We start from the raw sequence: 72,089 nt of genomic DNA, 5'->3' as shown, positions 1-72,089 counted from the left end.
TCCTTCACCTTCTGTGTAGAAAAAAGGGCCTGATCCAAAACCCACTGAAGTTAGTGCCAGGAGTCCCCTTCACTTCAATTGGCTTTGAGGTCTTGGGAACCTTAAAAAGGGACATGGGCAAAATAATCCAGCACATCAGGGTAGTGCTCTCAAGACCTGAAAATATGCCATCAATCTCAGTGTGCTGAATACCCCGTTGCTTAAATTTTGTTCTCACTGAAGAAAGTGCATCCTTCCAGGACTCATCTTTTGTTCACAGCTTCATAATTGGCACCAATTAGTTGTGAGAACATTCTAAAGTTGTATTCTTGATTGCATCGAGTGAGACTGGACAATTGCTACTACTGAGTTCTTGAAGCTCATTTTTCAGCATTTTGTCTCAGTCTTCCATGGGGGACAATAAAATCCAAATCTGAGTCAAGTTCATTCATAACAACAAACATAATGCTGAAAACACCCTGGGAATCCGAGGGGAAAGTCAGAAAGACAAATAGATAAAGCGAGAGCGAGAACAATTATTTTTAAAGTTTAAAAATGATTATTTTGCTAACTGTGATTTTTGCTCAAATAGAAGACTGTCTCCTTAGCTGGTGTAAATTGGCCTAGCTCCATTGAAATGAGGGGTATGCCAATTTACAGTAGCTTAGCATCTGGCCCATTAAATGATTGCTTCTAATAGCATTGGAGAGGTGATCTGCAGCTAAGCTGGAAAGAGTCAAAGGGTAAAATTGATTTATTAATCATTATTGTTTTTAATAACAGCATAGCTTTTACACAGTACTTTACATATTCAGCATGCTGTACAAACAGGAACTCATTAATTAATTCAAACTCCCCCTCCCGTGAAGTAGTTAAGTAAGTTTAATGGGAGTTCAGAAGTCCTCCAGATCTGATTAGAAGAGGCAATGAAATGTTTTGCCTAGGCTGATAACGTGTCTTGGTGCATACTCAATAGTGAAGTTAAGGATGTGCTTTTGACATTTTAGAGAGTTCACAACAAAACCTTGTAGAAAATGAAACATAAACATACATGCTCAAATTAAAGCTTGTTTTTCAAAGGACTGTTGTATTTATATTCTGATTACTGGTAAAAGAATAGTATTTATTTTGGGTCAGCGTTAAAATCATTTTGGTACGATGACATATTTGTTACCATCTTCTTGGTAAGAATTATTTGTTTATTACATGGATAGCTTGCAGTGTATGATGTCATTAACTATTCTTTTCCTGGCTTTCAAGTGGGTGAGTTTTGTAAACAAGATGGTAGATTAATACGTTGTTATCACTCAGCAATAACTGGCTTTGGAAATGAAGTTGCTTCTTTTTGGAGCAGAGAGATGAAGTTTAGATCCTGATCTGGAGTTTGGATCCAGGCTTTTAGTTGGATTCCACCTTTACAAAAGAAGAAGCAGAAAAATGGAAAATTACTAGGCAGAGTTTAAAAAAAAAAGGAAGAAAGATGATTATATAAAATGAGGGAAAACTAGTGAGAGAGAGAGAAGGAAACAGTGAACTAAAAACTAAAGGCCCAGTTCTCTTCTCTCACCAGTTTTACCTCAGTATAACTGTATCATCTTCAATGTGAGACAAGAGACAATAAACTAAGGATGAGGTTTATAGAATGATCAAAAAGTGAAAGTTAGGTTAAATCCAAATTTGACCCATTTTTTGCTGCAGTCAGTTCACACCCAGAAGCCAAGTTTTATGTGACACTGGCTCCTTCTCTCCAGCTGGATTAAGTGTCACAGTCAGACCTATTTTTAAAAGAGCTGAATCTTATTCATGGAGAGAAAAACAGAAAGGAGAGATGCTTTTAAGAAAAGGCTTGCTGTGAAGTATTCCATTAGAATATCTTGGAGAGCTCTTCAGTGTTTGAAATCTGAAAAGGAGATGGGGGAGGGTGAGAACTAAAGATCAAGTTATTAAGGAATGATCTTAGAACCAATGTCTACTTGCTCCTAAACCTGACTTCATAGAGTAGTTTGCTGATAAAGGATTGCAAGATTTATACCCTGTAACCTTACATTTGGTTTCCTTTCAAAGAGAAATGTCGTTGTAAAATGATTCTTTAGTGACTCAAAGAATCTCTACTAGTAATGCAACGAGAGAAGATCAATTTTAGTTATTGTGAATACATTGTCAGAATTTAGCCTTTTTGTTTGTTTGTTTCAAAATCATTCATAAACTAGCCCTGATTTCTTTGAATACACTGGATTCAATTATCACCAGATAATTCACCAGGCTCATTTCACATTTTGCTTCTAATCTGCATAGTATTTCTGTTTCTTTTGACCTGAATAATTCAGTTTAAACTTGTTCATTAGCAGGTAATTATTTTATATTCTTTAGTCTCGGGCACCTTGACAAAATCTCTCTCTGGATATTTTCAATTCCTGCCCTAATACTTGAAATAATTTAATTAACTTTGCATGGAGATTTACATAAGAGAGGGGAAAGATCGTATCAAATCAAGGATACATTGAACCACCTTGTACAAGTGCATAACTAAAATAAGGCTAGTTATGTACTATCCACACTTTGTATTGGCGAAAGCTGGTGTAAGTGTGTAATGAAGGATTTACTGGGCTTGGTTCTCTGTTATATTGCACCTTGTGATATCATTGACACAGATGCAATGTACAGTGTTAAATGCTACTACATCACAATGGTAATGACACCCACATTTCCTATGACTATAAAAGGTGCAGGATAACAGAGAATCTAGCATTCTATTTTCAGCCCCTAGGAGAGATGACCCATACCTGCCGTCAGTGAGGTGGGGGGCAAAGTGAGGGCAGCAGCGTCAGCAGATGTTACCGAGCATGCTCAGTACAAGCCAAGCACCAACTGGGGGGGGGGGGGGGGGCATGTGACTTCATGTGCCCCTCCACGTGTTGCCTCCTCCTATAGAGTTGAGTTTGGGGCAGATGTGGCAGTGATACTGTGCTCTGGCTCCTGCACTAAGGGCCCTGGCTTGAGAGAAAGCTGAACTATTTACAATTACTAAATTATATAATATCCACTTCTCCCCTCATTCCCCTAGCCTCTGTTCGTCATAGGATGGAGATGGATGGCAGGAGAGAGATCACTTGATCATTGCCTGTTAGGTTCACTCCCTCTGGGACACCTGGCATTGGCCACTGTCGGTAGACAGATACTGGGCTAGATGGACCTTTGGTCTGACCCAGTACGGCCTTTCTTATGTTCTTATGTTCTTATGTTCTTATGTTCACATCTGTGAACAATAACCAAAGACAGACTGAAAATATGGGGGGGGGGTTTATAAACAGAGCCTTCTGGCAAAAGAGATGGAAGTTGGTTTATTCAGTGTAACTGACAGGTCGACAATAATGATTGACAGGGTATGTAGGATATGTTTGGATACCATCTTGTCCGGTATTTTAAAGACGTCCCTTGTTTAGTGCCTACCAGATGCTATCTTGCAGAGCATCAGACACAATACCAACTAGAGCTAGTCAAAACTCAGAATTTCTGTTCAGCAGAAAATCATATTTTGAAATTATCTGTTGTCCCAGATTGCAATGAAAAATTGAATTTTGAAATTTACCACAAAACAAATTTCCTAAATATTTTGTCTTGGAAACATCAAAGTAATCTAATTGAAATGTTTCATTTTTACTTTATCATTTTAACTTTTGGTACAAGTGTAGGTGGTTGCTGTAGGCTACACACAACACAGCGTGGATAGAGTCAATGGTCAAAACAATTGTATGTTACATCCCCCAGATTAGCTGCAACATGTACCCCCATTATGTAAGAGATTATGTTAATGCAGACCTCTGAACAGCTGAGCTTAGCAGGACAAAATAGAAAAGAAGACTTTGTTTAATGTACTGGTAGTTATTGGGTAACATCGATGAATGAAGTCCAGTTGAAGAGTCCCTTAGGAAAAAATGGGTTCAGTGCTGTGCAGTGCAAATGTTCACTGAGCTATACACTTAGAATATTCTAGTCCCCATCATCATGAAATACACCCTAATCGACTCAAAGGAACAAACAATATAAAATGCTAGTACTTAAGGGAATACCCAAGCTTGTGACTGCAACTGTTTCTAGTTACTGGTTTGGTGACTGAAGTCGAACACTTTCAGCTCAAATAGTGAATTCCCAGATTTGTACATGAACATCCTTGTTTGTGTGTTAATATGCATGTGCATTTGGAGATTGTCTATTCTCCAAAGAGTGCGAAAAATTGTTCCAATTTTTTGGGGGGTGGAGGTGTGTAAATGAACAAAAAGATGTGTGAATAAAGGCATATCAAAGATCAATTCTGAATTCTTGAAATAGCTTCACAAATAATTTTCCAGCTCTTCATCTAATTCTAATTTGTACACAGCTCATTAATGGGGTGTCAGATTAAGTCACAGAAATGTGGTGTTTTGTGTACCTGGTCATTTTTGTTTTTTTCATAGATTTTTAAGTCCAGAAGGTAACACAAAGCCGTACAACCTCATCCAGTAATTCCAGTATCAAGCACACCAGATTCTCTTTGAGCTGTAGCATATCTTTTGGAAAGGTTTGATTTGACTGGAAAAGGCTTGATTGAAAGACTACAAGTGATGGAGAATACACCATATCCCTCAGTAAATTGTTCCAATGGCTAATTGCCCCCCGTACTGTTAAAAAATCGTGCCTTATATCTCATCTGAATTTGGCTAGCTTCAGCTTCCAACCATTGGATCTTGTTCTGCCTTTTGCTAGTAAAGTGTGCATGAAGTGTAAAATGTGTGTGTGTATGTGTGCTTTGGGTGGGGGAAGGGAGTGTAAACCACTGTTATTGGAATAGGTACCTAAACCAAAATATTGCTCTTATTGTACACTGCATTGTGCCATTTTCACCAGTGGCTAGAAAGCTGTCTAATTCTTCTTTAGGCAGCAGCAGCTGCACAATAGAGGGGGCACCAGTGTCACTATTTACCTATATAGAACCTGAAAAGGGTGCTTTTTGGATTAGAAAAATGCTTAGCATCAATTTATAAATACAGGATCCACTTTGCTAATAACTGTAACAGGAAATCAATAATGGGGAAACCTGAAAGGACTTGAAAGGATTAGATTTTGCCAAAGTTTCACACCTTCTATAGAAATATATAGATGGTGCCTTTGGCAAAACCAGTGGACTGTCAAAATTAGTTTTTCTGAAAATAAGCTGTTACAAACCCTACCTATCTCATTTCCTCCCCCCCCCCACCCAAAGGCACGCATCATTGGTATCAAATCCAAGTGCAGTAAAGATATTTCAATTTTCCCCCTTAAAATACTGAAGGAAACAGTTGCACTTAAAAAAAAAATCCTCCCTAGTCTTAGCAATGCAGACATTGCAGCATGGAGAACCTGAAAGTGAAATTGACTGTAAACAAAATGAACCAAGCATAATGGATGTTTAATGCCGGACTACAGTCAGACCTGGGACCTCTGACTTTTAAAACATGCGCCTCTACTGCTAGAGCTAAAAGTCCCTCCGATGTTAGCCAAGTAGGCTCATCAACCTCACTGTATGGCCCAGTCACCACTAGAGGGGGACAAATTGCCACTCTGAGTGGGTTACACATAAACCGTGACAAGTGCATTGGATTTTTAAAATGCTTTCATTTTTAGTACTCTCAGATGTAGCTAGAAACATAGGTAAATAAATGTATTTGTTTATAACATATATTCTGAAGTTGATAGTGTCCTTTTTAAAAAGATGCTGACTGAAAGATACAGAGAAAGCAATAAGAGATATTCAATCTTCCCTTAAAGTCTTTCCCAGTAAATCCTATGATATATTCCTTATTTTGTGATAGGATGAATTTTATATTTAGAACGTCATTTTCATTGAAAAAAGGGCTAAGAATCAGCGTTAACTTCTTCTGTGATAAATAAGAGTAAAAATATACTGCTTAGAGAGCAAAATATTGATTTAGGCATGGTCCTAAATTACTGGGCCCAGTATTGGTATAACTGGGTGAGATTTAAGGGTCTGTGATATAGAGGTGGTCAGACTAGATGATCTAATAGTCCCTTCTGTCCTTAATCTCTATGAATGTATGAACATGAGCCTGGCATGCAGAGGAGAACTTAGGAATTAATAACACTGCTCTACAGCCAAAATGCTTCTGAAATAAATGTAGTCAAACTTTACTAATTCTGGGTCACTGAGAACGAAAATGATGCTTAAAATTGTTGATTGGGTCTAGTTTTCAAGATATGCTATTGGGTCAGTATATACGACCCTTGACTTGGGAATGGCGGAGGATAAGTGAGTTATAAAGGGAAGGGATCTCAATTTAAACCAGAAATGACTAAAATACATCTTTGACTGGATCTATGAATAAATCTATGACTGGGTTTGGACAGTACTTGCTTTTTAGGCAAAACAATGAATGATGCAATCTGAAGCTGGTATTGCGTCATACATGATATGAATTGCATCATGTTATTCCTAGAAGTCATGGATGATGCAATCATAACAAAGCTTACATCACTCTGCTGAACAAATTGCCCTATATCAGCTCTAGAAATCATACAGTGTCGTGCTCTCTTATTTGTCAGTGTTTGATTTTGCAAAGGGACACATTTCTGTTTAGCCAAAGTGAGCAGAGATACCTCGTACTTGTGTGAACAGTGCAGATAACTTCTGCTATGTTTGTGGTGAAGTGACTTTTGCATCACAAAAGCGCAGTATAACCACTATGGTTAAGAAAGCCTATCACCTTTATTTTGGCTGCAAAATTGGAGATCAGGACAAGAGGTGGGCCCCACACATATACTGCAACACTTGTACAACAAATCTTCGCCCGGTGGTTGAACAGGAAAAGGAAATCTATGCCTTTTGCAGTGCCAATGATTTGGAGAGAGCCAACAGATCCTACCAGCAATTGTTACTTCTGCATGGTGCCTCCAGTTGGGAAAGGTGTGTCAAAGAAGAAAAAGTGGACTGTGCATTATCCAAACATTCCATCAGCTATACGCCCAGTACCCCACGGAGAAGGACTGCCGGTTCCTGATGCACCAGAATCATTCTCACTTGAGTCAGACGAGGAAGAGGAAGAGGATGAAACTTCTGGTCCTGAACCATCAATGTCACAGGACCCACATTTTCTCCCATCCTCCTCCTCTGAACCACACCTCATAACACAAGGTGAACTGAATGACCTTGTCAGGGATTTGGAACTACCCAAGAGTAAGGCAGAGCTGTTGGGCTCCAGACTACAGCAGTGGAATCTCCTGGCAGGTGATGTTAGGGTTTCCATGTTCCGTGACCGTCAAAAGGATCTTGTCCCATTCTTCTTCATGGAAGGTGATCTTGTAGCCTGCAACAACATCGATGGTGTGATGGCAGCCCTCAACATCGTTCACGTTCCAGATGAGTGGAGACTGTTCATTGATTCATCGAAGACGAGTCTTAAAGCTGTTTTACTGCATAATGGCAATGTTTTGCCATCAATTCCAGTTGGTCATGCAGTCCATATGAAGGAAACCTATGACAACATGAAACAACTTTTGAGGTGCATAAACTATGACCAACATCAGTGGCAGCTTTGTGGCGATTTGAAGGTTGTTGCTCTCTTGCTTGGTCTGCAGACTGGATACACAAAGTACTGCTGTTTTCTCTGCGAATGGGATAGTCGTGCAAGAGATTCCCACTACATCAAGAAAGATTGGCCACTCCGACAGTCATTGGAGCCTGGGAGGGAAAGTGTTCAGCATCCACCACTTGTTGAATCAAGGAAGATTTTGTTACCACCCTTATACATCAAGCTGGGTCTGATGAAGAACTTTGTCAAGGCCATTGACAAAACACAAGCAGCTTTCAAGTACCTCCGTGGAAAATTTCCAAGGTTAAGTGAAGCTAAGATAAAGGAAGGTGTCTTTGTTGGTCCTCAGATTCGTGAACTTCTTCGAGATGATGCATTTGACCATGCACTGCGTGGCAAGGAAAAGACGGCATGGAAAGCCTTCCAGTTAGTGGCAATAAATTTTCTCGGAAACAACAAGGCAGACAACTACAGGTTGTTGGTGAAAAACCTCCTCAAGGCATACAAAAGCCTTGGTTGCAACATGTCACTAAAGATACATTTTTTGCACTCTCATCTAGATTTTTTTCCACCGAACTGCGGAGCAGTGAGCGATGAGCACGGCGAGTGATTTCACCAGGACATTGCAACAATGGAGAAACGCTATCAGGGCAAATGGAGCCCATCAATGCTTGCAGACTATTGCTGGACAGTGACAAGAGATGCTCCATTAAATGAATACAAGAGACAAGCCAAGAAGCACCGAGTAGACACTGAATAGGACTAAACTATGTACAGAATAGTTTTTGGCCTTTTGTTTCATAATAAATTTTATTTATATAACCCTTTTGCTGATTTTTAAAGTGTTACATAAACAGGACAGGTGAAATATTATCATGTAACGCAACCATAAACACATGAAAAGACCTAGGTTTACAATTTATGATTAAAACTCTACTATCTACACAATATACATAGACATAAAATGTAAAAACTTAAATATCTTAGAAACAAAAAGCCAATCAGTTGTTTTAATTGTCATATTTGAATTCAGCACATCAAAATACATAATAAATAGCACATTTTATCTCTGAAGCAGATGACTTCTCAAAAATTGTAGACCAGTGTAATGAATCTGAAACTGAGACCTTTGGGCAAGTCTCCAAGGGTTTAAGGTGCTGAGCACCCTTGATTTCCATTGTGGTCAGTGGTAGAGAGGGTTCTCAGACCTTTGCATGATCATGCAAATTCAATGAATTGTCTTCTCAAGTCATTTCACCTCAGTTTCCCATACTGTAAAATGGGGTTGATAATACTTACGTCATAAGTGATGGGAGGATTAGTTCATTGATGAAAACCTGTTTCCATTGAAGGCAATAGCAAAACTATCCTTGATCTGAATGGGGCCAGGGTTCCACTCAATGGAAATCTTTCGAAGTTTAAGAGCACTAACAACCAGTTTCTGGTACCTTCATTTACACTGAGTGGTACCTTACTCTGCAAGCAGCCCCATTGATTGCAGTTGTCCAACTTGTGCAGCACTCAATGTGAATGAAGGTATCAGAATCTGGCTCTCAGATATGGCTATATTATTTATTATTCCTATTATTATTCCTATTATTATTTCTTTATTAGATTGTGGTATTTTATTAGTTAACGTACAAGAAACAGAGAGAACTGAAGTCTTCATAAGAAGTATCTGGACATCCCTTTATTATGAACAGGGACTTCAAAAGGGTAACAATTTTTCCTTTGAAACTAAGGGCTTGTCTATAGAGCCCCGCAGTTCAGACTACAGGGGTATGAACTGCAGCATGCACTAGCATGCTGATCTGTAACTCCCCTGTGTGGATGCTGCTGGTTCTGCTCCTCTTTTAGACAGAGCTAAGTTACCTTTTAGTTTGTGCCAGTGGGGCAGTACACATGGGGCAGTTATAGCATAGCATATTAATGCCTAATATTCTCAAGGAAATAGATGGAAGGGAAAAAACCTTGTTGTTTACATCCCAGGAGGTAACTAATAGTTTCCACAGTATTAACTTCAGCCAATCAGAGAGGGAGAGTTTGTTGGTGCTTAGGGGAGAAGTACAGGAAGTTTTGTCTGAGTCAGGACTGTAGAATCAAGTCTTATAAATATTAAAGGCAGTTACTATGGTACATTTCTGGTTGGTATTACCAAAACCATGTGATATGTAATAATGGGAGAATGATTCCTGGACGTTATTCATCATAAATTCTTAATTATTGATTGTCTTTGGATAAAAAAGCAAAAAGAGGAAACTTTCTCCTCTCACTTGCAGTAAATCATGTTCCTCATGGCAAGAAACTGCATCCATTAATACATCAGCATAAATGTGAGCTTTTGGTATTGGCGTTTGGCCAGCATGATGGCATCACTCCTGTATCAGACTGTCTCCTCTTCTTAAACAGAGCTTTTAAGAGCTGTTACCTAACAGTTCTGTGTTCTTGGGGAACCAGGGTGCATTACCCAGCCTGTCTGACTCACGAAAGACCTTCCCTGCCCCAGCCTCTGCTTGAACCAAAGCCAATCAGAAGAAAGACTTACAAAAAGCAATGAAAAGGAAGTGGAAGATGCACCTAAACCCCTCTGGACAAGGGTGACAGGATTAAGGAAACTCCCCTAGCCTCATTTGCATCAAGGATGGGACAGGGATGCATCCTCACTAGCATACAGAATGGAGAACAGAGATTCCAAGGCAAGAACTGCACGGAACTCTGGGACCAGAAAAGCAGGGAAGCACTGCATGATGGGGGATCTCTGCTTCAGATGTTACTGAACCCATGTCTGCACACACCCAGCTCAGTAGTTATCAGACCAATTCTAGTAATAAATCCTCTATTGGTATCCAAAATACTGAAGCTGCCTAATTGCATTGTGAGCTTCCTTGAAGGAACACCGCCCATAGCCAAGAATGATCAGTTCTTATTGTCTAGCCTGAACAAAACAACTTTGGTATACTCCCTTAAGCCATCAGTTTACCCCCAAACAAATCTAGAGTTCTCCGTTGAACTATTGTTCTTTCCCTATGAAAACCCCTACTCATGCTCAAGTTCTCTGATGCCCAGAACCCAGCCCAGGGAAGCTAGGTCCTGCAGGATAGCTCCATTGGGAGGGAACTTGCAGAAGGGAGAAGTAGAGCTCCGTATGAGAACACAAGTGACACAAGCAGAACATTGATAGAATTTCAGAACCCCCCTCACCTCTTCCCCCCAGAGGAGTAACCCTAATAAATGAGCATACCCCAAAGTAACAGGCAAATCTGATAACAGAGCACTACCACTTCTGAGATGATACAAATTGAAATTAGAAAAAGGCGGCATTGCTAGCCATGTGACTTTGTGATGTGCTTTGTGGTGCTTTTGAATTGAGCCAGCAAGAGAGAAATCAATACAAAAATATAGATAATTAAAGTAATAGAGAAAGGTAAGAAACTGTCCCCATCTTAGGTGCTAAAAATTCAGCTATCATTTTGGGGCACTGTTTTGTTTCTCAGTTTTTCATTGCATATTTACTCACTTGCTCTGAACCCTTATTTTTTGGACATCGTCCATCCTCTGACTTCTCTTAGCTGACCGAAAGTGTCACCTGCTGTTGACTTAAGGACACACAACTGTTTCATTTCACTTGGCACTTTCACATGATAAGAATACACAAAGTAGCACTCTTGTTTCCTGGGTAAGTTGAGCACAGAATGGTAACTTTAACACTAAATCACCTATTGTGCTATGGGTCCAGGTCAAACTGTTGTTTTATAGTAGCCTGTTATGCATGTTTCTCTTCTTAGTTTTTAAAAAAAACAAACACAAAAAATAGAGGGGGAAATCAATTAGCAAATCCTTTTCCACTTAAAAGAAGTTTTCAGTTATAGTATATGCATGATCTATCTACTTCTCTGTCCATATACTCATACTGCATCCATCATTATGGTGTCAGAAGCACCTTAATCATAATCAGTAATATGAAATTTTAGGTTATTAAAAATAACAGCATTTCAAAGAAATGCATTTCAAAACCACTGTTCATTATCCAATATAATGATATTAAAATATCTTATAATATATATCCATATATTGGATAATGGACAAGTGTGGGTAGAAATACTTTTACAAGTAAATATGCTTAAAAACAATGTATTTTGATCATAATGTTTTTCTTTTGCTTGCAAAGTTCAAGGTCCTGTGTTTCCTCTCCTACAGCTGATGATAGATAAAGTCGTGTAAGGAATGCAGCAACTTGCAAATTTAGGTGTTATTGATGCCATCATTTGCTGTCAGAGAAACTTAGACCCCTGAACCCAAGATTAAAATATAACTCACTTTACTGTGAAGTAAAGTCACAATTCAACGGGCCAGATTCTGCTCTTGGTTACCCACTAGAAACCCAGGGGAAATTCAGTGAAGTCAATGGGATTACTCTAGATTTATGCAAGGGTAATGGATAGCTGTATCTGGTCTTTGGCTTCTTTGACCTTGGTAATCACAGAGGCTTATTCATGCAGTTATGCAGTGACTGATGTTCATCTCTGTCCATGTCAGTGATGACAAATGGATTTTTCGGTGGTTTGTCAGTGTTTGCATTATCTGTTCATATCTTGCCTTAGTCCAGTATTACAGTATAGCAGGGAGTCACTGTGGCAGAGCTTGGTCGAGGTGAGTTAATGTGGGGCTTGCACATTGTGCATCTGGACAAACAAATTCTGTTCATATTTGGGGAACATATTTGACATCAGGCTAAGTTGATAGTCAATGTTTTGCATGCCTCTAGTACTGATGTTTTAGCAGTGGTTCTCAAACTTTTGTACTGGTGACCCCTTTCACATAGCAAGCCTCTCAGTGCGACCCCTCTTATGAATTAAAAACACTTTTTAATATATTTAACACCATTATAAATGCTGGTGGCAAAGCGGAGTTTAGGGTGGAGGCTGACAGCTCATGACCCCCCATGTAATAACCTCGTGACCCCCTGAGGAGTCACAATCCCCAGTTTGAGAACCCCTGTTTTATAGTGTGGTGTCCAAGCAGCAGATTGGGTTTAGAAATCAGGGGTTTATGTGCCTCTGTTTCTCTTCAGCCAACACTCCCTTTGAATCATTTTTCTCATCAGGTGAGTCCTGTGTTCTGTGCTTGTGAAAGCCAATTATGTGCGTGTCTCATCAATGACCTTGCATGTTATATCAAGCAGTGTCTTCCACTCACTTTCAATGTCATCTCTGGATGACAGATCCAGTGGAAGCAAGCTCTGCACTAATGATGTTACACAGACTGTTTTATGTTGAGATCTTTCAAGCACTTTGTGCCTGTGTCTAGAGAGCTTTGGAGAATTTTCCTGATAATGAGGTTGAATACCAATAATAATTAGTCTTGTATCTCTAGAGTGGTTTGTCCAGCAATCTGCCCTGCATATGGACCTTGTGAGTTATACCCTGCAGGTTTCTTTGTTGCACAGTGTTATAATCAATCAAGGATGCATCCAGGATATTTTCTGCTTATTTGACTGTTGGGAATCTGTGTGGCTGATAACCAGCTCATACACAGCACATTTTGTTGTAAGAAGGAAAAATGTGCTGCGTCCCTTTGCAGTTCTGGATTTCATAGCAGCCAATATGCTGTCACAGCCTGAAGAAAAAAATCAAGGTGCAGATTACACCCAAAGAGATCCTTGTTTCAAATCAATATGAAAAATGTCTGCCTGGGTTTGTGTTTCAGTTCAAATTCAAAACTCAGCACAGGTTATTCTCAAGATTCATATGTCTCTTTGAGTAAACCTTGGACCAATTTGGGGTAAATCTGGAATCAGTTCAAACAAACTGAGGCCAATTTATACCTTAGTTTTGTGTTGAAACTCTGCAAATTTAAGTCAGTTTAACCTAACAAAGGAGTTATAGATTCAACGTTAAAACATAATTTATCACTGGATCTGGCAAATATAGGCACCTCTTAGGTGAATATAGTTATGTGCTGATTGTTTTCCTTTGAGTGGTTGTGCATATATACATTCTCCTGTATGTGTATCTGCGCCCAATGCACTTGAGTCAGAGACTTTTGGCAGCAGTACATACTCCCCAGTGCACGTGTCTCTGCTACTCTCGTGTGCCAAGCCAAAGCTATTAAGGGGCATGACCACTGCTTCCCTCTCAGTTCTTTTTTACTGCTTGTGGCGAGAATTGGTGCTCCCCCATCACTCTTCAGCTTTGGTTAGCCAGCCTTTGGAAAGAGAATTTCTCTATATATAGTTAAAGATAATTTAATGTTGGTATAGTTCAGTTAACCTAGATAATTAGTTCTCTTATTCGGGGGTTTAACATGCGAAAATCCCGAGGATTCAAGCAGTGTGCCACATGCAGGGCTGTGATCCCTGCTACAGATAAGACCAAAAGCTGCCTAATTTGTTTGGGTGAGAGACGTGAGGCACAAATGTCCTATTTGTACCTCCTTTCCAATGAGGATGAAGAAGCAGAAGGATTTCTGCCATTCAGTGCATCTCATAGAGAAGGCAATGAGTCCCTCTTCAGAACCTAACCCTGACCTCAAGAGGATGGACAGTTCCTCCACAAGAAGCAACCCTCCAGTCATCCTGGCCTCTAAGCCCAAATTGGGTGAGAAACATGGCTCATAATATTCACCTGCAGCTTCCTAGAAGTGTCCTAAACCATCTGTTTCCTCTGAGATGAACAGACTGTCGAAGTCTCGTTGCCCCACAGGAAAACTTCTGAAAAGTTCTCTGGTGCTGAATTGAAGTCTGGTTGCAAACACCAACACTCACCATTACCATTTGAGGTGGCACTGTTGAGACTGGTGTCTTCACCATTACCAGGCACATTTTTGTCTCTGACGCTGTAAACTGCAGTACCATCGGCAGTGGTAATGGAACACTTGTCTCTGATTTCGGTATCATCAACGCTGCAGGGCTTCCTGTTGCAGTGAAGGACCTTTTGTGTCTGCCTCTGCTGGACTCTGGTTTACTACATTGTCTCGCACCTATTCCATTAGCCTTGACTGTGTAGGCTCCATTGATGGCATTTCATACTGTGGCACTCTCAGGTCCTCCTGCATCTTCCATGCAGCTCTCAACAGCCTGTCTGCTGGCATTGACCCTTCCTTCTGACTGCCTCACATGCTGCCACTGGCTCAGTCAGATACATCTCACAAAACTCTTTTGCTTCAGAAATTACTGTCTCTTTTGGATTTGGGAGCAACAGAGGAAGTTCCTTACCAACACAGAGGGAAGGGTTTCTATTCCCTGTACGTCCTGATTACCAAAAAGAGAGGTGGTTGACCCATTCTGAACCTACAGGAGCTGAACCAATTTATCAAGAAAAGCAAGTTCAGAATGGTTACCATTGCTTCTATTATCCCTACCTTGGAGATTGCCATGTTGCCCTCAATTTGCAGAATGCTTACTTTCATGTGGTGATACACCCTGGCCACTGAAAGAATCTTCAATTCAACAAGGCCTACCAGTATATGGTGCTTCCCTTTGTTTTATATTCCAAGGGTGTTCACCAAGTGCATGATGGTGGTAGTGGCCCATTTGCACTGCCTAGGTGTCCAAATATTTCTTTACCTGGATGATTGGCTAGTTTGGGAAAGATGAGGCACCACGTCCAGAACAGCATTCTCACCACCAGACATCTGTTCTCTCATTAAAGCCTTAAAATGAATGTAGAAAATTGACATTATAACTGTCACAGTGAATAAGTTTCATAGAAACAGATCTGAGTGCCACAGCCACCATGGCTTACCTCCTGATGGACAGGTTTCACTCCATAGCTTCCCTGTTCAAAAGCCTTTAGTCCAGCTCTAGGAAAACAGTGTGTTCATGTTTACAACTACTGCGACCCAGGACCTAATGCACGTACATGACTCAGCATACCAGACTTCCCTTCAGATATCTGCAAGCCTGGCTTCACTTGGTATATCACACAAGAAGATATTCAATGGATGTATGAAGAGATGGCTGAGGAGCTCACTGGACCATTAATCTTGGTTTTCAATAAGACTTGGAGCACTAGGGAAGTTCCAGAAGATTGGAAAAAAAGCTAATGTGCCAGTCTTTAAAAAGGGTAAACAGGTTGACCCAGATAATTATAGGCCTGTAACCCTGACATCGGTCCCAGGCATGATAATAAAGTGCCTGATATGGAACTTGATTAATAAAGAAGTAAGTGAGAGTAATGTAATTAATGCAAATCGACATGGGTTTATCCTTTCAAACTAACTTGATATCATTTTTTATTAGATTACAAATTTGGTTGATAAAGGTAATAGTATTGATGTAATATGCTTAGACTTTTGTGAGGCATTAGACTTGGTATCACATGACATTTTGATTAAAAAATTGGAATGACATAAAATTAACACAGCACACATTAAATGGATTAAAAACTGGCTAATTGATGGGTCTCGAAATGTAACTGTTAATGGGGAATCGTCATCAACCAGGCCTGTTTCCAGTGGGTACCACAGGATTGGTACTTGGCCCTAAGCTATTTGATATCTTTATCAATGACTTGAAAGAAAACACAAAATAATCACTGATAATGTTTGCAGATGACACAAAAATTGGGGGAATGGTAAACAATGTAGAGAACAGGTACTGATTCACAGTGATTTAGATTGCTTGGTAAATTGGCACAAGCAAACAATATGTGTTTTAATATGCCTAAATGTAAATGTATACAGCTGGGAAGAAAGAATGTAGGCCATACTTACAGAATGGGGGACTCTATCCTGGGAAGCAGTGATTCTGGAAAAGATTTGGGGGTCGTAGTGGATAATCAGCTGAACATGAGCTCCCAGTCCAACACTGTAGCCAAAAGGGCTAATGTGATATATAAATTGGGGAATCTCGAGTTGGAGTATAGAGGTTACTTTACCTCTGCTTTTGGCACTGATGCGACAGCTGCTGGAACACCGGGTCCAGTTATGGTGCCCACAGTTCAAAAAGGTTATTGATACATTGGAGAGGGTTCAGAGAAGAGCCACAAGAATGATTAAAGAAAACATGCCTTATATTGATAGACTCAAGGAGCTCAATCTATTTGGTTTAAATAAAGAGAAGATCAAGGGGTTACTGGATTTACAGTCTGTAAGTATCTAGACGGGGAACAAATATTTAATAATGTTGGCTCTTTTATCTAGCAGAGAACGGCATAACGCAATTCAGTGGCTGTAAATTGAAGTTAGAGAAATTCAGATTGGAAATGAGGTGTAAATTTTTAACAGTGATGGGTTGTGGCTCCGCCTGTCCTGTGACACTGGGTGCTTCCGCGCTCTGCAGCTTTGGCTTATAGACCTGATCCCAGCTCACAGCACTATGGCCTCCTCCTGGCTTCCATCAGCCTGGTTACTCCTTGCAGAGTGACACCAACAGCCCTGCCAGTCCCAAGTCCCCAAAAACGGTCTCCCCTGCAGTGCTCAGCTCCCCTCACTGTAGCACTCACAAACCTTATCATGTTTGCTGTCCTTTTAAAGAGAGAGTACACAGCACCAGCCCAGTTTTTTGGCTGAGGATTTTACTCTTCAGTTTGAACCACTGCACTGAGATAGTTGTGTAATAAAACAAGATTAAGTTTAGTAAAAAAGAACAGATATTTAAGAGATACCAAGGAGAAGGAATAGGGCTAGAAATGGATACAAACAAAACAAAGAAAAGTAAAAATGCTACTTCTAAGTCTAAACTTAACAAACTAGAGCCTTTTGTTCAAAATAGATTTCTCACCACAGCCGTTCTTCCAGCAGGGCTGGCCAATTCTTAGCCAGAATCGAGCACAAAGCTTTTGGTTTCTTTGCCTCCTCAAGTGAAGGATGCCAATAATGGCTTTGCCTCTCTTCTCATATCCTCAAAGTTTTATCTTTGTTTTCAAAGTCAGGAAGCCCTCCTGGGGGCACAACTTGCTGTGTCCACCAGGGAGCTGACACCATGTTAATTTTTGCAGTCTCCTTCTCCTGTCATGATAGTTAAGTAGTTATTTCCCTCACTCACTAGTTTTATGGATTTGTTTACCTTTTATGTAAATGTACATTCATTAAGAACATAAGAACGGCCGTACCGGGTCAGACCAAAGGTCCATCTAGCCCAGTATCCTGTCTACCGACAGTGGCCAATGCCAGGTGCCCCAGAGGGAGTGGACCAACAGGCAATGATCAAGTGATCTCTCTCCTGCTATCCATCTCCATCCTCTGACAAACAGAGGCTAGGGACACCATTCCTTACCCATTCTGGCTAATAGCCATTAATGGACTTAACCACCATGAATTTATCCAGTTCTCTTTTAAACGCTGTTATAGTCCTAGCCTTCACAACCTCCTCAGGTAAGGAGTTCCACAAGTTGACAGTGCGCTGTGTGAAGAAGAACTTCCTTTTATTTATTTTAAACCTGCTGCCTATTAATTTCATTTGGTGACCCCTAGTTCTTGTATTATGGGAATAAGTAAATAACTTTTCCTTATCCACTTTCTCCACATCACTCATGATTTTATATACCTCTATCATATCCCCCCTTAGTCTCCTCTTTTCCAAGCTGAAGAGTCCTAGCCTCTTTAATCTCTCCTCATATGGGACCCGTTCCAAACCCCTAATAATTTTAGTTGCCCTTTTCTAGTGCCAGTATATCTTTTTTTAGATGAGGAGACCACATCTGTACGCATCGATTTATATAAGGGCAATAATATATTCTCAGTCTTATTCTCTATCCCCTTTTTAATGATCCCTAACATCCTGTTTGCTTTTTGACCGCCTCTGCACACTGCGTGGACATCTTCAGAGAACTATCCATGATGACTCCAAGATCTTTTTCCTGACTTGTTGTAGCTAAATTAGCCCCCATCATATTGTATGTATAGTTGGGGTTATTTTTTCCAATGTGCATTACTTTACATTTATCCACATTAAATTTCATTTGCCATTTTGTTGCCCAATCACTTAGTTTTGTGAGATCTTTTTGAAGTTCATCACAGTCTGCTTTGGTCTTAACTATCTTGAGCAGTTTAGTATCATCTGCAAACTTTGCCACCGCACTGTTTACCCCTTTCTCCAGATCATTTATAAATAAGTTGAATAGGATTGGTCCGAGGACTGACCCTTGGGGAACACCACTAGTTACCCCTCTCCATTCTGAGAATTTACCATTAATTCCTACCCTTTGATCCCGGTCTTTTAACGAGTTCTCAATCCATGAAAGGATCTTCCCTTTTATCCCATGACAACTTAATTTACGTAAGAGCCTTTGGTGAGGGACCTTGTCAAAGGCTTTCTGGAAATCTAAGTACACTATGTCCCTGGATCCCCCTTGTCCACATGTTTGTTGACCCCTTCAAAGAACTCTAATAGATTAGTAAGACACGATTTCCCTTTACAGAAACCATGTTGACTATTGCTCAACAGTTTGTTTTTCTATGTGTCTGACAATTTTATTCTTTACGATTGTTTCGACTAATTTGCCCGGTACCGACGTTAGACTTACCGGTCTGTAATTGCCGGGATCACCTCTAGAGCCCTTTTTAAATATTGGCGTTACATTAGCTAACTTCCAGTCATTGGGTACAGAAGCCGATTTAAAGGACAGGTTACAAACCTTAGTTAATAGTTCCGCAACTTCACATTTGAGTTCTTTCAGAACTCTTGGGTGAATGGCATCTGGTCCCAGTGACTTGTTAATGTTAAGTTTATCAATTAATTCCAAAACCTCCTCTAGTGACACTTCAATCTGTGACAGTTCCTCAGATTTGTCACCTACAAAAGCCGGCTCAGGTTTGGGAATCTCCCTAACATCCTCAGCTATGAAGACTGAAGCAAAGAATCCATTTAGTTTCTCCGCAATGACTTTATCGTCTTTAAGTGCTCCTTTTGTATCTCGATCATCAAGGGGCCCCACTGGTTGTTTAGCAGGCTTCCTGCTTCTGATATACTTAAAAAACATTTTATTACCTTTGGAGTTTTTGGCTAGCCATTCTTCAAACTCCTCTTTAGCTTTTCTAATTACATTCTTGCACTTAATTTGGCAGCGTTTATGCTCCTTTCTATTTGCCTCACTAGGATTTGACTTCCACTTTTTAAAGGAAGCCTTTTTATCTCTCACTGCTTCTTTTACATGGTTGTTAAGCCACGGTGGCTCTTTTTTAGTTCTTTTACTGTGTTTCTTAATTTGGGGTATACATTGAAGTTGGGCCTCTATTATGGTGTCTTTAAAAAGTGCCCATGCAGCTTGCAGGAATTTCACTGTAGTCACTGTACTTTTTAACTTCTGTTTAACTAACCCCCTCATTTTTGCATAGTTCCCCCTTTTGAAATTAAATGCCACAGTGTTGGGCTGTTGAGGTGTTCTTCCCACCACAGGAATGTTAAATGTTGTTATATTATGGTCACTATTTCCAAGCGGTCCTGTTATAGTTACCTCTTGGACCAGCTCCTGCGCTCCACTCAGGACTAAATCTATAGTTGCCTCTCCCCTTGTGGGTTCCCGTACCAGCTGCTCCATGAAGCAGTCATTTAAAGTATCGAGAAATTTTATCTCTGCATTTTGTCCTGAAGTGAAATGTTCCCAGTCAATATGGGGATAATTGAAATCCCCAAATATTATTGGGTTCTTAATTTTGATAGCCTCTCTAATTTCCCTTAGCATTTCATCATCACTATCACTGTGCTGGTCAGGTGGTCTATAATAGAGCCCTAATGTTATATTCTTATTAGAGCATGAAATTTCTATCCATAGAGATTCTATGGAACATGTGGATTCACTTAAGATTTTTACTTCATTTGATTCTACATTTTCTTTCACATATAGTGCCACCCCCACCCCCCCACCCCCCGCATGACCTGTTCTGTCCTTCTGGTATATTTTGTACCCCGGAATGATTGTGTCCCATTGATTGCTCTCGGTCCACGAGGTTTCTGTGATGCCTATTATATCAATATCCTCCTTTATCACGAGGCACTATAGTTCACCCATCTTATTATTTAGACTTCTAGCATTTGTGTACAAGCACTTTAAAAACTTGTCACTGTTTATTTGTCTGCCCTTTTCTGATGTGTTAGATTCTTTTTTATGTGAATGTTTATCATCTGATCTGGCCCTTACATTATCCTCCTCCATCCTCTGCTCCTGACTATAACCTGGAGATTCTCTATCATTAGACTCTCCCCTAAGAGAAGTCTCTGTCCGATCCACATGCTCCTCTGCAGCAGTCGGCTTTCCCCCATCTCCTAGTTTAAAAACTGCTCTACAACCTTTTTAATGTTAAGTGCCAGCAGTCTGGTTCCACTTTGGTTTAGGTGGAGCCCATCTCTCCTCTATAGGCTCCCCCCATCCCAAAAGTTTCCCCAGTTCCTAATGAATGTAAACCCCTCCTCTGTACACCATCATCTCATCCACGCATTGAGACTCTGAAGCTCTGCCTGCCTACCTGGCCCTGCGCGTGGAACTGGGAGCATTTCTGAGAATGCCACCATAGAGGTCCTGGATTTCAGTCTCTTCCCTAGCAGCCTAAATTTGGCCTCCAGCACATCTCTCCTACCCTTCCCTATGTCATTGGTACCTACATGTACCATGACCACCAGCTCCTCCCCAGCACTACACATAAGTCTGTCTAGATGCCTCGAGAGATCCGCAACCTTCGCATCAGGCAGGCAAGTCACCATGCGGTTCTCCCGGTCATCACAAACCCAGCTATCTACGTTTCTAATGATCAAATCTCCCATTACTAACACCTGCCTTTTCCTAGCAACTGGAGTTCCCTCCCCCGGAGAGGCAACCTCAGTGCGAGAGGTAACCCCAGCACCATCTGGAAGGAGGGTCCCAACTATGGGAAGGTTTCCCTCTGCTCCCGTTGACTGCTCTGCTTCCCTGGGCCTTTCATCCCCCTCAACAGCACAGGGGCTATCTGACCGGAGGTGGGACAATTCTACAGTGTCCCGGAAAGCCTCATCAACATACCTCTCTGCCTCCCTTAGCTCCTCCAGTTCCGCTACCCTGGCCTCCAAAGTCCGTATGTGGTCTCTGAGGGCCAGGAGCTCCTTGCACTGAATGCACACATACGCCATCCGCCCACAGGGCAGGTAATCATACATGCTGCACTCAGTGCAATAAACTGGATAGCCCCCACTCTGCAGCTGGGCTTCTGCCTGCATTGTCTCCTAGTTAATGAAAGGGTTGTTTAAGTAAAAGGTTTTGAATGTAGTTTGGTTTATAGATCTTAAGGGGAATAAAGGGACCCCCGCTCCCTTCCCACTCCCTTTCCGAACTCCCTTGCGAAACTCCCTGTTAGCAGTCCCTGTTCGCAAAAGCTCCCTGGTCACTTGTGCACTGCTTTATAAAGCCCTGGCCTATGTGAATGCCCCGCCCACTGATTAAGGCTCAGCCAGTTACCAGAGGCTTCTAGCTTTCAGACCTTCCTTTGAAGCTCACAGCTTCCAACTGCCAGCCACAGCACACGGTCCTTCAAACAACCAAACAAACAAACAGACAGACTGACAAACACAAGCTCAGCGCACAGCAAGTAACCCCCAAACACAAACAAACACACACTACAGACAGTCACTTACCCCAAGGGTGCTGTATTGCTCCTCCTTCACCTGGAGAACTCCCTTGCGAAACTCCCTGTTAGCAGCCCCTGTTCGCAAAAGCGAATTCATTGTATCTCTTTGTTCAATTTACAATCGAGATACAGTCAAGCACATGGTACCACATTCCTTTGTCTAAGGAGGGGTACCTCCTACCTACCAAACACATTTTCAGAACATATTTCCAGCACATGTTTATAAGTTTTCATATATCACCCATACATATGCCACTCAATGATATTAATGACTAGCATATTACCAGCTCACATATGATACCTTATATGACACCTTTTAGATACAGATTATGACAACAGTAAGTTTGGATATACTCGGCTGTACTAGCTGAGACTCACTGCTACATGCATGTGAGCCCCTGGCCCTCTGGCAGGGAGGTGCTCTTAGAGTCAAAGGCACCTAAGTCCCATTGACTTTCAATGGGACTTAGGGGCCTAAATCAATTAGATGTTTTTGAAAATTTTACCTATAGGCTCTCAGTTAATAGTTTTTAGGCCACAATGGACCATTAGATCATCTAGACTGACTTCCTGTATAACACAGGCCATGAAATGTCACCCTGTTATATCTGTATTGAGCCCAATAACTTGTGTTTGATTAAATCACATTCTTCAGAAAGGAAGCATCAATGATACATATTTCTGGTTGGGCCCATGTTCAATGTAATCCGGTCATGATCACTGGTCCCTAGGGAACCACCAGCAGCCAGTGCAGTGATTAGTTCATCTTAATCCATAGTAGTTTGGTACAAACTGGTTAGTATCAAGTTGGGTGCACCACCTTTTGTGTTAGACAATTATCTATAATATTTAGAAACTCCACCTTCCCTGCATTTTAGCCAGGCAATATGAATCTAAGAAACTGTCCATGTGTGTGTGAACCAGTGCTTATATGTGTACAGATTTTAAATTTGAAGTGCTAAAGGTTTCTAAGGAAGGGCTCCTACAATGCTGATGATGGTGATAGTAGGAATGAGAACTTTCTCTCAGCCAGTACGGTTTTCTTGTTGATCATTTAAAAGCAAAAAAAGTATGAAGACAGACTTCCACTAGAGAAACGTCTGGATCCCTGTACTTACATAGGTCAGATTTTTGGGGTGTTGACATCCCTTATTGACCCCTATGCTACCGTCATCTAGCTTCATACTGTGGCTTGTTCTCTCCCACAGTCCTGCTTATCTTGCATTCCAATGCTGGGGTCCAGCAGTGCAGGTTCTTATAGCTTTAGATTTAAAGGTTTATGATAGGCCCCTCTGTCTTTCTTCCTTCGAAGTGTGTATTATTTCTGCCAGTTCCGATAGGGCAGCGCATTAGTCCTTAAGTAGAAGTACTAGGTTCCCCATTAGTAGGCCTATCCTTTGGAAGGCCCTCATCATCAATGCTTTATTCCACCAATGGTAGGATTTAGACAGTCCTTCTCACCCAAAATGACCTGTAGAGATTGCTATGACAGCAGCACAAAACATCCAGCTTCCTTAGAGCTGACAGTGAATGTCATCTGATCACTACCATATCACCATGATGTGCGGCCCATTAGACCATTGGGCCTGTCCCACAGCTAATTTTTAAATAATACATTAAATACAATTCAGCAGATATAATGGGGCAATTATTCAAAACTAATGCCCTGAATGAGCAAAATACTTAAGCCCATGTGTAAGTTCATTCCTTAAAGAAGCATGGGCTTAAGTGTTTTGCTGAACCAAGGCCTAGGTGATTAAACTGCAACCACAAGACCACATGCTTGAACACAACAGATAATTGCACCCACCAAACATATATGTGTATGCACAAAACTGGGGATTGGGCATATAGATGTGCAAATGTGTGCATTTTGTGTGCTCATTTGCCCACTTGTGACCATGTCTGAATATTTTGTAGGTGCAACAGAGTTGTCTTTATTTGAAAATTTGGCTCATAGAACAGAGCACAAGTATGGTTAAATAACTAAAACATCAAAATTAAGGGGAAAACTGAAACATAACGTTTCCTTATTATACACAACTTTTCTGTGCCTATATGTGAACCTATGTGTTCTTCATATTTCAGGTAAGAGTTTTTAATCACAATTTTTAAAAAGTCATATAAATATGTGGAGTAATATCCTCAGCCTTTGCACTAATTGGAGCTTTGCTGATTTATACCAGCTAAGAAGCTGGGCCACAGTATGTAAGTGACTATTGTAGTTTTGCCTACTATGGTAAATGTGTGGTGTCCTGTTTCTCAAAGGTCTTCTTCCATTTTACAGTATTTTGTGGCCAGTCACACATTTTAAAGAACTATACCATGTGGAGGACACATGTACTTTTATGTTATAATAAATTAGTTCATTTTATTATTTATGGACCCAGGGGTTGATTAAACAGTGCCAGCTCAAGGTTATCAGAATTTTTTAAGCGGGAAGTCAGCTACAAAAAGACAAGCTACCTTCCCCAGGAAGTCCTGAAATAATAACCTGTATCTAATAATCTCTATGGATAAAATCCTAAACCTTGGTCAGCTTCCTCAGTTTGCCTGAATAAGGAGAACTGAGTAAAACATAAATGAGGACCTCAGGATTTGGATTTATTTAAAGGGATATGGAACTCCTTTTAGTCTTAAAACAGGGCTTACAAGTTTCCAATACTAATGAAAATCCACTACATACTTAGTACCATCTAGACCAAAGGCCAAACTGAAAGTTGTAATGTATCATCTGCCTTTAAGAAGAACTTCCCTACTGCTTTCAGTGAAGGAGTTCTGCTTGAAAATTGGACCCTTAACCAGAGACCAGACCTAAGAGTGTGCCGTTCCAGGTTCTAGTCTCAGCTACACCAGTATAAATTCTGAGTGACTCCACTCTTTTTTCCAAATGTATATCAGTGTAAATGAGAACAATATCTTGCCTGTTGACTTCAGTGTCATTGCTCCTGTTTGACCCAGGGCTGATTTTTGGCCCAATATATCTAAATTCGCCTCTCTTGCAAAGGAAGACATACTATTTTAATGTGTCAGGCTACCACTAGTTTACAAGATAGGTCAGATTCTCAGCTAGTCGACATAACTCCTGCTGATTTGTACCAACTGAGAATCTGGCTCCTCTTATTTTAATATTTTTTCTTCTTTTCTTAAAATGAGTATGAAAGTACTCAAAGGGCAGCAAAATGTGCAGGCATTCCTTTTCTTTGCCTTGTCAGGTCACAAGCATCCATGCAAATGACTTGTGTGTAAACACACCTGAGTGTGTATCGGTGCAGAACACTCAAACCTATTTGCAGCAGAGAAAGAGAGAGGGGAGGGAGATAGTAAAATTCTGGCTGATCTTGTTTAGTGATTGATAGCTCTGGTTTTATTGGTACAGTGGGAACAGTCAGAGTGGCCTGAGCAGAAAGCAGCTGTTCATTCTGCACTCCTTGAGCAGAATCTTATGTTGCCCTTCAGGCAAGCCAGGTGGTTGCCGATCTTCAGTGGCATCTTTGCTGGAACTCACTAACTCCTGTTTCAGTGTGGGCCAGTCTTGCAGTCCCTCTCCAGGGGCATATACGATTAGCTCCAACAAACTCTCCAAAACAATGTTTGAAAAATTATGCCTGCCTTAAGTGCTCAGTGTTCAGAGGAAGGGGGGGGGGAAATCACAAAGCAACAGCAACCCCAAAACAAACCAAGCTGTGAGGGAAGAAGTGTTCAGGAAAGCTTGGCTGTAATTGTGCAGGTGCAGAGGTTGGGTGGATGCCAGGTCATGCTGGTGCCATAGGTTTTGCATTAACATTTATCAGACTTGAGAAAGTTTCTCAGGAAAAAAAACAACAACCCACAATGATTTTAATATCTGTCAGCTGGCAATGAATTTCATAGTGGAGAGTAAAAATCTTCGGGCATGGTACATACTGTCACTGGAGCCCTAACGGTATAAAGGAAACATGCCTGCAATAGTGGTTCCTTTGGTTATTTTCGTCTGCATCTGACAGATTAGCAACATGATGTATGCTCACAGAAAAGCAGATACAGTTTGTTGCTAGAATTGAGCAAAATCTTGAAACACTGTCAAGGTGTCCAAGGGTCTTGATCCATCTGTCATTGAAGTCAATGGAAAGACTCACATTGACTTGAAAGGGAGTACAATTAGGTCCTAAATGACAATGGAATTAAGATTGAATATTGAAAAAATTATTAAAAGTAAAAAGAAAATTGATTTAGAGAATAGGCAGAAAGGGATAAAAGTAATATAAAACTCATCATAATATACTTGTACTGTATGTCTAAAGCCATTCACCAAACTAATACATTGACAAGATGCGGTTCTCATTTCTATTGGTACATCCAGAGTAATTCTGTACATCCAGAATAATTCTGTTGATTTCACTGGAGTTATTTGGGATTTACATCCTTGTAAATGACAGCAGATTTAGGCCCTTATGTGTGTGGCTTTATGTGCCCTTATAGATCAATTTCTTAAATATGCTGTTGTGTTTCAAGGTGAATTAATTTTTTCTTTGTGAACATGTTGTGCAATTAAGGGGAATACAAGCAAGAATTAGACTATTATCTAACCAGATTTTTGGCTACCCTGGTTTTAGGCTCCCTGACAGGTTATAACAAGATCCCTGTCCAACTGCAGTTGGGACCAAGTGAAAGGAGGGGACAGAAGGAGCCCTCCCTCTACTGAAAATCCTAATCCTGGGCCCCTGAAAGGAGCAGATATTGTGCCCAAGTTGTGGTTGAATGTACGTTCTTTGCCCAGAAAGGTTTCCACACAAATCCCCCTAAAATTCCCCCAATAGCCAGTCTCTCCTACCTGGGGTTTCTTCTTCCTCTGGTGCTTCTGTTCTCTTTCCAGGTCACCTTTAGTAGCTGCCTATGCTCAGAATCCTTGTTGCTGTTTATTTTGTGCACCCCTTCAGTGACAGAATTTGTGACCTCAGGAGAAAGCACCTGGGAAGGACAGACCTGACAAGGAGGCAGCTTGTTTACTTTGTGGAATTCTTGTTGCCAAACAGATAATGTCTTTTTCATTTTGCACCTTCCTTTTCCCAGAAGGGATGGGAATATCAGACTGCCTGGATGGTTAAACTACTTTACCTGAAAAGGCAACTGTAGTAAAAGCCACATCATTATGAGCCCAGGTGAAAGATGTGTTACTAGAGTTGGTTAAAATAACAGGAGTACTTGTGGCACCTTAGAGACTAACAAATTTATTAGAGCATAAGCTTTCGTGGGCTACAACCCACTTCTTCGGATAATTTTCAGACAAAACAAGGTTTTGGACACAAACCAAAAATGCCAGCTTTCAGACATCTCTATCTGTGATCGTACTGTATATCTGTAAGGGGAAGGGTAACAAGTCCTCTCTTGTTTATGTAATTTGATTTTAAGGCTGTCCTCTCGAATGACATCGGATAGTGTTTGTTCTCCAAATTGTATACGTTTCAGAAGCATCATTTCTTCAGTCTTTGGATGAAAAATGCACAATTTATCCCTGCTGGGTCAGAATGATTAGTTTTTTTTAATTAGATATCAAAAAGGGACCCCATTCACATACATTCAGTTGTGATTTACAATTGTTTATTTACAAAGTGAGCAATTTGAAATAAAAGACCATTCAGAAAGCAGGGCATCTGTAACTTGCACATTTATAACTGAAGGTCACAAATTACAAATGATTTAAAAGTCATACTGCCAGATGATGTAATTTATTTTAATTATTATTTATTTGTACTAGCATAGCACCCAGGAACCCTAGTCATCGACCAGGACTCCATTGTGCTAGGGGCTGTACAAACACAGAACAAAAGATGCTCCCTACCCAAGAAGCTTATAATATAAGAATAAGACAAGAGAGAACAGATAGATATAGAGATGGGGAAGTATAAATAAACAGTGAGACCGTATTGGTGAGCATGGTAAGCGGTGGTCTTTGCTGAATTCCCACAAGCTCCTCCTCTCATGTGTGTGTGTTGCAAATCAAGGTTTATTTAACTATGTAGAACAGTGCTGTTCAGTCTTTAACAGTAGGTAGTCACTTCATCAAATGGATTTGCAGAGGGAAACAAAATAAAGTCATTCTGAAAACGAGTTGCAGTATTTGCTGTAGTATTTGTGCATTATTGCATCGTTGCAATTTAGCATAATTATTTATTGATGCAACTTCATCTTCTGGCTCCTGGAATGGAACAATCTCTTCTGTTCTCTCAGTCCTCGTTAATGCTGAACAATTTTTTTCCAGACTCATCATTCACCCTATATGTTGTCTGTGGACACAGATGGATAGAAAAAGGTCTTCTGCCTACACTCTCATAATTGCTTGGAGTGGAGAGAGGGGAACCACTTTTATCGGTGGGAGAAACTTCACATCTCCTATTCATTCTGCCAGCAGTAGCGAGAACTGCAGTGGTACCCACATCATAATTCTATTTGCCCACATTGCCTGAGTGAGCATGTGAAGCGTTGATTAGATGCCTACCCTCTGTGAGAAGGATGATCAGTCACAAAGAGTTGCATAAAATTATAGAGCAGCAGATTATATCTCACTGGTGTAAACACATAAACAAAGAAAGGTAGGTGTCATTAGTCCCATTTTACAGAGGAGGAAATTGAATCATGGGGAGGTGAAGTAACTTCCCAAGGTCACACAACAAGTAAACGGTAGTGTCTCATGATTTCTGGTCCCCAGTTTTATCCAGTGAACCATATTGTCACTTTAAGATTGAAGATCACTTCTGGTTGTGACTGTAGTTCCCGCCAAAGTGAGCAGAGCGCTGCAGAGTGGTTGTAGTTCACCCAGTGTGAAGATAGACTGAAGAAGTATACCTTATTGTTCCGCAGCTGGGCAATTGGCCTTGTCTGGGCATTTGCCAAGGAAATGAGGTGTAAATCCCAAGATGTATTCAGAGGACAAAAAGAGAAGGGAAAATACACAGACCAAAGGTATTGTACTAATTTACTGGTAGAGTGAATGGAAATGTATAACCAAACACAATATGCAAAGTGAGGACTCAGACTGAACTCTGCAATTGACTTGATCAGTCATGTATTTCCTTTGGTGGAAATAGAAAGTCTTTTCAGTGACTAATCCTGAAATTCACTACAGCTTTACATCAGGCCTCAGGGCAGTAAGTACCCTGTAACTCCCTTGAACCAAAATAGATTCAAATGACATTGCATATTACCACCCCAGACCCACTCCTGCTCTGTTTTCATCTGTTTTAAGTGCACTGAACTGCACAGTCTTTCAATGCAGATTTTATGTGTGTGACATCTTAGCCCACACAATCCACCTGCTTCAATCTCTGTTTCATTTTAAACAATTATTGTGGGTTTCTTTAAATAGCAGCACAGATGCTGGATTATTTACTGAAGCATTAAGCAACTGAATAGTTATGAACTGGCTTCTCTGTTCAGGTAAACGTCTTGCCAGCTGTCCAAGTGATGTCAGATAGGCCTTTTGTCTCTCAGATGAGGTACTGGAATTTTTAAAACCAGGAAGACAAGAAGAGTAGAATGACTGCTTCTTTCTTTCTTTCTTTGGTTTTTATATTCAGAAACTGAAAGGAGAAAAAAATCAAAACTGAGTAAAAGAAATTAAACTGTGGAACTCATTGCCAGGAGATGTTCATGAGGCCAAAAATTTGAGAAGATTCAAAGAAGGATTGGATGTTTAGCCAGATAACAGAAATATCCAGCATTGTTATAGTTAATGCTAACAAAAAGTATTAGAAGGAGCTTAAGGCCAATCCCTTAGAGATCAGGATGAGACCTTCACGGGGGGGAAGATTACCCCACAACTGCTCTCTGTGGTGTTTCTTGCCCCTTCCTCTGAGTCAGCTGATATTGGCCACTGTCACAGGCCAGATACATCTATATGTATAATGTGCATAAGCTACATGATCATAGGGGACTTCAATTTGAGTGATATGTGCTGGAGGTCTCATTTTACCAGAACTAAAACAAGCTTGGAATTTCTTAATATTATAGATGACAGTTTCCTAATTCAAAAAGGATTGCATCCAACAAGGGGGAATTCTGTATTACACCTTGTCTTGACAGATAAAGACAAACTGATCACAGAACTAAAAAATAATGGTAACTTAGATATGAGTGATAATGACTGGATCACATTTACAAAGTGCAAACAGAATAAAGTCTGAATCGAATATAATTCATGCTAATCAACATGGATTATGGAAAATAGATCCAGTCAAACTGAGTTGATAGCACTTTTTTTATGAGATTACAAGTTTGGTTGATAAAGGTTATAGTGTTGATGTAATATATTTAGACTTCTGTAAGGCGTTTACTTGGTACCTCATGACATTTTGATTAAAAAACTAGACAAATATGAAATTAGCATGACATGCATTAAATGCATTAAAAGCTGACTAACTGATAGGTCTCAAAATGTAACTAAACAGGGAATCATCTAACAGTTGCATCTGTAGTGCAGTCCCACAGGGATCGGTTCTGGGCCCTATGATTTTGAACATTTTTATTAATGATTTGGAAGAAAATATAAAGTCATCACTGATCAAGTTTGCAGATAACACAAAAATTGTGGGAGTTGTAAATAATGAAGCGGACGGGTCACCGGTTTAGAGCAATATGGATCACTTGACAAGCTGGGTGCAAACAAACAATGTGTTTTAATATGGCTAAATGTAAATATATGCATTTAGGAACAAAGAATGTAGCCCATACTTAAACAATGGGGGATTCTGTCCTTGGAAATAGTGACTCTGAAAAAGATTTGGGGGGGTCATGGTGGATAATCAGATGAACATAAACTCCTAGTCCAATGCTGTGACCAAAAGAGTAAATGAAATGCTTGGATACATAAACAGGGGAATCTCAAATAGGGGAAGAGAGGTTATTTTGACTCTGTTTTTGAAACCAGTGCAACCAATGCTGGAATACTGTGTCCAGTTCTGGTGTCCACAGTTCAAGAAAGCTGTTGATAAATTGGCGAGGCCTCAGAGAAGAGCCATGAGAATGATTAAAGGATTGGAAAACATTCCTCATAGTGATAGACTTAGGGAGCTCAATCTATTCATCTTAACAAAGAGAAGGTTAAGAAGGGGATTGATCACAGTTTATAAGTACCTACATGGGAAACAAAAATTTGATAATAGTCTCTTCAATCAAAGATCCGATGTCTGGGAATCAAAACTAAACAAATGCAGATGGGAAACTAGACAAATGCAAATAGGGTGTAAACTTTTAACAGTGAGGTTAATTTACCATTAGAACAACTTACCAATGATTATGGTGGATTCTTCATCACTGATAATTTTGAAATCAAGTTTGGATGTTTTTATAAAAGATCTCCTTTAGGAATTATTTTAGGGAAGTTTTATGGCCTGTGTTATACAGGAGGTCAGACTAGATCAGGGATCAGCAACCTTCAGCACGTGGCCCATCAGGGTAATTCACTGGTGGGCCATGTGCCGAAGGTTGCCGACCCCTGGACTAGATGATCACAATAATACCTTCTGGCCTTGAAATCTATAAATCTATGACACTGGGCTAGTTGAAGCCTGGGTCTCGATATGCCAATTCCTTTGTTCCTATGGAGGAGTAAGGTCATTATCTGTTGGTCAAACTGTAAAGTTTTGAGTCCAGTTTTACTTGGTCTTCACTAAGCCAAACTCCTACTGATGTCAGCCAGGAGCTTATCCTGAGAGATGATCTCAGGCTTTGGCCTAGTGTGTATTTGATTTTATTACTATTTTAATAATATTTATGCATAGTTTAAATTTACATTTTTATTCTCTTTTCTTTTTAGGAAGAAAGAACTGCCTCTGGACTATAAACGTGCTAGACTAAATTCCTCCCTCATTTACACCCATGGAGCTCCAGTTAAGAATATGGGTCAGGTGGATTTTACTAAGGACAGCATCTAGTCCTACGTTTATAGTACTAATAGATGCTCATTTTGCTTGCTTGACCTTTAATTTGTCCCACCCGTTTTGAAACATGAAAGTGATAGTGACCCTCCAAGTTAGTTTATTCTTAGACATGAGGGACCACAAACATATAGTAAAAGTCTTCCTCACTTCAAACCTGATAACCTGCCTTAGGGAGATATCACAATAGCAGGATGTAAAAATGTAATTGGGAGGAATATGCTGATGGTTTTGAATCCTTTGTACAATGTCAAGGTGCACTTGTGTGTCTGGTACATAATTACCTATTAAGTTACACTTCTGCTGGTGATCCTGGAGCTATTTAAACCAGTGGGCCTCTATCCTTTTCAGGCCATTACATTTAAAAAAAAAATTAAAGATGACAAGATAAACCTGATCAGACATGTGCTGAACATTGTAGGAGATATATAAATCATATAAATCTTTCTAGTTTAGAAACCCAGCAACAGATGAGCTTGGAAGAATGGCCTATATCTTAATTTAATTGCCTGTACACTCAGAAGAATGGTATACACGCATCAAAGTGCTCAAGCACTGGGGAAATGAATGGCTCTGGGTATAAGTAACAGCTACTAAACCATTCCCTTCAAAATGACTGGCTGAAGAACAGCCAGGATCAGTAGTGACTGAAGGCTATCTTACATCAAGTGACCATCTCATGACTGTCTGGAGAACTGTGTGAAATGAAGTACTTGTGATCAGGAAGACACATCTCTAAAACCACCATCAAAATCAGCAGACAGGCAAAGGTTTGAATGAACATGAAAACAACTAGAAATAGGAACATAGGAATTGCCATGTTGGATCAGGCCAGTAGTGCATCAGGTCTAGTATCTGGTCCTGACAGTAGCCAGTACCAGATTTTCTTGCACCTTCCTCTGAAGTAATAGGCACCTGTGAGATAACCTGCTCTTCCAGTCATTAAAAACAGTTTTACAACCTGAAAAATGACGTGGTTCAGATTTAGGCTGAACCACACTGGTAAGGATTCAGCTGTGGCTGCCTATTCTATACCTGGTCTGCATATCCAAAAGAAACTTCCTTTTCCAGGACTATCAATTTGACAATTTTCATGGATACCAATATCACTGTATATTGAAAAGAATATGGAAAAGGTTTATTTGATGCTTTTTACACAAAGTGAAACACTTAAGAGAAAACAATGCTGTTTTTTAAAATATTCTGTTTTTTTTTTCCAGTGGATTGCGTAGTTCTCACTGTCTATTAATATCAGCCTTGGGAAAACTTTATTTCCATATCCAACACCTCACATTCTGTGGTGTAGAAGAAATTGCAGTAAACACAAGCTGCCCTTGTGACTTTAAAATCACACACCTCCCCCTGCTCTATCACAAGCTGACAGACTACAACTGGCCACAGTAACAAGTACTTAAAAATCACAATGCCATTTAACATTTAAATTGCCATCAACAAATTCCTGGCAAACGTTCACTATGGCTGGTGACTTTTCAGAAGCCTTCACACAGTTGATGCCATGTAAAACAAAAAAGTTAACGTTTATATGCATATATTTAGATAAAATGTTCTAAAATTACTTAATCCCACAAAAAATGGCTGCAGTTAGTTTTCTAAGGCTTATTTTAAAATGTTTTCATTGTATTTAGTGCCATTTTAGAAGTCTACTTATTCTTGTGTTTAGGTGGACAGTTTTCAAAACCCATCTGTTATGACCCCTTCTCTTTGGCAATTCTTTTGCGTAATGCACTAGAGGAAGCGCAGTGTCTAAAAGTGATATAAAACAGATTAGTTTGCCCAGCAAGCAAAGCTGTTAAGAGTCATACTAGTGACCTGAAGCAAATTTGCAAAAGAGCTGTACAATAACTGTCTATCCAGAATCAAATGAATTGGGAATCTATGGTATTGTCCTCACAAGTTTATTCTTTCTCTGCCCAATTTTAAAAGATCCCAAGATGGCCTCCATCTGTGTGGGCTCAAATCACTTGTACATGCAGTTCTTTGAACTGTAAATTAAATGTGAAAATGATAGACTTTTCAAATTCAAAGCACCTCACCACACATTATGCTCAATTTGCAGTCACGATTTATTTTTAATACGTAGGCTTGGAAGGATTCTTTTTTATTGGTAAATGTCGGTAACATCGATTTCAACATACACACACATACTGACAAAAATTATTTCCATTGATAATAATTGAAATTTATGGACAAAGTAAGAAAAATGCTGCTTGAGAACACAGAATTTGATTTAAGGATATTTATTTTGTATATTTTGACATGCGATGTTCACAATTTGTGTTTTAACAGTTATAAAGCTTTAACTTTTTGACTCTCCACATCTACTGTTATTAAATAATTATTGACTGATCATCTCATTGTCTGACGCCTCCCCCAATTTCCTGCAACTGTGAACATTTAAATAGAGAAAAATAAAAAATATGTTTAAAGTAAACATCACCATTATCCATCAACATTTAAAAAAAAAATCAAAATCTGCCAAGCCTATCTAGAATATGTGTGTACAGCACCCTAGCACAATGGAACCCTGATCTCTCAATGGGGTCTCTAGACACTACGATAATACAAATCATTAATGATCCTTTTATCATCTGAGCACACAAGTGATCATGCACAAAATTGTGCAAATGAGTAATCACTCATGCAAAACAGTGTGTTCCTAGAGGCCACATTGTAAAATAATTGGTCCTTCATATCTTGCTATCTACCTAACCACTCTAACATCACAAAAACATTTTTAATAAATGTCTCATTTATGGGAGAACTGGACACAATTTTGCTTTCAGCTGCACTCATGCACTGACTTGGAATTTGTCCCGGAGGCAAGATAGGTGGGGGAGTGCCTAGTTTGTGAATCCTGCTGGGACTTAGGCATGGACTTAGGTATGGACTTGCCAAGCTGCTGGGCAGTTTCAGGACTTTGGTGGCTCTCTGCATGCCCAGCTGTCACAGGGACTTCAGTGGTGGAAACTTAGGCACCTAGATACTTTAGGCACCTACAGGCTTAGAGAGCAGCTGAGCAGGAGTTTTGTGAATGCCGGTGCACCTGAATATTGGACTTAGATAGGCATCCAAGGCCCCTTTGTGAACCCCACCCTTGGTGCCTCTTAAACCACTACATTTCTGATGAAGGCTGGATTTGTTAAAAATGTAGCATTCCAGTCCTTTCAGTTAGAGTGAAAGAGTTCACAACAAAAGTGCTTGGAGATACCTCTAGCAAGACATCTTTTATTTCCAAAGTATTTGGATAATGAGAAGAAGGAGAAAACAACCTTTAGGGCCCTTTTACTTCATCATGATGAAATAAAAAGGGGGACTGTAGCGGGGTGGTTACCCCGCTCCTGCCCTGAAGGGCTTAAAACACCAGGGAGAGGGCTGTGGCAGGGAAAAGCTAGGCTGATTGGGGAAGTAGCCACAGCTGGGCTATGCCCCAATCAGGCCCAGCTGGTCCCTATAAAAGGCTGTGAGCCAGAGGCCCAGAAGAAGTCTATCTCTGCGTTCAGAGAGAGAAGGGCCTGGCTGCAGGGATCTAGAGACAGGGTACCTGAGTGGAGCAGGGCTGGGGAAAGGCAGAGGAGCTGGGGAGCTCCAGCCTGGAAAGCCCCAGGCTGCGGCTAAAAGGTACTGGCGGTTGCAGAGGGCAAAGACAGCAGGGGTAGGCGAAGGCAGCAGGTCCAAACCCAACCTTGCCAGTGATAAGTAGGCTGATACTGCAGGCTGTCCCAGGGCATGGGGGCTAGACAATGACTGGCAGTAGCCGTATACTGAGGCGAGGTGGGGATAGTGGGTGGGGGTTCCCAGGGGAGGGGAGACCCTAAGACTGAGGGGTTACTGCCAGGGGGCAGCACCCAGAGAAAAGGGGCACCGGGGTCCTGGGAGGGACACGGGACCAGCAGCAAGGCAGATCACCGGCCTGCAGAGGGCGCTCCAAGGCTGGCAGAGCTAATTCCCAACAGAGACCAGCAGGAGGCGCCGCAGAGGTGAGTCCCGCACTGCTACAGGGACAAAAGACAATTTAAAAAAATCTGTCTAGGTTATCTTTAGTGAGCAATAGCAATCATATCATATAGATATAAAGGGATGCATAACAAGGTTTTACCTGAATAAGCACTGTACAAAGCCTGAAGAATTTTTAACTTACAGGAAAGAGAAGAACATGCTTCTTTAAGCATAGTGGCATCTGTGAAACGGTCAATTTAAACAAACAATTCTTCTTCTTCAAGTAGTGTCCTGGTGGGTGCTCCACTTCCAGGTCCTTTCAGTTAGGACCACTTTTGATCAGAGGATTTTGGTAGCTGTGCCCGTTCTGCCTGCACATGGGCCCCACGTATCCTCATGCCCTGCACCGAGCTATATGGGGCTGCATAGGCGAACTGCCCTCAGTTCCTTCTCAACCGCCTTTGACCTAAGACAGAGTCTAAGCATGTGCCTGTTCTGTAATATTTAATATTTACTTAGATAGTTTATAGTTACTTATCTTTCAATGTTTATAGAGTTGGAACAGTTGTTCCCTTTGTTGCTTCTTGCCTTTTCTCCCCTCAAAAGTCAGGCTAAGACAGACTCGGTACTGAGTTCAGGTACCCAGGCCCAGCTGGTAGAGACTCGGTTGAAAAGAGTTATAAGCCCATCGCTGAACAACATTCAATACCAATATCAAGAAAGTAAGTGGTACCAAAGACTACTAGACCTCCTGTGGTACTGAGGGAATCAGAGCGGACTCACTGCAAGGCCAAGCACTCTGTGTGACTACATCGATACTGAAGCTGTCCTCCACAGGTCCTCTCCAGGACTGGTCTTTGTTACCATAGGTACTGCAAGAATTCAGGTACCCTAAGGACCTGACAGGCTCTTCAGAGACTCCCGTATTAATGAGTGCTGGGGGTTTGCTAGTGTCAAGACTCTGTCACGGACCCATTTATCACCTGAAAACCATACTTCCCCTCATCTACCTTGCAAGTTGAACAGCTTTCCCCCAAGATCACGTGGAAGAGAACTCTTCAGATTCTCAGATCTTGGTGCAGGGTTCTCCTGTCTACTGCAGAACACATCACTCTGCCTCCCACACTGATGTTTTACAGGAGGCTGGACCTCATATGGCACCCATATGGCAGGAACACAGATGGATGTCTCCACGTATGCCTTTTTGCCCCGTACTGGCCTTGCTGGGATCCATGGGAGTTCTATCACCAGAAAATCATGATGAGGTTTTCACACCCCTGAATGAAACAGAGAAGGACCCATTGTTGTCAGGAGCAAGAAGCAAGGGCAGACAAGGAAGTGACACCTCTTGTGAATGTTTCCTCCTCATTACATGAAGCTGTCATGTCTCCTCCATGGTTTACAAGCCCAGCAAACACAGCTGGTGGAAGGACCTGACCAAGACCTGCACAGTTATTCCATTCATTCAGATTCCCCCTACCATAGTGATAACATCATATGTTTTGCATTTGGGTTGGGGGAATACATCTGGGACCTCACGAGGTGCAGGGCAAATGCTTGCCACAAGAGCAGCTTGTGTACATATACCTTTTGGAATTGAGAGTGGTCAAAAATGCTTGCCTTCACTTTCTACCTCCAATCAGATCAAAGTCAGTAGAGATAATGACAGTCAACATGACATGCATGTATTATATCAACCATCAGGAAGAAGTACATTCCCTATCTCTCTGTGCTGAAGCAATAAAACCACATAGTCATCTCAGCTTCTTACTTACCAGGTATTCAAAACACCATGGCACATTATCTCAGCAGACATTTCTTTCTAAATTACGAATAGGAATTAAACTCCTAAGTCCTCTACACAATATTTTTAACTTGGGGGTTAAACAGTGGTCGATCTGTTTGCCATGGCAGCCAATGCAAAGTGCATCAGATATTGCTCCAGAGGTGGTCTCAATCTCCTATCTCTAGGAGATGCATTTCTCATCTCATGGATAAGAGGACATGTATCCACCAACACCGTTGCTGTTAAAAGTTTTCAACTAGATCAGACCAGAGTCATACTCATTGCACCAACATCGCCAAGACAAGTCTGGTATCCCCATCTGATCAGTCTCACCTCTTGTCCTTCACTGAAGCTTCTGATCAGTTCTCACCTACTGACTCAAGATGCTGGTCAAACACCTCACCCTAACTTGCAGACTCTGAGTCTCCAAGCATGGTTCCTCTATGGTTTTTGGGAGTAGAGATATTATGTTCTTTGGTTGTACAAGAAGTTTTAGGAAACAGTAGAAAACCCTCTACAATAAATACTTACCTTTAGAAATGGAAATATCATCATCTTTGATGTAACAGTCATCAGATTTAGAAAACTTGCTCTCCTATTCCTAGGGTATTGGATTACCTGTTGGAATTGAAGACATTGGGTTTTTCTGTAAATTCCATTAGAGTTCACTTAGCAGCAATAAAAGTCTTTCACACAGCGATATAGGGTTTTTTCATTCTTTGCTCACCCAACTCCAGCAAGATTCCCAAGAAGTTTGTTGAATATCTCCTGCTAATTAGAGACCCTACTCCTAACTGGGACCTGAACCTAGTCCTTAATTGCCTTATGACACATCCATTGAACCACTAGCTACATGTTCATTATTAGATTTATCTACGAGGACAGACTTTCTGGTCAGGATCACTTCTGCCTCCATGGTAGAAGAATTGTGGTCTTTAATGGCAGACCTCCCATTTACGGTATTCACTGGAGAGAAGTGTCACTATCGGACCACCCAAAGTGTCCTCGGAATTTCATATTAATCAAACCATTCATCTCCCAATTTTCTTCTCAGGACTTCAGACGAGTCAAGAAGTCGTATTCCATACTCTTAACATCAGGAAGGCATTAGCCTTCTACCTAGACCGGACCAAACCATTTAGAAAATCTCCTAGACTATTTATAGCCATTGTGGACAGAAACAAGGGTTTGATGATTTCAAAACAGAGATTGTTAAAGTGGATATCCTGTTGTAATAAGACTTCTTATGACAGTGCTCATGTCCAACCCCCTTCAAGAGTGATAGCAAATTCTACAGAGCACTATCTACAGCTATAACCTTACTTAAGGATGTACCAATTGCACACATCTGTAAAGGGGCAACTTGATCTTCTGTTCATACTTTTCTAGTCATTATGTCCTGCAGCAAGTTCAGATGTGATTGTAGGCAATGCAATTCTCTCTTCCATATAGGACTCTGTTCCAGACCTCCCTCCTCCTTGTGTGGGGGGAGATACTTCTAGGGAGTCACCTGAAGTGGAACACACACCGGGATGATATTGGAAGAAGGAGAAGTAACTCATCTTGTGCAGTACCTGGAGTTCTTCAAGTTGTGTCCCCCTATGGGTGCGCCACTACCTCTCCTCCTTCCCCTCTGCTTTGGAGTAGCCCTTGCAGGACTCTGCAGTGGAGAACGAATTTAAGGCAGTTCACCCACACAGCCCCACATAGCCTCAGCGTGGGGCACGAGGATGTGTGGGGCACCTGCGGGAGCCAAACAGGCACCACTACCAAAAATCTCCAATCAAAGGCATAGGCCACAGGTGCACCTGAAGTGGAGCACCCATAGGCGCGCACTCATCTTGAAGAACTCTAGCTAATGCACAAAGTGAGTAACCAATCCTTAAAAAAAAAAAAAAAGATGCTGATTATACTGACTACATTAACTTTAAAAGATGGTCTGTGCCAACCAGAATAATAATCTTTCATCCTTAAATTTAGACTCTAAATCAGGGGTGGGCAAACTACAGCCCGTGGGCCGCATCCGGCCTGCCAGCTGTTTTAATCTGGACCTCAAGCTCCCACTGGGGAGTGGGAGACAAGAATTCATGGGAGACAGTAATTCAAGTGCTGCCCCTGCAGCTCTCATTGGCCAGGAACTGCAGCCAATGGGAGCTGCAGGGGCGGTGCCTGCGGACGGGGCAGCGTGTAGAGCTGCCTGGCCATGCCTCCATGTAGGAGCCAGAGGGGGACATGCTGCTGCTTCCGGGAGCTGCTTGAGGTAAGCGCCACCTGGAGCCTGCACCCCTGAGCCTCCCACTGCGCCCCAGTCCCCTGCCCCAGCCCTGATCTCCCTCCTGCCCTCCAAAACCCTCGATCCCAGCGTGGAGCACCCTCCTTCACCCCAAACCCCCACCCCAGAGCCTGCACCCCCAACCAGAGCCCTCCCCTTTCCCACATCCCAACCCCAATTTTGTGAGCATTCATGGCCAGCCATACAATTTCTATTCCCATATGTGGCCCTCTGGCCAAAAAGTTTGCCCACCCCTGCTCTAAATAGAACTGGTCAGAAAATAGTAAGTATTTGTCATGAAAGTTTGAAAAAGAGATGAAAAATCTTGTTTAAAAAAAAAAAAGGTTGGAAAGTTGACTGGCAGATAGCTAATGTGATGCAGATTTTTTTACAGGCTATAGCAGTGATCCTGGCAAGTACAGGCCAATAAGCCTAACTTCAGTACCGGGCAAATTGCTTGAAACAATAGTAAAGAACAGTATTATCAGAAACATAGACGGACATGACATGTTGTGGAAGAGTCAACACAGCTTTTGTAAAGGAAAATAATTCCTCGCCAATCAGTTAGAATTCTTTTAGGGTGTTAACAGATATGTGGACGTGGGTGATCCAGTGGATATAGTGTACTTGGACTTTCAGAAAGCCTTTGACAAGATCCCTCACCAAAGTCTATTACGCAAAATAAGCAGTCATGGGATAAGAGGGAAAATCCTCTCATGGAACAGTAACTGGTTAAAAGATGGGAAACAAAGGGTAGGAATAAAGGGTCAGTCTCCACAGTGGAGAGAGGTAATTAGCAGGGTCTCCAAGGATCTGTAGTGGGACCAGGGCTGTTCAACATATTCATAAACATCGGGAAAAAGGGACAGACAGTGAGGTGGCAAATTTTTCTGATGATGCAAAATTTTGCAAGATAGTCAAGTCCAAAGCTGACTTCAAAGAGTTACCAAGGGATCTCAGAAAATTGGGTGACTGGGGAAGAAAATGGCAGATGAAATTCAATGTTGATAATTCAAAGTAGTGCACATTGGAAAACATAATTCTAAATTAGCTACTTGCTCTCAAGAACGAGATCTTGGAGTCATTGTGGATAGTTCTCTGAAAACATCCACTCAATGTCCAGCAGCAGTCAAAAATGCTAACAGAATGTTAGGAAAGGGATAGATAAAGCAGAAAATATTGTAATGCCACTATGTAAATCCATGGTATGCCCACATCTTTAATATTGCTTGCAGTACTGTTTGCCCCATCTCAAAAAAAGATATTAGAATTCGAAAAAGTACAGAGAAGGGCAACGAAAGGGATAGTGGTATAGAACAGCTTCCATATGAGGAAAAATTAAAAAGACTGGGACTATTCAGCTTGGAAAATTGATGATTGAAGGGGAATATGATCGAGGTCCATAAAATCATAAGTGGTGTGGAGAAAGTTTATCCCTTCACATAACATAAGAACCAGGGGTCATCCAGTGAAATTAATAAGCAACTGGTTTAAAACAGGTTTCAGAGTAGCAGCCGTGTTAGTCTGTATCCGCAAAAAGAACAGGAGTACTTGTGGCACCTTAGAGACTAACAAATTTATTTGAGCATAAGCTTTCGTGGGCTACAGCCCACTTCTTCGGGCTGTAGCCCACGAAAGCTTATGCTCAAATAAATTTGTTAGTCTCTAAGGTGCCACAAGTACTCCTGTTCTTTTTTTGGTTTAAAACAAACATAAGGAAGTAGTACTTCACACAACACATAGTCAGCCTGTGGAATTTGTTGCCAGGGGATGCTGTGAAGGCCAAAGGTATAACTGTGTTAAAAAAGACTTACGTTTATGGAGGATAGGTCCATCAATGGCTATGAGCTAAGAGGGTCAAGGATGCAACCCTATTCTCTCGGTGTCCCTAAATGTCTGATGGCTGAAAGTTGGGACTGAATGACAGGGGATGGATCACTCAGTAAATTGCCCTGTTCTGTTCACTCTGTCTGAAGCACCTGGCACTGGCCACTGTTGGAAGACAGGCTACTAGGCTAGATGGACCACTGGTCTCTGACCCACTATGGCCATTCTTTTGTTCTTAAAAATGCCAGTTTCTCAATGAGAAAATTATAGGTTAACCCAATATTGATTTATTTTAGTTTTAAATCAATTTTTTCATATTTTCAGGGGGTTTTGGGTGAAATACTAGAAACTTGGATTAAACAAAAAATGTCCATGAAAAAGTATGTTTTGAAGATCAGGCTATTTTTCATTGAAAAAAGAGCTTCGATAGAAAATTTTCAACCAACTATAGTTCTGAATGGCAGGCATGTTTTTAGCTTTCTATTAATAATTAGGGCTGCTTGATTTTTACACCATTTTCACACTAACTTGGAAATAAGCCATAGTGATCCCAAGTTACTATATTGATTTCAGTGGCATTACCCCCAATCATGAGTGTAATTTATAGGGGAACCAGTTGAACACATTTTTATAACCTGTATTTGTGATTTAATATTTAGAAGATTGCATGTATTAAGCATATGAAAGGAGACAGGTGATTTCTAATGTTTCCCTGTCAGCATCTGGATGTCCTCACCATATTTTTAAAGGGCTTTTGTATGCCTTGAAATAGAATACAAAACAAAAGCACTAATTAATTTTTTTTTAATAGTTGACAAATGTGTCTCCATATAAATATGTATGATCTATGTTTTCAGCTGTATATAATGAGCATTAGCTTTAAAAAAAGCCCAAACATTAGGCTACATAAATGCCGTCTTTGAATGGAGATATACGAGTTTTAGATGAGATCTACAGAATCAATGTAGTGTTGCAGGCTGTGTTTTAATTAACTGGGGATATAATCACCTTAGTGCATACAACTGTCTATGTATTTGTTTATGTAGAAAATGTAACAGGTGTGAGGAAGATCAAATTTACTGTCTTCCACAAATGAGGATAGATCTGATAACTTCTGACTGGTGAAGTAAATTCCTGCTACCAGATACTGTAAATAAAATCTGGTATCTTAAAAGCCCTCATTTAAAAATAACATTTTTAAATGCGATGACCTGATTTTTAGCTTTGTGTTTGAAATTCAGGACCGACCTATTATATTTTGGAAAAACACATTCTTACATAATATATTCAGCCCTTAGGACTAGTTCCCTTGTGCAGTAGGGGGTTTGCAGAGCCACACAGTCTTAGCAGGAGTTGCCAGCAGCCAGAGGCATTGTTCCTGACTGCAGCACAATTCCTATGGGGGCCTGTGTAAAATGGGGAGATTTTCTAACCAGTTTAAAATTATGAAAGTAATTTTAAAGCTAGTTAATGGTGGGGTTTACACCTGGTTTACTTTTGTTTTTTACCTGTTTGTGGCTACAGTTGTGGTTCTTGAAGTTGCTTCAGTAAAACAGGCCAGACTGCTTCAAACCAGTTCTGCACCAATGCTCTGAAATAATTTTAGCTGAACTTGTTTGGAGATGGTTAGAAATCTTCCCCAGTGTGGACCGAGGCTGGGAATGCTGGGGGTACCTGGGCAAGCACAGCCCTTTTGAAATGGTGCAGTGGATGTTCCCTACAGCATAGCTGTATCATGCCCATGGCTTTACCATCCTTTTTTTCTGCCCCATCCCATTACGGGTGATTGGTGGTGTTTGTGCTAGCCCGGAGCAGTCCCAGCACACATTGGGTTTTTTTACACTGAGGTTTTTTTTTAATCTTCCACTAATGTACTACCACTGAGGAAGCTCCACCAGTGGTAGGAACAGTGGAACCAGTGACTGGCTAGTGTGGACCAGTGACTGGAATTTTAACCATTGTCTCATAGAATCATAGAATATCAGGGTTGGAAGGGACCTCAGGAGGTCATCTAGTCCAATCTCCTGCTCAAAGCAGGACCCCCAATCCCCAACTAAATCATCTCATCCAGGGCTTTGTCAAGCTGACCTTAAAAACCTCTAAGGAAGGAGATTCCACCACTTCCCTAGGTAACCCATTCCAGTGCTTCACCACCCTCTGAGTGAAAAAGTTTCCTAATATCCAACCTAAACCTCCCACACTGCAACTTGAGACCATTACTCTTTGTTCTGTCATCTGCTACCACTGAGAACAGTCTAGATCCATCCTCTTTAGAACCCTCTTTCAGGTAGTTGAAAGCAGCTATCAAATCCCCCCATATTCTTCTCTTCTGCAGACTAAACAATCCCAGTTCCCTCAGCCTCTCCTCATAAATTATGTGCTCCAGCCTCCTAATCATTTTTGTTGCCCTCCACTGGACTCGTTCCAATTTTTCCACATCCTTCTTGTAGTGTGGGGCCCAAAACTGGACACAGTACTCCAGATGAGGCCTCACCAATGCCGAATAGAGGGGAATGATCACATTCCTCGATCTACTGGCAATGCCCCTACTTATACAGCCCAAAATGCCGGTAGCCTTCTTGGCAACAAGGACACACTGTTGACTCATATCCAGCTTCTTGTCCACTGTAACCCCTAGGTCCTTTTCTGCAGAACTGTTGCCTAGCCATTCAGTCCCTAGTCTGTAGCAGTGCATGGGATTCTTCCGTCCTAAGTGCAGGACTCTGTACTTGTCCTTGTTGAACCTCATCAGATTTCTTTTGGCCCAATCCTCTAATTTGACCAGGTCCCTCTGTATCCTGTCTCTACCCTCCAGCATATCTACCACTCCTCCCAGTTTAGTGTCATCTGCAAACTTGCTGAGGGTGCAATCCACACCATCCTCTGAGTCTAGATCATTAATGAAGACATTGAACAAAATTGGCCCCAGGACCGACCCTTGGTGCACTCTGTTTGATACCAGCTCCCAACTAGACATGGAGCCATTGATCACTACCCATTGAGCCCGACGATCTAGCCAGCTTTCTATACACCTTATTCATCTAGTCAATACTTCTTTAACTTGCCAGCAAGAATACTGTGAGACACCATATCAAAAGCTTTGCTAAAGTCAAGGAATAACATGTCCACTGCTTTCCCCTCATCCACAGAGCCAGTTATCTTGTCATAGAAGGCAATTAGGTTAGTCAGGCATGACTTGCCCTTGATGAATCCATGCTGACTGTTCCCGATCATTTTCCTCTCCTTTAAGTGCTTCAGAATTGATTCCTTGAGGACCTGCTCCATGATTTTTCCAGGGACTGAGGTGAGGCTGACTGGCCTGTAGTTCCCCAGATCCTCCTCCTTCCCTTTTTTAAAGATGGGCACTACATTAGCCTTGTAGACCCAGTTGTGACGTTGTGCAGTCTATGGTTTTATAAAAATATGATAAGTGAATATAATGTAACTGGGATATGCTTTATGCAAAAGGTTTCTTGTAAGGTATCATTACAAAGCTTATAATCTACTGAGTGTGATCATCCTATTTGTATAAATGTACCACTCTTGTATCTGAAACTAGAAATATGAAATATAACTCTGAGGGCCCATTGTAATTATGCATTAATGGTGGTTTGGAATCTTGATGACTCCCATTAACCAGGACCATTGTCTGCAGATGGCTGTGTTTTACCTGTGAGTCTTCCTGTATGTGTGTGTGCTGGCAAGTGGGTAATGAAGTCTTGCAGTGACATGTGATCATGTCACCTGAACTGGAATCCATCTTTAACCTAGTGCTTTTCCAGTGAGGGGGGGTGGAAACCCAGAGGGACAAAGGGTTCCCGCCTTATGCAAAAGATATATAAAGGGGTGGGAACAGAACAAAGGGAGAGAGAGGAGCCATCATGAAGATTCCCCTAGCCACCACTTGAGCTGGAACAAGAGCTGTACCGGGGAAAGAATTGTGCCCAGACCTGGAAGGTGTCCAGTCTGTGGAAAAAAAACAAACTTATTGAAGCACCTCTGAGGGTGAGATTATCTGTATTCAGTTTGATTAGACATAGATTTGTGCATTTTATTTTATTTTCTTGGTAACTTACTTTGTTCTGTCTGTTACTACTTGGAACCACTTAAATCCTACTTTCTGTATTTAATAAAATCACTTTTTACTTCATTAATTAACTCAGAGTATGTATTAATACCTGGGGGAGCAAACAACTGTGTATATCTCTCTATCAGTGTTTTACCCTGCATAAGCTTTATATAGGGTAAAATGAATTTATTTGGGTTTAGACCCCATTGGGAGTTGGGCATCTAAGTGCTAAAAACAAGCACACTTCTGTGAGCTGTTTTCAGGTAAACCTGCAGCTTTGGGGCAAGTAATTCAGACCCTGGGTCTGTGTTGGAGCAGACAGGAGTGTCTGGCTCAGCAAGACAGGGTGCTGGAGTCCTGAGCTGGCAGGGAAAACAGGGATAGAAGTAGTCTTGGCACATCAGGGGGCAGCTCCCAAAGGGGTTTCTGTGATCCAACCTGTCACACCAGTTGTGGAACTGCATTGGTGGTGGTAGTGCAGTGTAGACAAGGCCTGTGAATGGAGGGACTGTGATTGTGATAATCCCTTTGCACAGGAGAATGAAAGGCAGTGGGATGGATTTTAAATTCTTTGGAAAGAAAGGGATGTTTTTTCTTCTAATCTTTCCTCATGTGGATTCCCACTTTTGGTGTACATGAGCCTCAACCACCGAGATTGGAATTTGTGCCCTGTGCCCTGCATGTCCTTCTGCCACCCACTACTCCAGGGTATAGGGCAGAGCATCCCTGACCACCTCAGTTCCTTCACCCAATTCAGAATCCCAGTTGAGATGTACGCCAAAAAAGAGGATATGGAGAACAAGTTGTGGGATCTACATAGACAAAACATCTTGAAGAACCACAGTTACTGTAACATAAGTGACTGCTCTTTCTTTTTCAAGTCTCTGTCTGTGTGGATCCCACTTCTGGTAACTAGTTGGCAGTTCCCAGATTGATAGGAGGAAGGTGTGAGGAGTCGTAGCTACAGCCAGATAAACAAGGATTGCAGAACTGCTCTCCTGAATTTGGCATCTGATCTAGTCCCTAAATCCAGGGTGTAACGTTTGGCAACTATATGGGCTGAATTGCAAGGGGCTGCCCTGTGGATCTCTGATATAGAAATCAAAATCATAGGACTACAAGGGACCTTGACAGGTTTTCTTGTCCAGTCCCCTGCACTCAAGACAAGAGTAAGATTATGTAGACCAGGGGTCAGCAACCTCTGGCACGCGGCTCACCAGGGTAAGCACCCTGGCGGGCCGGGCCAGTTTGTTTACCTGCCACGTCCACAGGTTTGGCCGATCGCAGCTCCCACTGGCCGCAGTTTGCCACTCCAGGCCAATGGGGACGGCGGGGAGCCACAGCCAGCACATCCCTCGGCCCGCGCCACTTCCCGCTGCCCCCATTGGCCTGGAGCGGCAAACCGTGGCCAGTGGGAACCGCGATCGGCCGAACCTGTGGATGCGGCAGGTAAACAAACTGGCCCGGCCCGCCAGGGTGCTTATCCTGGCAAGCCGCATGCCAGAGGTTGCCGACCCCTGATGTAGACCATCCCTGACAGGTGTTTGTCTAACCTGCTCTTAAAAATCTCCAGTGATAGAGATTTCACAACCTCTCTAGGCAATTTATGCCAGTGCTTAACCACCCTGACAGTTAGGAAGTTTTTCCTAATGTCCAACCTAAACCACCCTTACTGCATTGCTTCTTGTCCTATCCTCAGAAATTAAGGAGAACAATTTTCTCTCTCCTCCTTGTAACAACCTTTTATGTACTTAAACTGTTGTCATGTTCCCCCCTCTCAGTCTTCTCTTCTCCTAACTAAACAAATCATTTTTTTTCAATTTTTCCCTCATAGGTCATGTTTTCTAGAACTTTAATCATTTTTGTTGCTCTTCTCTGGACTTTCTCCTATTTGTCCACATCTTTCCTGAAATGTGGTGCCCAGTTGAGGCCTAATCAGCGTGGAGTAGAATGAAATAATTACTTCTTGTGTCCTGCTTACATCACTCCTACTAATACATACCAGAATGATGTTTGCTTTTTTTGCAACCATGTTATACTCATATTTAACTTGTGATACACTATGACCCCAGATCCCTTTCTGCAGTACTTTTTCCTAGGCAGTCATTTCCCATTTGGTATGTATGCAACTAATTGTTCCTTTCTAAGTAGAGTATTTTGCATTTGTCCTTATTGAATTTCATCCTATTTACTTCAGACCATTTCTCCAGATCATTTTGAATTGTAATCATAATCTCCAAAGCACTTGCAACCTCTCTCAGCTTGGTATCACCCACAAACTTTTAAAGTGTACTATCTATGCCATTATCTAAATCATTGATGAAGATATTGAACAGACCCTGACCAGAACTGATCTCTGCAGGACCCCGCTTGATATGCCCTTCTAGCTTGACTGTGAACCACTGGTAACTACTCTTTGGGAACATTTTTACAACCAGTTACACACCCACCTTATAGTAGTTCCATCTAGGTTGTATTTCCTTAGTTTGTTTATGAGAAGGTCATGCAAGACAGTATCAAAAGCCTTACTAAAGTCAAGATATACCACATCTACCACTTCCCCCCGATCCACAACGCTTGTTACCCAGTCAAAGAAAGCTATTCGGTTGGTTTGACAAGATTTGTTCTTGACAAATCCATGCTGACGGTTACTTATCACCTTATTATCTTCGAGGTGTCTGCAAATTAATTGCTTAATTATTTGTTCCATTATCTTTCTGGGTACTGAAGTTAATCTGACTGGTCTGTAATTCCCCAGGTTGTCCTTATTCCCCTTTTTATATTTGTCCTTTTGCGGTCCTTTGGAATCTCACCCATCTTCATGACTTTTTGAAGATCATTGCTAATGGCTCAGACATCTCCTCAGTCAGCTCCTTGAGTATTCTGGGATGTATTTCATCAGGCCCTGGTGACTTGAAAACATCTAACGTGTCTAAGTAATTTTTAACTTGTTCTTTCCCTATTTTAGCCTCTGATCATTTCCACAGACATTCATTAAGTTAGATGTCAAATTGCTACTAAACTTTGTGGTGAAAACTGAAACTAAAAAGTCATTTAGCACTTCTGCCATTTCCATATTTTATGTTACTGTTTCCCCCCCCCCCCCATTGAGTAATGGGCCTACTCTGTCCTTGGTCTTCCTCTTGTTTCTAATGTATTTGTAGAATGTTTTCTTGTTATCCGTTAGGTCGTCTACATACTTGTGTTATTTGTTTATAGTCACCCTTTGTAATTTGGCCTAGTTTCCACTTTTTGTAGGATTCTTTTTTGAGTTTCAGATAATTAAAGATCTCCTGGTTAAGCCAGGGTGGTCTCTTGCCATACTTTCTATCTTTCCTAGGCAGTGGGATTGTTTGGTCTTGTGCCCTTAAGAATGCCTCTTTAAAAAACTGCCAACTCTCATGAACTGTTTTTCCCCTTAGACTTGCTTCCCAAGGGATCTTACCTACCAATCCCGAGTTTGCTAAAATCTGCCTTCTTGAAATCATTTTCTTTATCATGAACTCTATATTTCTTAGGCATGCCAAAGAGGTTGCCTAGTCTATAGTTGAGTGAGCGCTGATGCTTGAGAGGAAGAGTCATATCTGCTAGTTGGTAATAGATTGCAATACACCAAGCATCCACTTAGATAATCTCTGGGAAGAGATGGCCTGACCTTCCCCAATACCACAATAAATGGGGTGATTTCCTGAATGGCTTTGTCCTGTCAAAGTAATGAAGAAGGGTTCTGGAGATATTTAAAGTATGGAGCTTGGTTTCGCCCAGGTTTGTGCATTCAAACTGGTACAGTGTTCCTTCATCCCCCTGTTTCAAAATTTCTAAAAGGACCGAGTTATGTCTATCACCTCTACACACACTCTGCCCCCACCATCTTGGGACCTAAAAACCAATCATGATCCTCCCCATTTCCTTTCCCAAACCTGCAGCCCTGCAATGGTTGTTTACATAAAGTAACTGGTTCTTTGAGATGTTTTACCCATGTTGATCCAGTGACACCTCCCTCCTCCAATCCTTATTCTTTTGGAGTCAGTCTCTGCTGGGATTCTGAATTAGCGAGAGGGCTGAGAAGTGGTCACGGCCATTCTGTCCTAGATGTCCTGGAATGAGGGAGGACATTCAGGCTACAGTTGTGAACACAGGCCTGAACAAAACAGACACTGCTGGTGAAAATACTCCAATCTCACTCACATGCATGAGGCACATGCTCACCAGAATGGGATCCACAGGGACAAAACATCTCTTTAAGTTCTTTTCCCTTTCTTTAAAGGGCAGGGATTGCTGGCAATTTATTATCAGTGAACATTTTGGAATGGAGTTATTTCAGTTGTGCCACAGAGGCATCACAGTGATTTTCTAAACAAATAACTCTATGAAACCATTTGCAATTTTTCCTTGTACAATCTGATGATACTCTAGAGATCTTATATTCCTCTAAGATATTTTCTATACCTCATTATCTTCCAGTTTAGCTCCGTGTTCTGGCCAACTGTCAGATGGCTGTGAATGCTGCTGCTAATGAACTGTAAATTGTCCAGGGAATAAATATTGTCCTAGCATTTAGTATTACCGATTTGGAGATCTTACATACAGAGACAACAGAGTTACACTTCTCTTTCTTTAACTTTATAGGGGTGTTAAATAATAATTCAGTTTTACGTATTACTGCAGACAGGCAGTTGTGTGGTGCTGTATACAGCTTTTATCCATATAATTCAATCACAAGGAGAGATCATAATTCACAACAGGTGACTGTTCAATCTGAATTCAATTAACAGCGTAAAGACTTTTTGTGTTAGGACGATGACTTCATCTTTAAGTTACTTCATTGTGCCTGGGGAATGAAGGTCTCCCTATAATATGGGTGATCTGTGGTGATCTGTAAACTACAAAGCACAGGCAAACAGAATGAGCACAGTTCTGCTCTGTTATAAGTGAGTTCCACTGAAGCAAAGTGGATTCCATGTGAGGAGATTCCTATTGCAGGAATGGCATCTAAGGGATTGATAATCCATGGGGACGTAATATGCAAACTACCTACAGAACTTCCAACTCCCTGAACTATGGTGAACTATCTTGGCCTCACTACAATGTACTGAGATAAATTTATAGAATACTTTAATTATTTTCATAATAGACATACATACACAATGCTGGCTTTCTGTTATGTTTATGTTAGTTGTACAATCGGTTCTATTTATTCTTTTTTAAAAAATCATAAGATTATCCTGATTATGGATGTAATAAAGAACATAGTTCACAATTCAATGCTACATTGAGGTAGGCTATAAGAATCAGAGGCATCACAGTCAGCAGTCTTCTCCTCTGTGAGTAGTTCTGTTACACACATTGTATTATGTAGTCATAGTATATCATACAATTCTTTGAAAGAGGCTACAGGAACTTGCATCTGCTGAGGACTGGTGGCGAGGCTATAAAAGCCATCATGTGATTTATCAGCTTCCACAATTCAGGGTTCTGCAGGGACTGGTCCACCAAACTGCTAAATCACCCAATTTTATCAAGCTGTTTCTCAAATAGTCTTAAGATAAAGTTATAAATAGAAAGGGTGTTCTAATCTGCATTTAAAAAGTGGATATGGTAGATTGGGTTCAAATCCACTAAAGCATAATAGGGAAGAGCTGGAGTGGAAAAGGAATGCGCATGTGGCTGGGAAACAAAAAAGGTTGGTTTGTATTACCAACTTTGTCAGCAACTTGCTTTATGGCCTTAAGGAGAAAATGAGATTTTCAAAAGTGCTGTTATGTTGGCCTATGGAGACAATGGTAGAACTTCTATTGACTTCAGTGAGGGCAGAATTAGACCAGCAATGAGTATATTCAAAACTCCCACCCTGGATGTTTCAACTGGCATTCCCATAGTTAGAGGTTCTCAGTTTCCTAATCTGTAAAATGTGGGTAAGGATTAAACTCTTCTTTTGTGAAGAGCTTTGCGATTTCTGGATGAAAAGTACTATAGGGGCCTGATTCCCATTTAAAGGAGCATAAGTATAGATGTTAATTGGGATCTAGAAGTCTATTCTATTCTGTATTTATCACTGATATCAAAACTCCTTCCATTAGTGCATTATATGATGACTAACATGTCACATATGGTTGGTTGCTCTCATCCTCTCCCTTTGGGCAAATTGTGTGTTCAGTGTGCTGTTTTGGTTTGTTTTTTAATTACATGCTGTAACGGGGTTTACTCACCACTGTGGTGCCTCCTGCTGTCTGTCCTGGGGATTAGCTCAGTTTACCAGTGCACCCTCCTCTGGTGGTGCCTCACCATTGTCACTCCTTTTCTAGGACCCACATCTCTCCAAGGATCATGGCATCCTATTCAGCAACACAGCACTCTGGCCATGACACACACTGTGCTCCCCCCTTCCGGGGGACCTGCAGTCCACAGTTCAGCCACTTCCCTCAATTGCTACTGCAGCCAATTGTCTGGCCACTTCCTCATGGCCTCAGTATCCTCTTTGCCCTTGCCTCAGGGCCTCAGCCTACAAACCCCAGCAGCCAGCCAGGATTTGTCTCTCGCTCCCCCAGTCCTTGCTAGCAGCACTGCTCTGTCCAGGGTGCTGGCAGTTCACTCAGCCCTCCAGGGACACAGACCTTCCTCCCTGGGCTCCTAGCAGAGAACTGCACTCCTCTGTTCTGCAGCTCCCTTTTGATATGGGGCTGCCTGGTCCTGATTGGCTGCCTCCTGTGCAGCCTCCCTAGGGCTCTATTATCCCTTTAGAGCCCAGTGTGGGGCAGGCACCCTATCACACATGTGTACTGCTGTATGTTTATATTAGTGAGGGCAATGTCAAAGGAGTGTCCTTGTGTCACAGTTTAAGGTTAATTGCACATGCATTCCTCCTCCATGGCCTTTCCAGGTCATCCACTTAAGGATTCCGGCTCCCACTTGACAGTCGTCACCGCTCTTGGGCAAGACCCGTATCTCTCTGTCTCATGACTGGGATTTGAAGGATTCACTGCCCCCTGCCTTACACTGCAATATCCCCAGCCTAAAAACCAATTCCAATGCTTCACTTTCTCTCAGAGGGCTATGAACAGTGTGTTGCCAGCAGTTACAAGTTAACACATGGCTCTTTCTAAACAAGCACATTTATTCTATAGGTAAGAGCATTACAGAGAAAACATAAAAACAATAGAGTTCCTGTATGCATGGTAAAGTCTTACCGAAGTCACCCATCAGCACTGTAAACTTGCGGGCAGCTCCAATGGCTATGACAGTTTACACCAGCGGAGGATCTGTCCCTTGTAATTCAGTTGCCTATCACTTATTCTATGTTAGCAAGTCAAAAGTCCCCATACCTCAGGTAGATTGGGGATAAAAAAGCATATTTTGTGGATAGGACATTACTAAAAGGCTTTTCTGTGACTGTTATATCACTCCAGTTAATATGACTTTTCTTAAACAAAATAAGCCCAGAACAGGAAATTTGCATGGTTAGGAGCATGCTTTTTTTCTTTTTAAACTGTTTTTTATGGATTTTTAAATTTTATTTTGTATCTTGGTGTTTCTAAAATATATATACTGTAAGGGAAATTAAACCTAAGCATGTGAAAATACATCAGAATTCTAATTTAAGTCAAAGCATTATGTGATATACCTTTTGGACTCACAGACTGAACCTCAGCATAACACAAAGTTTGAGTCAAAGTTGTTCTTGCTCAAAGTTTCCTGCTTTTTAGTTTTTGTTGTTGTTTCAGGCGGACATCAGAATATTATTGCCATGTTGTTGTTGTTTTAAGTTTTATATATTTGTGTCTATGTGTTTGCCTGTTTACTAGACGATAACAAGGAATAGAAGAGAGGGACCAATAATGGAATATAAAGATGGGAGGGGTGGGGATTATTAAATACACTTGAACCTCCAGAGGCAACATATTTCTATCACTTTCTCTGGCACCAAAAGTTGTTGGCATGAGAACAACTGTCTCATTTACTCTCTTTAGAGTAAGGAGACAAAGTTACTGGTAAGATTTGTACTACCCAAACAAAACAAAAAAGGAGTGTTTCACTAATTGTCATATCTATACTGCACAGACTCCTTCCTCATGTGCTTTTCAAATTAGCAACATGAAGCATATTAAAATGATTAAGTGCTATGTGAATTCAGGATCAAGCTGGTTGAAAGCAGTGGATTTCATTTGCAAGTCTAAAACCATGGGACATTGAGTAGAACTGGTAAAACAGTAACATCTCTGGGATCAGTTATGAATTAGCTAGGACATAATCTATACAAAAGTATACATTGTTTAGACTGGAGTTATGGGATACAAATTAAATGAAATTTATGATTAGCATCAGGGATAACATGTTTATTGTTCATTTTGACCTCTTACCTAAGCCAATGGGCCTGATTCAGCCCCTGGTGTAAGACAGGTCACGGGGACTCTGTTGAAGGAAAGGCTACTTAGCGAGGGATGTTACCAGTACAGGGGAGGCCAGCATGAAGGCAAGTTAGCTTCCAAGCAGCCAACATAGCCCCAAAAGTGCATGATGTTGGCCAAAGAAGGGACAAGCGGCTGTTCTTTGATTTAGCAGGAATCAGTGCAACCCTACTGCAGCCTCAACTGGGATTCTCCAATGGAACATGGCAAAGATTCTGCTTTCCCAGGCAGAACTGGCCGTGAAAACATCGCCTATCCTCTCCGACTGTTGAACCACGTCCCTTCGCCTAAACAAGGAGGAGCAATTTGTGAAGAGCCTCACACACCGCTTGGTGTTAAGCACTGTAAGCCAGGGTTTGACTGAGCTCTCCCCTCCCACCTACTGATGAACTTGGGGAAAGACTCGGGAGCGACCTGTTTGTATAGACACTCCTACTTTGCCTAGGTGACCAGCAAACAGCCCTGCTTTGCCTCCCTAAGAGATCAATTTTGGCTGTTTTGGACTAAAATTCACTTTAGATTTGGACCCAGGGATAAGGAAAAGTTATTGTCCTTATTGTATGACTATACAGCAGTGGAACTATACTTAATATAGTGTAATTGAAGGGCTCTCCCTAAACTGAACCTCACTCACTAAGCAAGGGATAATGATGCAGCATCAATGAGGTTCCCCACTACCCAGTGAAATCATGACAGAGCTGAAATCATGAAGAACTGGGCTAAGCAGTGGAACTTCAGAACGTGGCTTCACAGCGGGAAGCAGAGGCCATGAACAGCACGAGTAGCAAGCAGCAGCAGAGACAGTGATGAGCAGTGGCAAGCGGTGGGAGTGATCACTGCAAGTGGTGGCAGAGACAACGGCACTGGTGGTGAACAGTGGCAGCAGTGAGCAGCGGAGGTGGTGGAGGCATTGCTCAACCCTGTCCCCACTTCAGGGTGGAAGGTGAACCCATTTGAATGGATCCTTGGATTCTGGGACTTTACTGATCTCAGACACCCAGCCATGATTGGGGTGCAGTGGAGGGGAAAAAAGGGAGTGGAGTGTTAAAGGACATTCATCCGCTGGACTGTCACACCAAAAGGTGGGAAACCGAGGCAAAGAACGCTGCCCAAGATACGACTGGGGCAAGAGTTTACTTATTGTTTGTATACTTTTGAATCATTGTTGGGGCATTTTCCCAAATTCATGTGTGCTAATAAAAGTTTTCTTGTGCTATTCACAGTCTCTGTGCTTGCAAGTGGGGACGTTTTTCCTTTTAGAGGCACCTCAGGGTGGTCTTTAGATTTCCGAGGTTTCTGCGTGGGGCTCAGCCTGGTTCTGTTTTGTAATGTTATGAGGAACCCCTAGATATTGAAACCAGTCCTTGTTGCTGCCGACACTACCTGACAGGGGTTACATCATAATCTTAATATATGGTCCGCATTGTTCATGGCTTTGCATAAAGAAGAAATGAGGAGAAAAGATATCCTCATGGTTAAGGCACTGGACTGGGTTCTGCCACAGATGTCCTGTTTCACTTTGACCCCAGTCCTGCAAAGATTTACATTTGAGCTTAACTTTTTTGCACTCTGTGCATCTTATATTTTTCGTGGGACTACTCACAGTGCATAAGGTTAAGAATGTGTGTAAATTTTTGCAGCATCAGGGCCTTAATCTCTTTCTGTGCCTCATTTTGCTGTCTGTGTAATGGGAACAACAATTCTTCACTATTGGGGTGTTTGGATAAATTCATTAATGTTTGTGAGGTACACAGATGCTACAGTGTTGGGGGCAATCGTCAAGCTAGCTAGATATGTAGAAGAATGACAAAAGTGTACAACTATGTCACTGACCTATGATGCAAGAGTAAAGGTTACATGTGTAAAGGATGATTATCAGGCATTCTTCCACACCAAACACTCATTATGTGGAGAAGCTAGCTGGCCACCTAATTCATAAGAGAGCTGATAAATCTAAGGTACCTTAAATCAGAGCCTAGGTAGTTTACATGAGGCACAGGGAAAAGCTGTCTGTAATTCCCTGTGGCTTCTTTATTCACTGAGGTCTTTGTTTATGACCCTGATAATTAATTTTACTGTGGTACCTCTCCTCAACAGAGCTACATGATAATGATTCTCATGTTAATAGGGGATTAAGGATACCAAGTATTTGGCTGTTTGTTTAATCCTTAGAATACTGTCATTTACCAGACTGCCACCCAAATTAATACTTCTACCAAGGATAATATTTGCAGTCTACAAAGGGTTAACACAGGGACAAAGAATAATGAGAACAAAGCATCTTCCAACTGCCGGGTCAGGGAGTGCAGAATGACTGAAGTTTATAAGCCAAGTGCATGTGTACGCAGAAGTGGATTTACCATGAAAGAAACAGTGCGGTGGCACGGGGCCCCCAATGACAGGGGGCCCCCCAAAATGCAGGACAAATCTCATCTGACAATCTGCTCCCAAGTGCCAGCAGGCAGTGCAGCAGGGCTTAGACTGCCTGCATTTTGTGGCCGGTGGCCCCGCACCACTCCCGGAAGTGGCCAGGGGCTGGCACGTCTCTGCGTGCCCCTGGCTGGGGGAGGCAGCTCTGTGTGCTGCCCCCACCCTAGGCAGTGCACGGAGACCCGCTGCCCCCCTCCCCTCAAGGGGTGCGCAGAGACGTGCCAGCAGCAGGGCTAAGTCGGCTTCCTGCCTGCATTGCCTCCCTCCCTCTGTGCCGCACCGCTCCCGGAAGCGGCCGGCATGTCCCTGCAGCCCCTGGGGGAGTGTGTCTCCGTGCATTGCCCCTGCCCCAAGCGCCAGTGGAAGCTGCGGGGGCAGTGCTTTGGGAGTCGCACTTTGGGAGCCGCGCCACCCAAGGTAAGTGCTGCCCCCATGGCTGCTCCTGCACCCCATCCCCCTGCTCAGAGCCCACCCCAAACCCCAACCCTCTGCTCCAGCCCAGAGCCCGCACACAGCACCCAAACTCCCTCCCAGAGCCTGACCCCCACATCTCCTCCTGCACCTCAACCCCCTGCCCCAATCATGGTACCTCACTTTATTTTCATTTACTTCCTATTACTTGTAATATAGGAGGATCATGAAGAAAAAAAGAATGAAAAACTGGGGTCGGGGAAGATAAGAGAGGATGTTTTTTTTCTTGGCTGGGTCCTGAGGGGGCCCCCCCGAAAATGAAGCTGTACAGAGGGCCCCACTAACTCTAATTCTGCCACTGTGTGTACACAAGAGATACACAAGATGGCAGGTTGCATGATGGCCCTAATAAGAAATAACGAAAAAGACCGAAAGAGAGACGATGCAACAACACACTTGAATACCAGGAATCTGAAGTCTGACAGTGACACTGCAAGGAGTTGGAGCAGCAGTTTCCCTGCAGGTCCTGGCATTTGCAAGACATAAAGAAGACACATGTTCAGCCTAGGTTTGGGAGCATGGATTCATATAGTACATGCAAACAACCTGCTGCATGTACAGTCCCCTAGCTTTGGATTACAAGGACTGCAGAGTGGAGAAATGAGAGAGGTGGTTTGTTGTTCCCATGTGGCTCAAGATTTTTATTATTTTGCCAAAAGAGACCAGGGAATTCTAGAGCTACCCACAAACATGTCACAAAATCCAACTTTGCCCATGGAATCTATGTAAATAAAATGCTACACCAGGGAATGTCAATGAGGACAAAAGACAAGATAAAATTGTGCCTCTGTCAGAGTGCCAAAGGAAGCATGAATGCCAAAGAAGGAACATCTATTCTTCTTCGAGTGATTGCTCATGGGTATTTCACAATAGGTGTGTGTACTCGCCACGTGCACCGGTGCCGGAAGATTTTCCCCTAGCAGTACACGTAAGGGAGCGCCCCAGCGACCCCTGGAGTGGCTCCTCCATGGCGCAGTATAAGGGGCACTACACACTCCTGCCACCCTCAGTTCTTTCTTGCCGCCAGTGAAGGTGCTTCGGAACTGCTCAGCTCCAGCTTTGCTGCAGCTCATCCCCAAAACTGCTTGTTCATTCAGCGTATGGTACCTGTAGTTAGTTTAGTTTAGTTTAGCTAGAGCGCCAAGGCTGGGGCATGCTCTGTGCCCTGGGTTTTAAGTCGTGCGCCACTTGTAGGCGATCGGGTGTCGGTGCACGGCGACCCTCCGGCGCCATCGACTAGTTGGCACCGCTCCCGGTCCACGGGGCACGCCAAGAAGGCTAGGAAGAGGCCTTCTTCACCGTGGCACTGGAGCAAACCCAGGACAGAGGCTAGACCCATGTTGGTCAGTCCTCGATCCCCACCGGCCTCTAGGCCTCCGACTCAAGTCGAGTGGAGTAGTCCGGCCTATTCGGAGCAGGCCTCCCCAGATGTCTGGATGCCCTCCACACTGGAGGCCCTGCAGGAGGCCTGGGATGATATGTCTATGCCGGTACCAGGAGCACTGCCGATGTTGGCCCCATGCTCCAGAGGCAAGCTGCCGCTGGGATCTCCGCAGTTGCCCCCAGCTCGGTCTCGGGAATGTTTCTGACGTGGTTCACCGCCCAGCAACCGTTCAGGGCAAAGTCCACATGGATCGCCCTTGACGCCCACCAGGCTGTCTGGTTGGGTTCCGTCTGACCAAGAGTCATGGCACCGCTCCGCCTCAAGGCGCGAACACTGACAGGCCCAAGGGAGATGTCACCAAAGGTCCTCATCTCAGATGGGCTATCGCAGCTGGTCATGGCACGAATGTCGACGTCGTTCCCATTCAGCGTCCCGCTCCAGGACTCCTCCACGATACTGCCTCCGCAGCCCCGGGCGTCGATCGCCGGCATCTCGCCGTCATGGGTCTGCCCGCCGAAGCCAATCGCGGAGCAGCTGTTACTGACAGTACCAGTCCTCCACATCAGGATTGCAGTCCTGTGGTTGGCATCGCTCCTGGCACCGCCGCTCCTCCCGGTCCAGGGACAGCGGCAGGTTGTATGTCAGCCCGGCCTCCCTTCGTAGTCGTCCATCGATTGGTCAGTCCAGCCAGGCCGAACTACCAGCTCCGCCAGTGCCACAGCAGCTTCAGTGGCACTGGGCCCCATGGCCGGCCTAATGGTACCAGTGGGCACCGTGGCCTCCGATGCAGCCCCCAGTGGGGGCTCGCTCAGTGGCCGGAGCCTCAGAAGGACCATTGGCCTCCCTCTCCAGACCTCCGAGGAATGAGTCGGTGGGACGTACATCCTTGGCACCACGTCCGGAGACCGACCAGGTGGTGGACCCTCTGGTGCCAGTGGACACCCAAAGTACCGCGCCGGCCTCCTCGCCCTCCCCGGATGAGGCGATTACGGCGCCTCCTCCCTCCATCCCGCAGCAGGACTTTAGGGCCCACCAAGAACTCTTAAAAAGGGTGGCATCAAGCCTCCACCTCCAAGCAGAGGAGATGGAGGAACCCTCGGACTCCCTGTTTAACGTGCTGTCCTCCTCGGCACCAGGCAGGGTGGCCTTGCCTCTCCATGAAGGGGTGGCAAAAATTTCAAATGCCCTGTGACAAACCCTGGCCTTATTGGCCCCCATCTCTAAGAGAGCGGAACGCAAGTATTTTGTACCTGCCAAGGGGCATGAATACTTATACACCCACCCTGCTCCTAACCTCCGAGCCCCCATACACGGTGTTTCATAAAGATAAGGTCCAGCTCCGCACACACTCTTCGTTCCTCCCGAAGGTGGTCACCGCTTATCACATGGGTCAGAACATTTTTCTGCCGGTCCTCTGCCCCAAGCCCCATGTGTCCAGTGAGGAGCGCTGCCTCCACATGCTGGATGTGAGATGGGCTCTGGCTTTCTACCTGAAGCTGACTAAGCCATTTAGAAAGTCCTCACAACTGTTCATCGCCTCAGCCGAGCGCATGAAAGGTCGTCCGATCTCCACTCAGCGGCTCTCCATCTGGATCACTTCATGCATCCGCCCCTGTTATGACCTGGCGGGAATCCTTCCGCCACCAATTGTGAAGGTGCACTCGACTCGGGCGCACGCCTCGTCGGCTGCCTTTTTGGCCCATGCCCCATTCAGGACATTTGCAGGGCTGCCGCATGGTCTTCAGTTCACACATTCACCTCACACTATGCGATCATTTCCCAGACTAGGGAGGACGCCGGGTTCGGCAGGGCTGTGCTCCATCCCGAGAATTTGTGAACTCCTATCCACCTCCAGCAGATATAGCTTGGAATCGCCTATTGTGGAATACACATGAGCAATCACTCCAAGAAGAAAAGACAGTTACCTTTTCCGTAACTGGTGTTCTTTGAGATGTGTTGCTCATGTCTATTCCACGTCCCACCTTCCTTCCCCTCTGTCGGAGTTGTCTGGCAAGAAGGAACTGAGGATGGGGGGAGCCCACAGCGCCCCCTATACCATGCCAGGGAGATTCCACTCCAGGGGTTGCTGGGGTGCTCCCCTACGGGTACTGCTAGGGGAAATACTTCCGGCACCGGTGCACATGGCAAGCACGCACATCTATTGTGGAATAGACATGAGCAACACATCTCAAAGAACACCAATTATGGAAAAGGTAACTGTCTTTTCGCCAGAGCAAGGTGCAAAACCCAGATGGGAAATAAACAGTTTATATTGCCCATCATCATTTGGTAGGAGCAAAGCAGATCAATCTACTGTTAGTCTGTGCATATAACATGGCACAGCAAGTTTGTGAAGACCCTAGAAGATGTAAATATCTCCTAACGTAGCCCTGATCAGCATTAATAACAGAGTCGGGTCTGAACCAAACATCCAAACCTGAAAATTTTCATACTTTGTGAAAACTGAACTACAGACTGCACTTTGTGCTGGTCCCTTTCTGTATAATGGGCCATAACAAAAACTCAAAGCCAAATGCCCTCAGGCATAGGACGATTTGTATTTATATCTGAACATTATGACTTGGGCCCAGCTTTAGCAAACAGACAAACATTCTGTAGTCACTCTCAAGGATGATGTGCTGTGAAAGTTTCATCATTCAGCCACTTCTCCATTTTCTTCAGGTATTTTTGACATGTAATCACAGCTGGACTCTTTTCTGTATGGGTTTGAAGGCAAATGTACCTTTATATTGGTTGGCAGTCAAAGGTGTACAGCCAGAGCCAGGAGACCAAGGTTAGAAGGTGAGATAAACATGTTTATATCCCCCAAATCAGGATTAGCTTCTGTAACACCTTAATTGGGAAAATTCTGGGGCATCCACAGGGTCTCAGAACTATGAATTTGTAGTAATTTTGTAGTAATACTCTAGTAAATTGAATCCTTTTGTGTTAAGCTAAAATATCAGTCACCATACACCATGTGAAGGCTGATGGATTTGGCACTATATAGAAACAATTCAACATCTTAATATACATTTGAAATTCCAGTGTTTCTATCAGTCCCTACTCTAAAATTCTCAAGTGCCTATATTATAAATAAGAATTTTTATAAATGTCCCATGATCACTAATAGGGAGAGAGGATAGTCATTTTGTTGATACACAGGAGTGGGACCCATGAGATCTGGGTTATATTACTGGATCTTCCACATACTTCCTTTGTGATCTTGAATAAGTCACTTTAAGATGAAATTGTGGCTCCATTGAAGTCAAGGAGAGTTTTGCCAATGACTTCAATGGAGTCACAATTTTACCCTTCATGTCTCAAAACTCAATTTCTTTATCTATAAAATGGAAGTACCAGTGCTTACAGGGATGTTGTGATGGCTAATTCACTGATGTATGTAAAATATTTTGAGACACTTGGATGGCCATCACCATATTCATGCAACTTATTTCTTATCTATAGGATTCGTTATGCATTTTGTAACATATTTCTGAAGCATATAAAGAATCCTATAGATAAGTAGGTTGCATGTATATGGTAATGGCCATCCAAGGATCTCAAAATATTTTATATACATCAATGAATTAGCCTTCACAACATCCCTTTGAGGTACATGTAAACACTGGTACCTCCATATGTCTGTGGGCATAAAGATAGATATAGATATATAGGTTACAAAACACACAAAGTATCCTATAGATAATAAATAAGTTGCATGTAGTTATATAGTATATAATATGTCTTTCTTGAAACAATTCACCTTTTTCTGTACATGATAGTATTCCTACTACTACTGAAAAGGGCTATATTTAGACCACACGTAGTTTGCACTGCATGTGTAGATAATGCAAGCATTTTGACCCATTTATATGTCCAAATAAAAGCAGCAGGCTACGGTTGTTCTTTCTTTCCCACCTTTTTTCTTCTGCAAAAAGTGCTGCTTTTTTTTATTTATTCAGTACTAGACAAGCCTTCAGTTAATCCCTGCTGACATCTTTGAACAGAAGTTAAAAGCTTTTTATGCTTAAGAATGGCCCAATATTTTTTAAATGGCTGTAACTATGTCGTTAGCCATTGAAGTGAGAGGTACCATACTGTAAAAATCAAAGCATGAACAAAGAAATACCAATGTACATACAGAATGCCTCAAAAATTCAATCTGCAAGAAAACCCAAGCAATAGGAAATTATAATGATTTTAGGTCCCAATCCAGCAAAGCACTTTAAGCACATGCTTGACTTTAAGCACATGAGTAATTTGATTGACTTCTATTGAACTTCATAAATACTTTGCTGAATTGGACTCTTAATGACTGCGTATATAACTCATGGAAAATATATAAAGTACAGGAATTGAGAAATGCTCTAGTCTTCCTATACAAGAGACAAATAAGAAGGTTAATCAAAAAGACAATGGCAAAGTAAGAGGACAAATGTCACTATTTCAGGAAACTGCCATAATGAAAAACTTCAGATAATTCCAAAACCATGTTCCAGTCTTGTATGCAAAGTATTACAGGATGCTGAAAAAGATGCATTCTGCCTCTCTATCTTGATTCTTATATGACTCCCATCACTGAGTGCCTGTCATTATGTATTTGGCACATTAAAGATGAGGCACACCCACACCAGCTGACAAAATAGTTAATTATTTAATGCACATAGTAAAATGTGTATGTTTAAATAGTCATAAGAAATAAACATAATCTTGTAAATATGTAAAAGTTAATGGCAACTATAAGCCTCATCTCTGTGGCCATGTTTAAACATTTATAATGGTTGCTGTTAAAAAAAAATCTTCATTTCCCAACAGTTACTCTGTCACAGTTTTGTGACACCAGTGACCCAGGTGGGTTGTCAGCAGTGGGAATCAAACCTGGGACCTCTTGGTTTTAATGCATGAGTCTCTATTTCCTGAGCTAAAAGACATCTTTTTTAGCAGCTGAAGCTGTAGCAGGCCCATCAATCTCTAGCTGGTATAGCCACCACTAGATGGGGACAGAGTGGGGAAGTGTGTCCCAAGCTTCAGAGACTTCCCAGTTGAATTCCCTGTACGGCCACCACGTGGACCTCGACCCTGGATGGGTCGGCAACCTGGGATCCCTTGATCTTAATTCATGAGCTTCTATAGCCTGAACTAAAAGACATCTTTCTATCAGCTAAAGCTGTACCAGGCTCTTCAATCTCTACCTGGCATAGTCACCACTAGAGGAGGACAGAGTAGGCATCACTTACACTTAGAAAGGAAAATAACTATTGTAAACTGTGCATTGCCTTTAAAAAGTCAATGTTTGACAAGACAACTGCAATAAGCTACCTATGTACATTTGTATATGCTCAAATAGTGATTTTCAAAGAATGATAAAGTGATGAAGATGGTTTGTTGCTGGTAGATGAGCTAGATGTGAAGAGGCGACTAGCTTATTAGGTTTTACATCTTGATCCAGAACACAAAGAAGAGTTATAAAATCTAAAGAGAGCCAATGAGAGGCCCATTGTTGGGTAGTTAAAAAGTATCAGATTGTAAAAGAAATCAGCTTTACTTTGCACCAGGCTAAGCAATGTTTACCCCAGGTGTCCGTTGTGTTTATGACAAATCAGGATTTAGGAGTACATATAAACCTACATGCAACATCACTCTACGATTTGGTACTTGCAACAACAGAGTCTGCCTTAAGGTTCCGTAGAATGGAGGATTTAAAATTTAAGGATCACCCTGAGGCATCAGAGTCTGTGATGGAACAGCATGGAGGGAAAGCACTGCAGGGAACATGATCATAGCAAGCCCAGCTGCAACAGAAGAGAGAAGTAAGAGCCAGCCCTCACAGCAGAAAGAATCATAAGCCAGCAGCAGAACAGCAGCAAGAAAAGCAGAGGCCAGCCAAGAATACAGTCATTGCACAATTGTACTTTCAGCAACTGAAATTTTGGAGCTGTAGGCAGCCATTGTTTGACTTGTGAAGGAAAGGTTATAAAAAGTCAGTATGTACAGTCATGTAACAATAGTAAGGAAGTGCAGGAAGCATCGCTTTCTCCTTACTGTTAAACAAGAAATTAGAATTTAATTAGGAGCAGGAGATGCCTTTTGATGTCACTTTACAGATGGTGTGCTGAGGCACAGAGAGATGAAGGTCAAAACTATCTACCTAATTTTGGGTGCACATTTTCAGACATCTAGGATCTGATTTTTCAGAGTAGTTAGCATTGTATAGCCCTTTCTATGTTCAGGCACAGCTCCCATTGGCTTCAGCTGCAGTTGTGAGTTTTCAGCCCTTCTGCAAATTAGGCCCCAAGTTGAGCACCCAGAAAATGAAGAACACACAATTTGTAGCCTCCCATGAAAGGTTTAGTTTAAGTTACTTGCCCAGTGTCACTTAGGAACTCTGTGTGGCAGAGGCATGGATTGAATCCAGTTCTCCAGGGCAGCATACAACTACCATAACAATGAGACCAACCTTGTTCTTTGTGCAATCCCCTCCCGCATTTACTATACACCTTCTAATTTTTTCCACAAAGAGGCTGGCACTGTACAGGCAACATCCTCCTTTATTACACAACCCTCTTTCATTCCCCGAACAGGACCATCTGTGCACTGAATGAGGCAGAGATCCTGTGGGAAAAAATTGTATGCGATTGTGATGGCATATACTTGGCCTTTCAAGGCCCCCTGCTGGAGGCCCTGAGGGCTACTACATCCTGCCCCAGGAAGGAGTAGTAAACGTTGGTCCTCCAGGGCTACCTAGAGCGGCCTCAGGGAAGCAGCCAATCAGAGCCCAGCAGGTTCAAATAAAAGGAGCTGCAGGGCCTTAGCAGGTCAATTCCTGGCTGGGACTAGGGGTGTAAGGAAAGTTAAGTTGCTCTGCTCTGGCTGAAGGGAGTTCAATGAGCTGCGTTTGTAGGGATGCCAATTTTGGTTGGATGGATTCCTGGAGGTTTCATCACAAAACATAATCTTTAATTAAAGATTCATATTTAATTCCTGGAGACTCCAGGACAATCCTGGAGGGTTGGCAACCCTATGTGTTTAGGGTAACCTGAGGCTAACCCTAAGGTAATGACTGGTGGTAAAGGGACTAGGGGGAAGAGGCCCAGGGAAGGTAGCAGTAGCTAACTGAAGGAATTAAAGGAAGCAGTACATGCCTGCTGTTTATATGGTGCCTGGGTTGGAACCTGAAGTAGTGGCTAGGCCTGGGTTCCATTGATGAACTGGCCTAATCCTCGAGCAGGGGAAAAGGTTCCTTTTAGAGGCCTGAGCAAAGGGCTGAATTTAAAGAGCCCAGAGATGGGGCTGAAGACCCTGGTGAGGGCAGGTAGTTTGTTGAACCCTTGCTACCTGGAAGAAATTCATTCATTTTGACTGTGTGACTTGGCCAGAGGACTGTGCCAACGAAGACCCCCCCACCCACCCAGTGCCAGCAGCAGGACAAGGCCTGCAATATCAGACATAGGAATAGGAGGTGCACAAGAGGTGAGTGTTCCCTGTTACAGCGATCTTTTGAGTGTGTTACATTGCAACCTTAATAATGTTCTTTTAGCTTTGATTGTTATGTGTGATCTCCTAGGTTTTTACTAAGGCAAACTGAAAAACAGAAATTCCATTGAGTGGCATCATATTGACACCCAAGTAGTTCATCAGAAGGATTAGACCCTTTAGATCTGCTGAGCAGACCTGTGTGACTTGAGTTAACAGAATAACTGATAGCAATAGTAGGTTGTCATCATCCGTGTGGACCAGCATCAGTAGGTTTCACAAATAGCATAGGAATATTGAGACAAAAGGAAACCTGGCTTCCATTCCAGGCTCTGGCGGGAAGTGTTCTCTGGGGGGTGCAAACTTTTCTGCCTACTTACCCCAAGCATAACCCCTTTTCCTGCATACTCTCCAACCTCTCCCTGCCTCAGTCCTCTCTTTCCCACTCCTGGCTCCTTGTCCCAGTGCCCTTCTCCTTGCTATCCCAATGCCAGTCTCCACTCCTCAGTCTGAGTCCCAATCTCCCCCTCCCCAAATCCAGTCCAGTCTCCTTGCTCAGCCAGTCTCAGATTCCTACTCCTGGCTTCTAATCCAAAGACTCCCTTCCACTGGCTACAAGCCCCCTTCTCTGATCTCCCTCCTTAAACTCCTCATCCAATTTCAGTCTCTCTTCTCCCCTCCTCTCCCCACTCCCAGGGGCGGCTCCAGGCACCAGCGCAGCAAGCGCATGCCTGGGGCGGGAAGCTGCGGGGGGCGGCCTGCCGGTCACTGTGAGGGCAGCAGGCAGGCGGCTTTCGGCGGCATGCCTGCAGGAGGTCCGCCGGTCCTGCGGCTTCGGCAGCAATTCGGCGGCAGGGACGCCGATGGCGCAGCTCCGGCGTACCTCCCGCAGGCATGCCACCGAATCCGTGTGACCAGTGGACCGCCTGCAGGCATGCCGCCGAAAGCCGCCTGCCTGCTGTACTTGGGGTGGCAAAAAACATAGAGCTGCCCTGTCCAGCCCCCATGTCTCTTCCCTGTCCCCTTGTCCCAGTTTTTGTCCAGCCAGTCCCAATTCTACCTCTGCACCCCAGCTCCTTATCAGATTTGTTTCTCTCCCCAATGGTCGCATTCCTTTGCTACTGGTTCCTAATCCCAGTCTCTTTGTCCACTTCCTCATTTAATCTCCATATTCTCACCCCCAAGCCAGTTGGCTTCCAAAGCCTACCCCACTCCAACCTCCCGTTTCCATTGTCAGCTACTAGTCCCAGTCTGCCCTATGCCATGGCTCCTAGTGTGTCTCGTTGATCAACCAGTTTGTTTTTTCCCCCACTCCACCTTCCAGCCACAGTGTCTCTTCCCTCCCCTCAGTCCCAGTTTCACCAGTCTCCTTGTTGCAGTCTGCAAGCCACTACCTCACCAGGAGGATTAGCAAGCTCAGTGCTTTGCTGGCCACTCCCCATATGCAGCAGTACTGAGGCCTCACCCCAGCCTCATGCCAAAAGTGGCCTCCGATTTTCACCTGTTACAGTGTATTTCCCTCCCTGTTGTCTTCCCCAGATCCCACGTTCACACAGGAATCCTGCTTGCTTTCACTGGCTGTTAAAAGAACCCGGTGCTATTGCTTAGAGGCCTAAGCTCTTTAGAAAATGAAAAATGATTTGTTGCCTTTGTATGGTAGGTGTATATTTGTTTTTATATATTTACCTTCCATAGATATACCTTCCTATAGATAGGCCTACATTAATTATAAAACCAATAGAGGTATTTAAAAAATACAATCTGCAGCCAAAATAAAATAGTTAAAATAAACAAACTAAACAAATCTATATTTAAAATTACTCAAGGCTTCATAAGGACTGAGAATCTTCTTAGCCAAACTCTCAAATGTAATATTTTATTATTTATTGAGGTGTATTTCAATAGTTCCTCTAGGCTCCAAATCTCTTTCCAAAAAATACATTGCTGATCTTCTGGGAAACTTTCAGAGGAGTGAGACTCCTGTTGCATCTTGCCCCTTAACACTCCCTGGGCAGATTGCATCTGAGAGTTCTAGGGCACACATTCTGAGTTTAAACAAAAATAACAGGAGTACTTGTGGCACCTTAGAGACTAACAAATTTATTAGAGCATAAGCTTTCGTGGGCTACAACCCACTTCTTCGGATGCAAGGCTGTATCCCTACTTTGAACTTTAGGGTACAAATGTAGGGGCCTGCATGAAGACTTCTAAGCTTAACTACCAGCTTAGTTCTGGTCCGCTGCCACCATCCCAAAGCTAATTCCCTTTCCTGGGTAGCCTTGAGAGACCTTCACCAATTCCCTGGTGAATACAGATCCAAACTCCTTGGATCTTAAATAAGGAGAAATTGACCCTTCCCCCCTCCTTCCTTTCACCAACTTCTGGTGAATACAGATCCAAACCCCCTTTGGATATTATGCATCCGAAGAAGTGGGTTGTAGCCCACGAAAGCTTATGCTCTAATAAATTTGTTAGTCTCTAAGGTGCCACAAGTACTCCTGTTATTTTTGCGGATACAGACTAACACGGCTGCTACTCTGAAACCTGAGTTTAAACAATGCATTGATAGGCAGAGAACCAGGTGGTAGAGATGCAATATCAATAAAATATTCTTCATTTTTAAATGTTCATGCTTTTACTAATCATATACTTGGCAATTCTAGGAGATTTGTGTGTGTGTGTGTGTGTGCGTGTGTGAGAGAGACAAAATGATGTTGCCTCCTGTTTCTTTCAAAATACTGATATATTACCTTCTTGCTTTTATTTTAATCTTACATTTGTAAATACTGGAGTGATTTGTAGAAAAGAATAAGATAGGCTGGGGCAAAGTACAGTGTGATCTGTAATGAACAGGACATCTAAGGAGGGAATGCAGTAGCAGCATCTCACCAAAGCAAACATATTTTATAAGGATGTGTTCCCTCTTTTGAGCTTTATATTTATTACACAATTTTTTTTATTTACTGACAGGGAAGAAAAAGCAGTAGATAGGAATCCAGAAGTCATTTCTCACTAATAACATATATGTTTTTTCCTAGGAAAAACCCCAAGATCCAAATTTTCAATAGGGGCCAATCTTGCAGACCCTCACTAGTGGGTATAGTACTTACTATCATGAACAGTCCTACTGAAATTAATGGGACTCCTCACAGTAGTAAACATTACACCTGGAAGTATTTCCAGGTTTGGACCACTAATGTAGGAGTCTTATGGTCTGTCTCTAATACACCTGTACCCTGCTCCTTTTCTCTATGAATAAGTACACATTTCACTTCCACACAACCAAAGATATTGGAAGAAAGTTCTGCACATCTGGAATCCATGAACTTGTGCTATCATGTTTTTTAAAGACCAACGTGTGCTTGGAAAGGTCAGAAGAGGATTTCCAAACCATTGAAATCCCTATCCCCACCCTCATGGCTATGCTACAGGTGTGGAAAACCAAAAGAACCTCAACCAAAGGAATGCACAAGCAGTAGTACCAGTCTGTGTACTGATGGAAGCAAGGTGAAGTTCAAATATCTGGCAGTACAGCATATGGATGCTTCCACTTTTGAGGGAAAAAATTGATTAACACATTATAAATGAATGGAATTATTTGTCCACACTCTCTTCTTCAGCTTAAATCTAAATGGCTAAATGCATGATGTGGGGCTAATTCCTCAGAAATGAAGAAAAGCCAGTTAAACTATTTCATTCCAAGGTACGGTATATGCTCTGATGGTGGATGTTAAGAAAGGACTCTTTAAATGCTTATTAGGACACAGGGCATGCTAACCTTCCAAAGGTGACTGAACACCATTGCCACCATGCAGCATTGGCTCTGTGTGAGGCATGGGTGCTTCTTCCTACCCACACAATACATTTTTATTATGTGTGAATGCACTGGATGTGTTCCCAATAATGCTTCTGCACTAGAACTGGTCTGTGGTGGTGGTGGGGGGGAGGGCAATCCCATAGAAAATTGTGACAATGGGAGGGAGGGGACTGGAAAATGTCTTTGTCTATTTTTAGTTTGAAAAAAGAAAAACATTCAAGGAAATGGGTACACTTTCCACAAAAATGTTCATTTTGTTAAAAACCCAATTTTACACTGAAAAACTTCAATGCAAAATTTTCTCCACACTCTGCATGGTAGACCCAAGAGTGCCACAGTGGCTTATCTGGGATTTGCAAAGGGGTGTAAGTGTCTCTACCTGGGCTTCCTACTGCCTAGCCATCTCTTACCTTGTGCAGCAGGGAAGAAAAGCACACTTTCTGCAGCGCCGGCACGTAGGCCTTGTGAGTGCAGGCCTTTTCAAGATCCACCTGACTTTAGACATGCTTAATAAGTCCATGTAACAATATGGACATGGACCCCTGCAACTTTGTAAAGACTGTTCTAGTAATTACTTTTCTGCATACCACTTATGTTCTTTTAACTGTAAAAGTGATTTACATCCACATGATGCATTTAACTTCCCCTTTGCTCTGTTTTATTTTGACCTCTCAAATTTCTAATTCAGCCTAACGGTAGAAATGAAAACATCTCTGCTTGGTGCATTACCAGTTCGAAGACTGATGACATTTTCAAAGGAGCCATAAAAAACTGCTTGCCCCCAGCATTGACATTGCCTTTGCATGTCATAGCTCGGCAACAGAGAAGGCCCAGGTGATCTTTTAGAAAAGAACCTCACTCTTGGCAGCTCTGCCATAACACATCAGGGGTCTGCATGTTGGCCCTCTATGGACAAGCAGTTTTCTTTATTAACTTGTCTGGGCATGAAAAAGCATTATCAAATACCACAGAGGGAGCTTGGTAGAACATAGGGTATTTTCCGTTACTGTTTCATTTAATTCCAAATAATTTTTAATCATGCTTCTACTGGAATAATTTTGTTCTTTGGAAATTAATGGCAGCCTTTTAAAATGAAAACCCATTCTAGTATTTGAAGAGGTTTTTTCCTTCTTTCCCCACAAAGGGGGAATCTTTTTTAAAAAGCTGTTTCGTTTCCAGCCCCTCTTCCAGCTCCCACCCAAGGAAGATCTATTTTTTTTATCAAATTGCTTTGAAAACTAGGTAAAATATAACATCACGCTACCAACTTGATGTAGTGAGATGACACAAAATCAAATTAATTACTCAGTTGAATAGCCTGACTTCTAAAATGTAACATTGATTACAACACTTAAATGATCCTGGCCCATTAAAACATATCCTTCATTTTTAAATGTAAAAGTGGATATGTGATCCTACCTTCTAACTGATAGAAATGGCAGTTGATTGAACACAACTTTGAGAAAAAGTCTCTTTTGCTGCATATTTGACCTCTCCAGATTCCTGATCAGGACTTTGGAACAATCAAAGAAAAGACTGTTCCCCCATGGCATCCATCCAAGGTCTCACAATGACCCCAGTACATGCTGGGACACGTGTTTGAGAGTTTAGGTTTGTCTACATTGGCTGATCTCTCTAATCAATTGAACTGCACCAATTAAAGTTTACCCATAATTTGTCAGGTATTGCCTCAGTTGACTGAGACTTAGTCAGTTGGGTGGAAGGAACACACTGGCCCAAACACTGCAGCCAGCTCTGACAGCTGTTGGCTGTGACAGCCACCCCATCTGAATCAACATAAGTCAGGCTCACTGTGGACACTAGAGCAAACCTTACAGCAGCGGAAGGTGGGCAGGGTGAATGCATTCAGTTGTTGGCGTTGCCACCACTTATTGAGTGCCATAGTATAGGCAAGCCCTGTAGGCCCAAATCCTCAAAGGTATTTAGGCACCTCATTTCCACTTAACTCTTTTGAGGATCTGGACCTTAAAACCCAGTCCTGCAAACATTAGTGCTTTGAGTACTTTCATTCAATTACATCCAGTAAGTGCTTTCATATAGGTATCTCATAGGAACCAGAAACATTACTGACTCATTCACAAAAAGAATAATGAAGTAACTGAAAATGTCCGGTTTGCAAAGTTTACCATTTTATTTTCTTGAAAGGGAGTATTCCTGAGATCAATACACACAATATTATCTCTT

This window comes from Emys orbicularis, chromosome 3 (genome assembly GCF_028017835.1).
Source record: "Emys orbicularis isolate rEmyOrb1 chromosome 3, rEmyOrb1.hap1, whole genome shotgun sequence".
NCBI classification, from domain to species: Eukaryota; Metazoa; Chordata; order Testudines; family Emydidae; genus Emys; species Emys orbicularis.
This window is presented reverse-complemented; position numbering follows the sequence as displayed.